At 40.6% G+C, this 72,089-nt stretch overlaps 3 protein-coding genes and 1 long non-coding RNA gene across 4 annotated transcripts in view; 1 reads left to right on the forward strand and 3 right to left on the reverse strand.

Moving 5' to 3' along the window:
• Positions 1 to 2,721: 2,721 nt before the first annotated feature.
• fhl3a (four and a half LIM domains 3a) lies at positions 2,722 to 38,978 on the reverse strand. Its single transcript, XM_004551005.6, has 6 exons — positions 38,752 to 38,978; positions 9,480 to 9,644; positions 8,327 to 8,501; positions 5,160 to 5,329; positions 4,822 to 5,008; positions 2,722 to 4,200 (listed from the first exon to the last, which is right to left on the reverse strand). The coding sequence occupies exons 2-6, from the start codon at positions 9,633 to 9,635 to the stop codon at positions 4,049 to 4,051; spliced, it is 840 nt and encodes a 279-aa protein (XP_004551062.1). The 5' UTR covers positions 9,636 to 9,644; positions 38,752 to 38,978; the 3' UTR covers positions 2,722 to 4,048.
• Positions 23,604 to 24,965, reverse strand: LOC143421106 (uncharacterized). The gene is made up of 2 exons (XR_013100860.1): positions 24,561 to 24,965; positions 23,604 to 24,482 (listed from the first exon to the last, which is right to left on the reverse strand). It is a non-coding gene; the product is annotated as an uncharacterized LOC143421106 (long non-coding RNA).
• A 6,288-nt stretch (positions 38,979 to 45,266) lies between the features above and the next one.
• Positions 45,267 to 48,819, forward strand: utp11 (UTP11 small subunit processome component). Its single transcript, XM_004551006.5, has 8 exons — positions 45,267 to 45,485; positions 45,643 to 45,704; positions 45,797 to 45,899; positions 46,005 to 46,124; positions 47,866 to 47,959; positions 48,099 to 48,229; positions 48,364 to 48,474; positions 48,570 to 48,819. The coding sequence occupies exons 1-8, from the start codon at positions 45,426 to 45,428 to the stop codon at positions 48,651 to 48,653; spliced, it is 765 nt and encodes a 254-aa protein (XP_004551063.1). The 5' UTR covers positions 45,267 to 45,425; the 3' UTR covers positions 48,654 to 48,819.
• Positions 48,820 to 71,223: 22,404 nt separating this feature from the next.
• pou3f1 (POU class 3 homeobox 1) overlaps positions 71,224 to 72,089 on the reverse strand; it is a 3,487-nt gene continuing 2,621 nt past the window's right edge. Inside the window, exon 1 of the mRNA XM_004551007.5 lies at positions 71,224 to 72,089. This exon is cut by the window's right edge and continues 2,621 nt beyond it. The gene's annotated coding sequence lies outside the window, so the exon portion shown is untranslated.

The raw sequence follows: 72,089 nt of genomic DNA on the forward strand, positions 1-72,089 counted from the left end.
TGATCATAATGTAATACTCTAAACTCAGTTTAATTTAATCCAAACATTTAAACATTAAAGCCTTTGAGAGTTGCACAAATCGTATTTGGTTTTTAAGGCAGGATGTCCGTGTATCCTCAGGAGACCATGAGTCCTCATATGGGGACATTACATTTGGGCTTTTCTGCTTTGTTCTGCTCATTAAAGTTTTTTAAACTTTGGTTAAATTAAAGGGACTTTATTGTGCTGTAAAATAAACTCACTGTTCCCATGAAGACATGCTTTCTGTTCAGAGATGATGTTCAGTTTTTTCTGTTTTCTGTTTTGTATCAGGCTCAGCCAACACCAAATAGCTAAGAGAATTTAAGAAAATGCATCTTAAACAAGTGCCTTGGCCTTAAAAGAGGTTAAAAACAGTAATTTAAAAATGTTGATAGTCCTATTTGACTTTTTCATTCACTTTCTGTAAACCTTTGGGTTCTTAGCCCATATGATTCTACCAGTCTCACTCCTTTTACTGGTGTTTTATAGGCCATACAAGCAGCCTTTACATGCAACCTTCAGCAGAACTTGTGAATGCTATGCTGGACTTTTTAAACACTGTCTGTTTGAATGTCTTGATAATGGATAAAGAGTTTGTATAGCATTAAGCATTTATAGTCATGTTTTCTAATTCCTACTGTAAAAAATTACGTTTCTGCACTGGGAACTTGAATGTTATTTTCGTCTTTTTTTTTTTTTTTTTTTTTTTTTTTTTTTTTTTTTTGGGCCTGTCCCGTTTGGCTCTTTTGCCCTCAGAATTGTTGTCTAAAGGCAAAGAAAGATGCCCAACGGATTTACTTTACCAAACTGACCATCCCAGCCTTGCCGTAATGGTCCATTTGATTCACCTTTTATTGTTTATTTTATTTTCACTTACTGAATACGGGACAGACTTGACTGGGGGAAAGAAGGGGAGAAAGAAAGAGGGAAAGAGAAACAGCTGAGAAGAGGGACGGGGGAGAAGGGCAAAAGACAAAAACCAACAGAACGGGCAGAGAAAAAAAAATGGGGTAGCCTCCTCTGCACCCTGGTGACATACCCCTACTCCAAGGCCCTGCATGTGTGGGTGGTTGTGGTGGAGCGGGAAGAGGGAGGCAGCTGGAGATGGGGAGGGAAGGAAGGGAGGGGCAAGTGACCCCTCCCTGGGGCCAGCTCCCCCGCTGACCCCAGTAGGCACCCCCATACTCCGCGACCCGCCAGGGAAAGGGGGCCCAGGCCCATCCAGACCGGGCCCAGTGCAGCAGCGCCGCCCGGCCCCACAGAGCCCGGGACAGTCCACCCAACCCCACCACAGAGAAAACTGCACCCACCCCACCATCCACTCATCTTCCAGACTACATAAGACAGTAAACACCCAGGCTGAGATCTTCCTCCACCTCTCCTGTTATTTTCGTCTTTAAGCATGAAGCGCTAAAATAGATAACTGTTTATATTACATATGACCTTAAATCCACAAATCCTGTAACATGGCATCTCTCTGTAATCACTGTTGCCTGTTTCTGCATTCTGGTCCTACAAGTCAAACTGTTTATTTAAGGGTTGATGTTTTACTGAAACACGTTTAACAGCAAAATGGTGATTATAATCATTTTTATGTGACTGATCACGTAGGAACCCAAATAATGCTGCTGTCTACACACTTCAAGGCAAACAAGGACATGCCTTCTTTGAGCTGTCCTGATTTTGAGGAACTTGTTTGTGAGGTAAACTTCATTTTGAATGACAGTGGCCACAAACACGTCTGGCAGAGTCAAAGGAAAGGAAAAAACATTCTGTTGTTGAAAACCACAAAGAGAATGACCCCCAGTAAAGGGCAGTTATAGTCAGGTTTTCATATGAATAAGCACATTTTTCTTCTGTTGCAAGCAATAACTGTGAATGATTAAACTGCTTGTTGGGATCGTGTGCCATATGATACAGTTAACTGTCTGCCTCTGACCCTTCCTGTTAGCCATCACCTCCCCGCCTGCCTCCTTCTTCTAATAAATTCAAAGGGGGCTTTGAGCGGAGCTGACCCCCCTAGTGAAAGTGCCATAGAGCAACTCCAGATGTGAACATCTTCCCTCTCTTTCTCTCCTCCTCTCTGTCTCCCACACTCTCCCACTTCCACCACCAGTGCACCCGCCCTCCCCCAGGCAGCTACGAGTTTTCCATTTCCTTTTTTGGTGAAAAAATCTGGAACAGAGGCAGGGAGGAGGACATTTCACCAACGCCGATAGGAGAGTGTATCTGGAGGTCTGTGTATTTGTGCTTCATCAAGGCAATGAAACAGTCGACTCAGCATAAACACGGGTGCATGTATATCCATTCAGGGACATACACACAAATTTGCACCCGTGCTCCATTTTTCACACGCACATGCGAGCACACACACATTCACACACCTACACACACACACATACACACAAATATTTTGAAAATATCAGAAAATTAAAGGCATACACTTTTCACTCTTTTATTACCTACGTCTGGTTTGTCTCTACCATTTTCTCGCACTCACACTTTCATGCTCGACTACTCATTCCCCTGACTTTACACACACACATACACAGAGATATTTTCTTCCTAGAAAGACATTTGCCAAAGTGGGGAGGTTTCTGGTTTACAGAGTAAACACAAGTTCACAGAAATCTTCATACATAATGACCACAATGATGCACAGAATATAAACATAGAAAATATAAAAACTGCTAAGAAACATCAAAATCTGTGTGAATTTATTTAACAAGTCTTCAAAATAAAACTAAGCATTCAGCCATATCAATTTTCATCTGAGTTACAGGTATGTTCATAGTTTTAATCCTGATGGCCTATTCTCCATCTTAAAATGTATATTTGCCAACTCTGACTCACCAGCATCAAAGCTGAAATAATGAAATTATTAAGGTATTTTTTAATAGAATTTTCACAAGTGTATCAAACAAACTTACAATGAAAAAAACAAACAATAACAGCTTCAACAGAAACAAAATAATTAGTGTGGCCAATCACGGCAGGCTGCCACAGCCTGCCACACACAACAGTAATGTTGATGTTTCAGCTTCTTTTAGGTTATTAATGCTGGCTCTTTGTAGAATGATATATATATATATATATATATATATATATATATATATATATATATATATATATATATATAAAGAATTATTAAAACAACTAAAAAAGGAAATAAGATAAAATGTTATGTAAAAAGTGTCATTGCAAAGCTCAATATAAGCAGATACAAGACAAAAAATGCTCTGTATTTCTTGTGCCTTGTCCTCATAACAGCAAGTAACAGCTACAGGGAGGCAAAGTGAATGTTTTTATGTGCACGTACATATCTTACCCAAAGTGCAAATAATTTGGAGTGAATAATAAGAACCGACTACAATAATAAACATATGCTCAGCTTTTCATGTTCTCTCATTCGTATTTTACCATTTACAAAAAAATGTCTAATTCTTTAAAATGTCCCACCTCTTTCTGGATCATTATATACAGTAAATTGTTAAGTTGAACAAAGAAAGACATACAATAGAGAAAGGCAACTGACACGTGAGGAAAGGAAACATTCAAAATGCATAAAACTGCAGTTATAAGAGCATTAAAACAGTAACTCCATTACACTTTTAAAATATTGACTGCAAGTTTCATCTACTATACTGTATCAGTGTTTGGTGTCTTTTCTTCAGAGTATGATTTCTACCTGAAGTTACATTATTGATGGAAAAAAATGTTTTACACAGTTACAAGCAATTCGCACTTATAATAATAAGGCACTCCATGAACAAAATCTATTTAAAATTTTTTTTTAACTTTGTGAGGGTTCATGCAAACAATGCAGCATCAAAACAGGATTTTGGACACCAGCTTTTAGATTAGAATCTGACATAGACGGGACATTGAGTAACTGATGTCTTATATAAAGAAATTGACCTGAGGCAGTATGTGTTAGCCTGTGTTTCCTGTCTTGGTAATTACTCAGGGTTCTTGCCATAATAAAGAGTAAGTTGAGGGAAAGGTGGGATTTTAGGAAATGAATGCTCTATAGGCTGGTGTGGCAGTCACGGCATAAGATTCTGTCGCCATCAGGGAAAAACCCAGCACCAACAAGCGAAACAGAGCACTGCGAGCAGGTGAAACACGGCTGATGCCACTGACGATCTTCAAATGAGATGTACTTTCCTCCTCCAAAGCCTGAAGAGCAAGGAAAAACAAATTGACTGCTGAAAGTTGATACTTGAAAATAAAATATCAGTTTTTTGACACTAAATTATCCTGACATTTTTTTTGTCTATAACAGGGGTGTCAAACATAAGGCCCGGTGGACAGCATCGGCCAGGCAAAGACTCCAATATGGCCCAGGGTTAGGAAGGCTTTCAGAAATGTTAACGACGAGTGGATACATTTTGAATTTTTTACTGTTTTCAAAAGTTTCATCACCAGACCAATGGTCATTTATACTACAGCAGGGTAGTTAGGTAATAGATAAAAAAATTACATGATAGAAAAGTTCATGTTTTTCGCTATTATTTACTATATAAATTTATATAAATATATATTTTTTAATATTTGAAATTGTATTTTTTTGTATATCTGAGGGAATAAATGTTAAACGTCTTCATAAGTTAGTGATTAGTTTCAGGTCTTCAATGCATTCAACACTATTTTTTGCCATAAATTCTCTGTATCTACCCTCTGTGGTCCAAGCAGTCTTCCATACCATACTGAAATTCAATGTATGTAGTGTATAAAGGTAGCACTACAAGTATATTCACAAATCAAGATAGTGATGTATACACCGTGATGCATTCTTGCCTGTGATGGGTTTGCTGCAGGCCTCACACTTCTTGGCGTACAGGTTTCCAAAGCACTTGAGGCAGTAAGGGCTGTCATCCCGGGAGGTGAAGTGCTGACCTGCCAGCTGGGTCTTACAGCTGGTGCACACAAAACACTCCTTATGCCACGGCTCATCACGATAGGTCACTCCACCTTTGGTCAGAGTCTTAAAAAAAGATCAAGGGTCATGTGGAAATCTGTCACACTACTGCAGAGATTTAATACAACTAATTTTTAACTCATTTTTTGAAGTGTGGCAGTTTACCAGTTTCTCAAACTGTAATAAGTCTTTATAACAATGTGGCAGCTTTGCTGACCTTTTTACAGCGTGTGCAACGTGGAGCAAACTTGTCCTCGTAGCAGGCCACACAGTAGTGCTCATCCTTGTCAGGAATGAAGGACTTTGAGCCAATCGGCTGTGAACAGCTGTGACAGATGAAACAGCCCTCATGCCAAGTCGAACCTGCATACTCGAGTTTTCTTGTGCCTACAGTAACAGAAGAATGGAAACAAGAGACAGAAAATGAATGATGGAAAGAATGAATATAAAAGTGCTAAGCTTGCATCATCTACACGTCTTTATAGGATAGTTACGATCATTTTGGTATTTTTTGTGGTTTTATTAAAATAGGAAATAAAACAGTTGAATTGCATGAAGACATATAAATCCATTTTGTTTCACTAAGATTTATTTTTCATCATAATACCACAGCCCCCATACTTCTCTCCTACAACTGGAAACTGGTGGCAGGCCTTAAAAGAAAAGGGATAATGCCATTTCCCCCTCTGTGTCCTCAACCAATCCATCTTGTATTCCACAGCTGTTGAGATTTTTATTATACTGGTTGGTTTATTCTACAGTGACGCAGTGGTTTGTGTTGGGCTGACATCTTGCATTACTGCTAACGTTTCCTCGCCTTAGGGTATATGTGCTGTTGTGATCTCTAATCAAAAACACTGAAATCCCCAGCAAAATCTTTCCAGATTAGAAACTGACATTAATAACTGTGGCTCAAGAAGCATAATATTAACTGATAGACATGCCTATTTGACAAAAACAATAAAAGTGAACATGCTAAAATAGAATTCTGTTTTTCTTTCTTTTTTTTTTAGAAGAGAAAGCATTTCAAAAGAATAGCAATAAGCTTTAAAAACGTTATAAACAGGCAGTAAGTTTATAACAAAGCACGAAATCTCTGCACAGAAAGCCGAATTTCTAAAGAATGCTTTCTGCATGTAGTCTAAAGTCAGTATTCTTTAAATAGTCTCTTGACTCTACAGGCCCTCTTGATCTTACACCACAAAACTACTGTGTACTCTGCTTATTACAGTACACGTTTACAGTACACTTCCATAAATGGATTTCCCATATATGTGAGATGCAATCAAAAACTTTCACTTACAGCACAGGGATAAAAGGATTTCAATTTGGTTAACGTTTCATTCAAGGTCGTGTCCTTGAGCCATACACTGCTACGTTTTGATCACTCGCTTGAAGCTCTGTTTTGACTAGTCACAGGCGTAGATTTGTGATACACACTGGATTTCCTCCAGCCTGTCAAAACAGCGACCCTTCAAGTTGCAAGTAACTAAAAGTGGTGAGTAGGGTGAGAGGTGAGTGAAGATTGTGCCCTTGTAGGACAGTTGTGTGTGCTGTAGTTCATTTGCACATAACGTCCTTGCTCAGACGTCTCAAAGGACTGGCATGGCTGTGCAGAGCCTTTGCACAATTTTGCAGACTGTCATCTATATGCTGTAACTGATTACTGTCACCAGGTGGCAGAGTCAAAAATGTGTGGAAGAACCAGTCTGTGGGCTGTTCTTGTGATGCTGTTGATCCTTCAGCCAGCCATGGAGAAGATTGATGTTATAACATGCAAAGAGTTAAAGTGAAACCAAGCATTCAAAACAAAACAACTGCAGCCAGTGTCTGGGCTTTTTCACGCTACTGTTTTGATCTTTGGTATTATTTTGTTCTTTTTTCATGCTTCTGTCTCCCCTTTGCAGTGAATGCTCCCTTTCCTGCCCAGCTCCACTTTTCAACCAATCAGCATTCGATCTACACACAGCATCATCTTTGCTGAGCCATGCACTGTTGTCGTTTTGAGGACTGCGCATCAGCGCATCTCTGTAGAGATAAACGAATACTCACGCAAATGAGCACAAATACAGTACCATGAATCCCATTTTAAGACAGTAGAACTGGGCACTCTCAGTCTGATCTTATGGGAAAATTTCCCAGTGTGCCTGACCTGATGCACTGCTCTTCAGGCTTGAAAACTCCAAGCTCGTCTACTGGAAATACTATTTGGTGTCTGAGTTTATAGCCAGAGACCAAAAACTCAAAATGATATCAGTTAGCTTAGGTAAAAGTTAAATCACTTAAACTTTTTGGTGTTTTTTTAGGTGAAGCAGAACATATCTTGTATGTTTTGTCTGTCTGAAAAATAGAAAAGAACTTATGCAAGACTTCAGTCGCCACAACAACAGAAACGCTAAATGATTTTCAGAAGTGAAGAAGAGGACCATTGTCTGCGACTGCACAACAACATCTGGTTGATGATCTTTGGCAATGGAATAATTTCAGTACTTTTATCAGAACAATCTTGATAACCAAAACAGTTTCTGTGGAATCTTTATACTGATTCAGTGTAAACTGTGCTTTTCTCCTCAAGTCGCTAGCACTAAGGCTATCATTCAGCTATTACACAATGATAAGTATGCTTCTGTTTTTTACAGGTGTTTATGTTATTTGATGACAAATGATGGCAACTGGACGCACAAAAATGAAACAGGATGAAGTAAGTGTCCCTGTAAATTTGTCTTACATAATACTGAATAAAAAAGAGGAGTAATTGGGGGAAGCCAAAGTCTTCCTTGAATTATTTGTAGATTATGAGGGCTGATAAAGATAGTACCGGGGACTGGAATTTGCAGCTTTCTCTACTGATATGATCAGTTTACTTCCAGTCTGTCAGCCATTGGGATCTAGTTTAAACATGTCAATACAAGCAGACTATTCAAGCCTCGTCTTTGCCTCTTTATCATTGGTCATCCTTTTTTCTAAATCCATCCTGTTTCGCCTTTTTCTATAATTTTGACTTTACACTTTTCATTTGACCCTGCTTTCTGGAGTTTACCATCTTACAGTTCTTTTAAAATGATGTGCCTATATTTTAACTTTTCAATTTGAAACAAGTGGAATACATAAAAATAAAAGGAGGGACAAGGAGGAGGGGGTTAGTAAGGTATCATATTTTATGACAATGTTTTTCTATTTTATTGAATTTCATCTTATGGCTCGGCTCATGTTTCAAAATGCCCCACAACTTTACTTTTCTAAATGCCACTGGAAGCATACTTCATACAGACACAAAAAATAAAAACTGTAAACTGTTACAAACAAAATTTAGAAAAAAGACTATAATGCACATTTCATCTTCAAAGTCCCTTTGCACAGAAACATTGCAGCATCCACACATACCTGGCATGACAATCTTGTCACAGGCTACACACTTGGAGGAGAATTCATTACAGTAGCAGTCATTGCAGAGCAGTGCATCATCCTGGCTAGTGAAGGGTTCATCTGCCAGAGAGCGATCGCAGCGGAAGCAACGGAAGCAGTGCTCATGGTAATGCCGGTCTTCATAAAAGAGTTCCTGGCAGCAGAGCAAAGAAAAGGCAAGGACACTGAAAGTCATTTCATACACTTACAAATGTGTCCAAGAAATGAAGTGACATTTCCAGGCATATAAACTAAGGGGATAACAAAAATACTAAAAAATAATTTGTGTTTATAGCATGAGCATTGAGGAGTTTAGTCCTGGGCTAGGTCAAATGTCTGTATATGCAGTGACAAGTAGGTTGCACATGTGCATGACTGTGATTTTATTGGTCAGGCATGTGGAGTGAATTCATTGTATACAGGGCTTTAAGCCAGGAAAATGCTGGCTTTATTTTTCATTTACCCCTCTTAAGGGTGTTGATAACTGAATGGAATGTTTTAGCTAAGTAAACTATCAAGCACTGTGTCATAACTCCACTTATTTGACTCCATTATGGACCATATTGGCTTTAGCTGATCCACTTCATATTAGTGTTTTCCACTGAGGGAGGATTACATTTTAACTTGATTGTGGGGAAGAAATAGACATTGCCTAATGCTGCATTTTTACTATCTCAAAATTAGTTAGTTGGCATTTATGGACTTCTGTGGAAATTACCTGCATAATTGCTTGTTAAATTAGCCTCTACAATGTCTTGCTACGCAAAATATATAGATCACGCCTCGTTTACTATGAATTATGCATCATTAACATGACATAACTTCTGTTTTAGCCATTCAAAGCCATGTCCAAACACTGTAAAAATGGCATAAAGCTCATTGGAGTAGTTCTTTTGTGTGATTTATCTTTGTTTAAACAGTTAATACAAAGTCCACACTGTGGAAAGAGGTAGATCATTATTAGTAGTTTATTACATAAGGAAATCCTATATATACAATCATGTTTTTATCTTTTTATAACAACTATCGAATGCTTTTCAACTGCAAATCTAAAAAAATATTTCACTTGTTACTCTTGTTGTCGAGCACATAGCTGATTGCATGTTGGGTCACGTTGAAATGGATGCCTTACCCTTGCGTCATGGCCAATCAGTTCTTTGCACTCGTCACATGTGTTCGAGAACAAGGTGTCATAGCAGGGGATGCAGTAGGGGCTGTCATTGGACTGGATGTACTTGCGGCCATACAGCGATTCTTTGCAATTGTCACAGTCAAATCGGTCAGTCATCGTAATTTCCTAAAATAGAGAAAAGATGCATTCAGGTCATCAATGATTCTAAAGTAAAATGCTAAAAAGCAAAAGTGAGAACAAACAATAAAATCACAAGAGAAGGGAACAAGGAGGGAGCGTGCTCAAGAATGATTCAATCACCTTTTCCATCACAGCAGCCGAACATCAGTGTAGACTTTCACTGCCAATATTTATGCTGTAAATACTTCAGCTTGTACCAGCAATGGAGCTGAGCTCAAACAAAATACACAGCGCAAGTGGGAGCAAGTGGAAAGAGACGCAGGGAAAGGAGTGAGGGAGGGAGTTAGAGCAGTTCAAAATGCCTTTTAACGTTTTATTACTGTGTGATGAAAGTGTGTGGTAGGTGCAGAGGGAAGGGGGCAAAAGAGGGAGCTGTCACTTGCTGTCTTTGAGTAAAACACCTTCCTGTTTCTATGAAGCGCAAGCTAACGAGTAAAACGCCAAACTGAACAACCTCTGCTGCGATTATGACAGAAAGACGTAGTATATCTGCGCACATCACATGAAATCCACGTGCGTGTAAATATTTATGATGCAAGGTTTTTTTTTTGTATATAGCATGGACCACCAACAGATACAGAAATCTGGTCAAGCGTTTGAAAGTGTGTTTGTGTGTGTATGTCTGAACACAACTGCTCAGCAAGTGGCTTCCTTGCAGGACAAGATGCAGCTACAGTGTGTGCCTTATAGATAATAGGCAGTAACTGTCTATGAATATGGTTTCCGTTGTACGAAAGCACCCTTGATCATGACTGAGTGAACAACAAAGTGACAGAACAACATTGTGTGAGCATTATGGTAACAGTATCAGGTTGCCAAAACATTACAACATGGCTGGAGAAAAGCCCAGTGATAAGCTATACCGCCCTCTGGCAGGCTCTAGTGCTGGCTATTCATTCCCACCACCCAGTAACAACAATCATCGTTGATAAGACAATCAATCAAACTTTAAACTGCTCCATTGCTGCCTGTCTTACACCCACACCCTTAGAAAAACACCCACGGCTGCATGCACACAAGCATATTACACACAAATCCCAAAGGAGGCGTGTAAGTACACATACTGACATTTTTTGTACCAAAGGGGGAAAAAAAGAACAAAGCCAAGTCACACAGGATCCACCATCAAAGAAAAAAATAGTCTCAGCCTCTCAAGTTTCAACCGTCTCTGCCGCTTTGGACATGTGTATGAACGGGCGCACATCACTACACTGCCATGTCACTCTAATTTAATGACTGAATGTCTTAAATTCTGGGGCTTATGCGAAAAGATCAGAATAAGCAGCTGTGGTTCTGTTGTGTTTTAACACTATATTTATGTACATTTGATACACCATCCATCTAAGAAACGGCTGCCATTGGCCCACATAACTACAACGTCAGGATTAGATCAGCAAAGTATAAAGCTCAAAAGCAGCACTGCGACCTTAATATTATCTGCACGTCACGTTAACATACCTGGCACTGCTTTCCAGGCAAAGGTACGGGATGAGGCATGACTCACAAAGCCAGAGAGTCAGTGCTATGACGTCTGATATCAGATTAAATTTCCACAGCAAATCACACACGTATTTATTGCCTGTTTCATATTCATACATGATCTGTCCATTATGATAATAAAGTATATAGAAGTTGTTAAAGTAGAGAAGTGAGATGTTTACACTTCGATTCCTTAAAGAGTACTAAACAGTCTGCCTTTTTTTTTTTTAGGTTTGTCTAGTTTCCCTGTCTAAAAACTAGTTTAGGGTTAAGTATCCAAAGAACTCAGTGGAGCACAGATGAACATTAGAAGTAATTGCAAAATTTTCCAGAACCAAGTACAAATATATTGCATGTAATACTTCAAGAATCAGAACAAAGGCTGTTTTTTTTTACTCCCAGGACTTTTAGTGTTACAGTGAAGTGATTTACTTCAAATACCAATCCAAAGCCTAAAATGAAGTTCTAACAGCACAGACTCTCACAGAGAGGGGCATGACGTCAGTGCACTGACCCTGCAGTGATGGCTTAAGACGTGACTGCATGCAGAAATTGTTGGCCACTAATCAAAAGAGAAGAGAAGAGAAGAGAAGAGAAGAGAAGAGAAGAGAAGAGAAGAGAAGAGAAGAGAAGAGAAGAGAAGAGAAGAGAAGAGAAGATGGTGAGACAGCCGCAGTGAACTCTACTCTGAAAGTCAGTTCTCACAGGGAGAGGGCTGTGTATCTACTACTGTATATACTAGCTTTCTGGCAGAGTTCCATTGCCTTTGTGTACAGTACCAAGTGACTAAAAGCCCCACTCTGGGTTAATAATGTTCAAAAATACCAGAAGTGTGACTGAACTCATTCCCCTGGGAAAAGTGTGGGCTTTTCAGGAAAATCGCCACTGAATCGACATAGGCCCAAAATTATTGCCGAAAGTTCAAATATAGTGCTTCTTCAGAAAGAGACTTTAGGCAGACAACGATGCATACCATTCTCTAGATTTTCAAAGCAACATTCGTTTCAGCAGCGGGGTCGGTGAAGTTGATTCTGCAGGAATGTCACAGTCATATTTAGAATAAACTTGTACGAGTTAAGTTTAAAAATGGTATTGTTTGAGAGCTGACAGTCAACTGTCATCTTAAAACTCTCTCAAAAACATTTGAGACACAGGGGTCTCTAATGTTTTGCCCTTAGTTTCTAGTACCATTATCAACCAAACTCTCAGTCACCCCAAAAGATAAAATCTAATAAATTTCTGTAAAATGAATTGCAAATTCATACTATGCCAAGGATGAACTTGCAATAATTGCTCTTGCTCCAACCACATATCAAAACGCAACTATAGAATTATAGTTGGGTTTAAACTTGCTACAAACAGACCTTCAGACTTGTTTTCGTATATCAGGCTATAAGATAGCAGAAGAATGCCAAGGCCACATTCTAATAGTCATTACAGCCATCCATGATTGGCATCAGGAGGTCAAGTTCAGGGTCAGTTGTGAGACACCACAAAGCAACAGACCAACCAGAGCATGCAGACTGTATCCTGTTGCTGAGCAACATAGTCATGGTTGGTCACTGAAGAGCTAGCAAACACCCTGTCCAGTCCCACAGGCAGGCCTGTTAATCCCCAGCCCAAACTTTGCATATGCTCTGGTTAATTCCAAATGAACAGTCACACAGCCTGCTGGGAACAAATGTGCGAAATCTGTCCCTTGTCCTCTGCAGCTTATCTGGAGAACATGTTTGTAAAATATCTCCTGACATCATGCTACACCAACTGGGGACAGAGATCATCTTGACCACAGAAAGCAGATGGCTGTGTATGATCTGTAATAAACACTCCTATAGTTATTTATATATGTAAAGATATATACATATACTCCACATTAACAGAGAAACTACTGAATCAATTTTCAGCAACAAGAATGAGAAAAACACATTTTATGACTATTTTATTAAACAGTTAATGGGGAAATGTCACATATCAAAGATTAATAATAGTGCCAGTGCAGAAGCAGTGTGACTGGTTGGACCAAGATAAGCCAGCATGACAACTGGAGGAAATAGCATCACGGCCGTGGCACAGCAGTGACACTTTAGGAGCATATTTTAAAATTGTTCTGTTTAATTTTAAGGTGGAAATTACAGAAAAGTTGTGGTTACATTGTAATATGAGGCATGCATGCAATAAAGTAGTTAAGAAGAAGCCATTTAAGCATAAGTTTGTTATTGTAGGTCTGTGTTTATACGTCCTTTGTGACATGTGTGCTTTTAAATCCAAGTGGATACTTGTAATGTGTGGATTTTACTGTGGAGAGTAAAGCCTGATTTACTTTGAAAAAGTAGTAGCAACAAAAGCCACTCAATCACTTTAACTGACTGAATCTTTCGGCAGTAAAAAGACTCACAAACTAGTTGGAGTGTGTTTTGTGCGGGTCACCTTCAAGTAGTACACCATCTATAAAGGTTCCAGAGACAGTGATGAAGTAGAAATGAAGCCCAAAAACAGATAATGAGCAAAGAGTGTGAGATAAAAAGCAAAATGCATGTTGTCTTACAAAAGTCTTACAATAAATTAGAGAAAAAGTGAAACAGCTGCATTTGGATAAACACATATGATCACATTGTGTCCTGTCTGCTGCCTGGACATCTTCCAAACACAGTAAGCCTTTTCTGGCTTTGAGATAGGAGAAATTTCAGTATATCGTTTTAGAGCCTACTTGAGCATATGAAAAATAAAGCACATTAGCAAGAAAAACACTTGTGAAAACAATTGTGTCTCCATCCAGTGGCTATATGAAAAGAGCCTGATGGAGATGAGTTCATTCATTCCAGTTCCTCAAAACCAAGGAAGAATTTCATTATGGTGACTAATGCAGTCAAAGTATGAATTGCACAATGAAGATTTCTTTTAATGGTTCAGAGCTTAGGTTTATGACACAATGTCACAAGAACTGCATTCTGTTTTCTTTTCAAGTGACTCGCAACTAGACCTTCTGGGAAAATGTTCCAAATCCACAAGTCACTCAACAAACGAAATCCCATCAGTATGGCTGTTTTTGTGAGGATCATTGAAAGTGGTCAGAAATATTTAGGTTGTAATAAAACAAAAACAGGGTTGGACTTTGCTATGTATTTGCTAAATTAGTCAGTTGTTTGGTGCGCTGTTCCTGTTGGCTTTCACTAGATCAGATAAATAAAGTCCAGCAATCAAAAGGACACACTGAGTCTTATCACAGGAAGAGAAGGAAATTGCTCATGAATGAGAGATAATGCTGCAGCTCTATTCAAAGACAGATGTGCTTATTTAAACAAGCATATAAGTGCTGGTTTTGGAAATACAAAAAAACACTTTAATTCTAGTGTTAAGCAACAACTTTGCTTACTTAAAAGTAGCAAAAAAATCCACCACAATGAACTGACAGTTTAGTCAAATATGCCGCTGTTTAGTGTAGCTGTTATGCAGACTCTTAGCAAGAAATCCAAACTGCAATCTCTGCAATAAACTCTGCAGTCATCAGAGTTTATTTGATGGGGTCGGCACCAAGCCACTGTTAAGATGCTATTGGTAGATAACCAGTGGCTCCACTAGATCTGTTGTCATTTTTGCACTCTCCGTCTTTCATTAGAGGAAATCTTGGGCCACCCACATTCTCAGTACATTAGAGGAGCATCTGAATATAAAGGTACACAGAGACACTTTCTTCTGCTGAGTTTCTTTCAACAACATGGTTGAGAAAGATGTGGCAGGGCAGAGAGACGTAGCTATGGTCTGGTGTGAGGTCACCTGAGACTGCTCTTCTGTGGAAGCATGGGTCAGACTTGACAACAGAGTACAGGGTGCAGGACCAGACACTGGAAGGCTAACCTGTTATTGCCTCTGAGCATTTAAACACCGCCTGGTGTGGAGTGGGAGGCGACAGAAGGCTCAAGTTAAAGCCAACATCATAAACATAAAGGAAGAAAATGAGTACCTGCAACAGCAAATGTCACCATGGCCTTTGTAATTTGTCCATTCTTGGCAGCTTTTAATGACCAGTGTGGGAAATGACTTAATGTCTTTTAATATTAGCCTTCAGTCTGTTGTGTTGTGCACACAGCAGTATTAGGGAAAAGCTACAAGTGAATATCAGCTGGCTTGAAAGAACTGTATCTCAAACCTTCTGGAGTCCTTCATTAAAAGGATCTGACACAATGATTTATGTGTGTACAAAAGATAAACAAAAGCCCAGCACATACTGCACTTAATTTAGCTATACTTAAAACATAAATTTTTCACAGTCTGACAGTCACTTGGCCCAACTGAGAGTTGAGGACGTGTTAGCTAGAGGGCCTCCATGTGTGCATGGATCACAAAACTCCGTGAAGAAGAACCCAGCTGAAAATGCAATTGTCACACGTCACCGCTCCGTTTCCAGAAGCCAATCTCAATCCGAGTGTTCCACAATACTCCACCAACACCAAACAATAACATTACAATTACTTTAAATCATACAGTGCTGTCCCAACCACCATGAGGGAAAGCTTGGAAGTGAACTGAATCTGAATGTATTTTTGTACCACTGTGTGCAGATGGTCAAAAGGCTACATTTTTGGCCTACATTTGTCTTCCTTTGAAGAAAAAAAAATGCTGCCATACATTAGTGCCTCACATCTGGTTTGCATTGGAGGAACTATGCAGTTAACTCCTGTGTGCCAGTGGAGGTTTTGGAGAATCAATGCCTTGAGAATGCAGGAAAAGCGGCGTTTTTACTTTTTTTTATTTCTCTGTGCTGGTATTTAGATGGCATGGGGAAAACTAGAATGGGAGCGAGGACAAAGACAAAAAAAATGTAAAAGCTGGCAAGAAAGGTAAAAAAAAACTAAAACTTGACAGTCTGCTCTGTAGTTAATCTTTGAATATATTTAAAGGTGGAAAACAGTGTGGAGTGAGGAGAGGAAAGTAAGGAATTCAGAAACAATGGCGCTGAAAAGAATGTGTGATAAACAGCCAATTCACAACAAACGATTCAAAAAGTTGATTCCTGCAGAAAACAAAGGCAAACAACAAAGGGAAGCCAATAAAGGTGCTGAAAGATCTCAAGACAAAAATTCAGTTTTCTCAAAGTCTTACTCCTGCTTTGAATAGTTAAAATGAACAGAGTTGTTCTAAGCCTTCTATATAGCTTTCAGAGAGGATTTACCACGACCGTGTCTCTCTTTAAAGAAACACAGAGTTTAAAACCAAGAACCTGTTTCTCCAAAGTTTCCCATGGCAGATTTGTGCACAAGCATGGAAAGTCACTGTACTGCTATCTTCACATCCTCCCCGTCATCCCCAACCCTATGATCCACAGGATAGGGAATCCCTTTGAAATCTGAATCCTTCACAGTTTAGTGGAGAACCTTTTCAGTCACCTGCTTTGTAATGCTGTGCATAACATTTGAATAAATGTATTCCCATTTTTAACAGCCCTTCTTTACTCATGTATTCAGTGTGGCCACCCTAGTCTCCATTCAGATCTAAGGACAGAAGTATGCTTAGTGAGGTCAGGGTACTTCCACTTCCAAGCTGGGTGATTCATTTACTGGTTTGCAAGCCCCAGGAGAGGATGTTTTCACGAGACCATGCTCCAGAGGGGGAGGGGGGAGCCCTTTTGATACAATATCTTCAATGGCAAAACAAACGATATATATTTTTGTCTGTCTCTTTGTGCCTTTGTTTCATGAACAGTCAGATTCAGTAATGACCTGCTAACTAAACCAATTGCACAACATTTCTGAACTTTTCCCCATTAATCCCTTCATAAAGTTAAGAGTATCATACTCCATGCATGGGTTTTTGTGAGTTTTAACCTTAATAAATTGCACAAAGTCCTTTCCCCCCCTTGTTTTACACAGGTCCTACTTTGTATTTGAGGCAGGCACTTTTGACCTGTGTGCTGGTGTAGTTCTTCTTCCCACCAGCAAGAGTCGCTACAGTTCTTTCATGCCAAGATTTGTTTGTTATTAGCTGTAGAGTTAGTAATGCAGCACACTTTGAGAAAAGACTGACTCAGCATGTTGTTCAGATAAACATCTGCATCCATCCTCTTCGTTGTTTTACAGAAAGCATCGCTTGTGAGTATTTAAGTTGAACAAGAGTTAATGCAACTATATTGGCTATTATTTATGCACTTTTATGGTTAAAGGTGTACTGTATTCAGATTTACTTTCTTTCCAATGTTAGCTAGTTTAGCCAACTGATTTGCATTATCGTGTGAATATATAGGCTGAATATTGCTTATTTCTTCTGTTTGTAGTTTCACTCCGTTGATAATTGAAGGCAGCGTCAATAAAAGGGACGATACACCTGTCAGTTGTCGAGGAGTTTATCTATCTGCATAACTGTATCCAGTGTATCAGTGAGGGCAGAATAGTGAAAAAGCGTCCTTCTACAAGACAACCTTTGGATGTTACGTCAACTCAGCTACATCAACCATGTCTGAAGCAAGACAAGATAAAGCATCATCTGTCCGTTCAGAGAAATCATATGGGTCAAAAGGTACAAGTAGGTCATCTGCCAGTATGGCCGCCCTAAACGCTCGAGCCAAAGCTGAAGCAGCACGCAAAAGAGCTGAATACGCTAAAAAGGAAATCGAAATGCAAGTTAAGAAAGCAGAGCTTAAAGTAGAGGAAACACGTCTAGAGGCCACATTACAAGCCCTCCAACAAGAACGTGACGCGGAAGCGGCACACGCCGAAGCAATAGTTTTTGAAACAGCAGTCAATGATCTTGAAGAAGAACACGTGAGTGTACCTCAAAGGGTTGACACTTTGGAACGCACCTTTAACTATGTGAAAGACCAGCTCATCATCAAAGACAGCACAAGCCCAATTGGCCATACCGAGTATAATTCAATGCCTGCACCAAATGTCACATTCCTCACGCCAAAACAAGAGCCAACCAGGTCGGACACCTTAAAGGAATATGTCCTTCAACCTCTGAGTACTGACAAAGGAGAAAACGTTTCCCAGTCTCCAAAATTAATGCAGAAAATGTCACCAGGTACTTCACCGAGATTTGAACATAAGGTGAGCATGCAACAAGGAAACATTTCTGACATAGCCAGGTTTCTTGCAAGACGCGACTTACTCACCGGTGGCCTCCGAAGGTTCAGTGACAAGGCAGGAGATTACTGGGGATGGAAATCTTCGTTTGAGAATGCAATTTGTGACTTAAACCTAACGGCCAGTGAGGAACTGGATTTGCTGATTAAATGGCTTGGCACAGAATCAGTGCAATATGCATATCGTTTAAGAGCTGTGCATATTAACAATCCCTCTGAAGGACTTGCTAAGGTGTGGGAAAGATTAAATGAGTGCTACGGCTCCCCCGAAGCTATAGAGAACGCACTGCTCGACAGATTGGACCGTTTCCCAAAAATCTCATACAAAGATCCACAACTGTTGAGAGAACTACAGGACCTGCTCCTAGAAATAGATGCCGCAAAGAGTGAAGGTTACATTCCAGGTCTACTCTACCTCGATACAGCGAGAGGCATTAATCCAGTGGTGGAAAAACTCCCCTATGCTATGCAAGAAAAATGGATGAACTATGGTTCTAAATACAAAGAGGACCATTGCGTGTCATTTCCACCATTCTCTGCATTTGTGGCCTTCATCAGTAGAGAAGCAAAAATGCGCAACGACCCCAGCTTTAGGCAGTCTGTGCCGCCTCCTCCTGCCCTTTCAAAGACGAATAAACTTTACGAAAAACACGCTAAAAGAGAACCTATCTCAGTTATCAGAACCGAAGTTGTCAGTACGGAGCCGAAATCAACTCCTACAAACATTGAGGACCCAAATAAGGAATGTCCTATCCACAAAAGACCTCATGCTCTCAAAAAATGCAGAGCATTCAGGGAAATGCCACTGGAGGAGCGAAAGGCCTATCTCAAGAAAAACATGATATGCTTCAGATGCTGTGCTTCTACAAACCACCAGGCAAAGACATGTAAGTCAGAAATACATTGTACAGAATGTGATTCAAAATTACACATTACAGCTCTTCATCCGGGACTGGCATCAACGACTACTGCGACAGCTACTATTGCAGAGCCGGTAACAGTTGACGGCGGGGAGCGCAATGCAGCACGGCCCACAGCTATCTCGACATGCACACAAGTATGTGGAAGTGAATTTGAAAGTCACTCATGTGCCAAGATCTGCCTTGTGTTCATTTACCCAAAGAACTCACCTGAAAAGAAACTTAAGGCCTATGCCATCCTAGACGACCAAAGCAACAGGTCACTCGCAAAATCATCGGTTTTTGACACATTTGGCATCACAAGAAACTCATTTCCATATAAATTGAGAACCTGTGCTGGATTGGAGGAAGTGACAGGGAGGAGAGCTTTTAACTTCATTGTGGAATCGGCAGATTGCACGTCACGTCTTGAGCTCCAGACACTTATCGAGTGTGATATGCTACCCGACAATCGCAGTGAGATTCCCACAGCTGAAGCTGCTCGAAACCACACCCACCTTCAGGAAATCGCAACCGAAATCCCGGCTCTCGACCAGAGTGCTCAGATCCTGCTGCTCATTGGAACGGACGTTATTCAAGCACACAAAGTTCTCGACCAGCGCAATGTACCTCCAAATGCGCCATTTGCACAGAAGCTAGCTCTTGGATGGGTGATCATTGGCAACGTTTGCCTGGGTGGAGCTCACAAACCCGTGCGTGCTAACATTTTCAAAACGAACATCTTAGACAATGGTCGTCCAAGTCACTTCCTTCCATGCAAAAATGCCATTCAGGTAAAGGAAAGTTTCAACTCGCAAGGCTACAACAAGGTCAACACCCCAATGCGAAGAAAGCACTCTTCGATTGGAGAAACAGTTTTCAAACAAACAAGTTTGGACGAGAGCCTCGGCTACTCACAGGAGGAAAGGGCCTTTTTACAGATAATGGATAAGGAAGTCTACCAGGACAGTGCTAACAGCTGGGTCGCGCCACTACCTTTTCGTTCACCCAGGCCACGGCTGCCGAACAATAAGCGGCAGGCTATGCAACGCCTTACATCAGTACGCCACATGCTGAACAAACGCCCTCAGGTAAAAGGTCAGTTTACAGACTTTATGCAAACTTTGTTTGACAATGGCCACGCTGAGATAGCGCCACCACTCACTAAAGAAGAAGAGTGCTGGTACCTCCCCTTCTTCGGCGTGTACCACCCGCGCAAACCGGAACAAATACGCATTGTCTTCGACTCAAGCGCACAACACAATGGAGTATCCCTCAACGATGTTCTTCTTACTGGGCCCAACCTCAACAATAGCTTGTTGGGTGTGTTGATGCGACTCCGTGAAGAAAAGGTGGCAGTCACAGCCGATATCAAACAAATGTTCCATTGCTTCGTGGTCAGGGAGGACCACCGGAACTTTTTGAGATTCCTCTGGCACCAAAACAATGACATGGATCAACCGATCGTGGAATACAGAATGACTGTACATGTCTTTGGCAACAGCCCGTCGCCCGCGGTTGCAACTTACGGACTCAGAAGGGCATCAGAGGACCGAGACAAGCAAGACATCACTACACAACATCTAGTGGAACGACATTTTTACGTAGATGATTGTCTTGCCTCCTTCCAATCAAGTACTGATGCCATTGTTGTTATGCAAAACGCTCAAGACACTATGGCTTCATCTAATCTGAGGCTACACAAGATTGCATCCAATGACGTGGACGTAATGAAGGCATTCCACAAAAACGATCTAGCCAAAGGTCTAAAAGACCTCGACTTAGGAGCTGACATTCCACCTATGCAAAGAAGCCTTGGAATAAGCTGGGACATTGCAACAGACAAATTCACATTTCAAGCGTCCACTGCTGAGAAGCCCTATACCCGCAGAGGGGTACTTTCAGTTGTCAACAGTCTGTTTGACCCTCTCGGGTTTGCAGCTCCGGTCAGCATCAAAGGCAGAGCTCTCCTTAGAGAACTTTCCACAGACATATGTCAATGGGATGATCCACTCCCAGAAAAGTTGCTCCAAGAGTGGAGTGCATGGAAAGAGTCCCTGAAACTTCTCGAAGAAGTCAGAATACCGAGAATGTACACCTCTATATCCTTCAATGGTGCAGAAAAAAGGGAGCTCTGTGTATTCTGTGACGCGTCTACAAAAGCTATCGCTGCAGTAGCCTATGTCAAGCTAACAGACTCAGAAGGCAACAATGAACTGGGATTCATGTTTGGCAAAGCAAAACTCGCACCGCAGCAAGAAATAACAATCCCCAGGCTCGAGCTATGTGCAGCTGTTCTTGCTGTCGAGATTGCTGACATTATCACAGAGGAAATTGATGTTCCCTTCCATTCTACAAGATTTTTCACAGACAGCAGAGTGGTACTTGGATACATACAGAATGAATCCAGACGATTCTACGTCTATGTATGCAATCGCGTACAGAGGATTCGAAAATCGTCCAACCCAGAGCAGTGGAACTACGTTCCAACAGAGCTTAACCCAGCCGACATAGCTTCAAGATCAATCCCAGCTAGTGCACTCTCATCAAGCACATGGCTCAAAGGACCAGATTACCTACTGAGAGCAACTCCTGAAGTGACTAAACATACCTTTGAACTAGTCAATCCTGAATCAGATCCTGAGATCCGTCCAACAGTGACATCACTTTCAACCAATGTCGTGGCTTCTTTCCTCGAAACGAGACGATTTGCGTCTTTCTCTACTTGGGGGTCATTGTTGAGAGCAATAGCAAGGCTCATTCATATTGCAAGGTGTTACAGGAATAGCACTCCCCCAAAAGGGTGTCATGGCTGGCATATCTGCAAAAGTCTTAGTCCAGAAGATTACAGTAAGGCAAAGAGCGTTGTTCTGAGTGGTCTTCAACACGAGGTTTACCCTGACATCTTCACATGTCTTCAAGCCCAAAAAGACATTCCAAAACAGAGCCTTCTCAGAAAACTCTCTCCTTTCAAAGACAATGCAGACTGTCTCAGGGTTGGTGGTCGCCTTTCACAAGCCAGCATGGAAAGCGACGAAGCACACCCCATTATCATCCCAGGCAACCACCATTTAACTACTTTACTAATCCGACACTACCACCAACAGGTGCAGCACCAGGGGCGCCATTTCACAGAGGGAGCCATGAGATCCGCTGGCTTCTGGATTGTTGGTGGGAAACGGAGCATCAGTTCAGTCATCCACCACTGTGTAATTTGCCGCAAGCTCAGGTGGAACACAGAAACGCAAAAAATGTCAGACTTACCCATCGATCGTGTGACAGTCTGCCCCCCGTTCACTTACGTCGGAGTTGACGTCTTTGGACCGTGGACAATAAGCTCTCGGAGAACAAGAGGAGGCCTTGCTAGCAGCAAACGCTGGGCCGTCATCTTCACCTGCTTGGGCATCAGGGCCATTCATGTTGAGGTCATCGAGACGATGGAGTCGTCTAGTTTTATCAATGCTCTGAGACGATTCATCTCTATCCGAGGACCAGTAAAGCAGCTGAGGTCCGACTGTGGGACCAACTTTCTGGGAGCGTGCAAGGAGCTCGGAATAACTTCAAAACACTGCGGCAACCAGGAAATTCAAGACTTTTTATCCAAGAATGAATGCACATGGATCTTCAACCCTCCTCATAGTTCTCATATGGGAGGAAGTTGGGAGCGCATGATCGGCATCGTGAAGCGCATACTGGACTCTATGCTAACTGTCAACTCAGTTCGCCTGTTGACCCATGAGGTTCTCGTTACCCTTCTAGCAGAGGTAACCGCTATTGTAAACTCTCGACCGCTACTACCAGTCTCATCAGATCCAGATTGCCCCCTTCTTCTTACGCCTGCTACCCTCCTTACGCAGAAAACTGGATTACCACCTACACCACCCGGACACTTTGACAATAAAGATATGTTCGGACGCCAATGGAGACAAGTGCAACATCTTTCAAATGTCTTCTGGCACCGTTGGAAAACACAGTACCTGCCGACACTCCAAGAGCGAAGAAAATGGCAATCTGTGAGTCAAAACCTTCAAAAGGGAGATCTAGTTCTTCTAAAGGACAGTCGAGCTAAAAGAAACCACTGGCCCATGGGGGTGGTTGTTGAGACCTTTCCTAGCCAAGACGGACATGTCAGAAAGATTGAGGTAAAGGTCACTTCTGGATGAATATCTAAAACCTTCTTAAGACCAGTGACAGAGACTGTACTCCTGCTGCGAAATACTAATAGAGACATTGATCCTTAAAGATGGTGATGACATCCAATAGATGTCAGACGGGGAGTGTGCTGGTGTAGTTCTTCTTCCCACCAGCAAGAGTCGCTACAGTTCTTTCATGCCAAGATTTGTTTGTTATTAGCTGTAGAGTTAGTAATGCAGCACACTTTGAGAAAAGACTGACTCAGCATAAGGGATGGGTATTGATAAGATTTTAACGATTCCGATTCCATTTTCGATTCTGTTTAACGATTCGATTCTTTATCGATTCTCTTATCGATTCTTTTTTTTTTTTTTTAAAAAGGAGAACACTAAGGTCGATTAGCTCAGAGCTTTGTTTTATATCTTCTCTTTGAACAAGATAGAAATTTAGGAGTAACATGGCCTTACAAACCCAACAGTGAGATCTTGAGAGATCCAGCCTACGGCTCTTCAATGGGGTGTCACAGGGTCCCCAGGAAAAAAAATTGTAAATGTAAAATAATAAAATAAATATTCTTGTGAGACATATCACATATTGACGGGGTCGGGTTATGTTAAAAAGTATAAATTGTTATACTTTGTTCATTGGTTCAAAGGTACCCCACACTTCTTTTTTTGTTTGCTTGTTTGTTCTGGTGTATTTTTCATTTGAACTGTTACTCTGCCAGAGTACTCATATTTACAAGATGGCATTGAACGCCCCATTGGTGTATCAGGAAAACTATTTTGTACGTATGTTCCTTGAAGGGGATTGAAGTCGTTCTTTTTTCCACCGCAGCGAAGGGCTAGGAGTAGGAGAGGAGCTGCTGTATGTTTTTGTTATCGAATCGATCTGATTGTGAAATAAAGCATATGCAGTGAGAAAGCAACTCCAGGAGTCATCCCTGCCTTAAAGCTGCAACATTCTTCTGTAGCAATAACAAAGTATAACATAAATTGTTCTCTGGCAATTACACAAGAATATCCAGTAATGTCCCTGCCCACAATTAAACACATTCACTTACCAAAAATCGGGGGCATGTGCTGTGGCAAATGGGTGCAAGCCTTTGACCACAAACTTAGACACTGCTCGGTGACATTAGTCTATCCTGGCCTGAAAGGAGACGCTACCGGTAGACTGCAGCGAGAACTGCCAGCATCTGAGCCAGACTCTGTCTGTCTCTCTCATCATGGTCACCTACATGTACAGTAATGGCAGGTCTTGTAATAAGGCAGATTGCGCTAACATAATATGCACTGTTAGTTGATTATTTACCTGCCGCATTAACGGGAGAGGACGTGCAAACGTTAGCGCTGCTGCTGGGTTGAGAGTCACGAGTCCGGAGCGGAATTAAAAACGCGTGTCATCGCGTGTTTTGTGAGCAAATGCTTTTGCATATTCGTAGTGTTTCCTCCCTTAAATGAAATATCTACTTTGCAAGTTGCCCTGTTGTCATCGGTTCTCATAAAGTATAATCAAACTTTTGAGCGTTTGAGCCGCTTAGGCGCCGTGTTCCCTGCCAGGTAAATGACGCTCCGCAACGTGGTGACGTCATTCGGGGCGACTGGAATCGATAAGGGAATCGTTTGCAAAAATGGCAAACGATTCCAAGGAATTGAAACAGTGGGAACCGGTTCTCAACAAGAACCGGTTTTCGATACCCATCCCTACTCAGCATGTTGTTCAGATAAACATCTGCATCCATCCTCTTCGTTGTTTTACAGAAAGCATCGCTTGTGAGTATTTAAGTTGAACAAGAGTTAATGCAACTATATTGGCTATTATTTATGCACTTTTATGGTTAAAGGTGTACTGTATTCAGATTTACTTTCTTTCCAATGTTAGCTAGTTTAGCCAACTGATTTGCATTATCGTGTGAATATATAGGCTGAATATTGCTTATTTCTTCTGTTTGTAGTTTCACTCCGTTGATAATTGAAGGCAGCGTCAATAAAAGGGACGATACACCTGTCAGTTGTCGAGGAGTTTATCTATCTGCATAACTGTATCCAGTGTATCAGTGAGGGCAGAATAACCTGTTTAAGGCATTTTGGGAAATTAAATGTAATTACACAGTGGTTTGGAAATGCTTTGACTTTGTTTTCCATGCTTTGTGATATAATAAAAATAACTTGTGATGGAGTCATGGACATTTCTCCTTTTCTTTTCTATTTGCTATGGCTATGTCTTTATTGTTGTACTTAAATCTGTGTTCTACAACTTTTGACCTTGTTAGGAATGGCTGTTTTCACTCTGAGTGAAAACAAGAGGAGCAGTCATTTTTAGAGTTCCTTTAGAGACCTGTCTGAAAGGGCCACAGATTGATGCATTGTAATGTAGCACAGTGACTGAATCTGTCATTAGTTAACATACAAACACACATGCATTTGTACTTGCGTCTCTGAGAGGACACTGCCCAGTCAAACTGTTATGTCATTCTAACATCAAACCTAAAATCAAGTCTTACAGTTTTTCTCGATTGTTAAGACTCATTCCTGGGAAGCTACTCTCCTTTTCCCCAAACTGTGAACACAAAACCCAATTTTCAAGCTACATTCACAAAACCTCTGACTCTTCTTCAAAACCAAACTTTCACCCCAAAACAGTTCAATCTGTGCTCAAAACTGAACTATGCCATCAAATCATGCCTCAAGTCAATCTAAATTAAATACTCTACTGAGTAGTCACTAAACACTACATAGAAAAAAGGAAAACACAATGCTCAGGACATGAAGTGGTAGAAATAAATGTTTATTTAGGCTAAATGCATGTTGCAAACCAAAATACCTGGGCATTTCTAGAAATCCTGTGCATTTACATGTAGCACTTGTACGTAGAAATAAAGCACACAAATATTAAAAATGAAGTACAAAGAAAAGAAGTGCATTACTCCGCCACAGCATCATTTCTCCGTACTGGGTCAGGCCACAGGACTTCATCTACATCACAGGCCACATTTACTCTGGCCAGGCAATGGGGGGGAAAACCCCTGGCATGCCGTATCCAGGCTTGACATGCCTCCACACCCATGTCACCACAGGCCAGTTCCATGGCTTGCAGGAGATTTATCCTGGTGTAAGGTTGGCGTTCATATACCCTCCACCGCCATGAGGAGAAGAATTCTTCAATGGGGTTCAGGAAAGGGGAGTATGGTGGAATCTACTGATTTTTGGTTGTACCCTTAGTCCGACCTCCTTCATTGTCATACCATGGACAAGGACATGATCAATCACAGTAGCTCTGATTTCATCTGAAATTACCGTACTGTTCTTTGACCTCGCTGACCACCTCGACCACCTTGACCTGCTCAACCTCCTCTCACACAAACTCCTTTTTTTGGATGTCTATCCATTGTAGTGCCTCACAAACCAGTGCTCTGGCTTATATGTACCCTCACATCATTAGCCACAAGTGTGATAAATTTTGAATTGTTGTGTTCAACCAGTGACACTTGAGCTTTACTTGTGTTTGACTTTTGTCACCTGTGCTCACCATTATGCAACACAGGTGCATCACAATGACAATGTGTTGACAAGATGTGTCTAAACAGGTAAAAAATGCTTATGGTTTTGCCAAAAGAGTGATTGATTCAATAAGTGGGTTCAGGCAACTGACACTTTGTAGTAACAAAGTTTGTAAAAACAACTGTAATGTTTGGGGGTAACTCACACACATGCACAAATCCACTTAATCCTGCCTATAATGTGAGTCACCAATGTTTCACATACCTGCTAACACAATTAATTAACTATGCACTCGTATTTTATGTCTAAACTTAAAGTATACTGGATAAGCATGGCCACAGAGGTGGGAAACTTAAACATGTTCAGACCTCTGCTCCTTAGACACTGATTTTGTGGCTATTAGTCACAGGGGGGCACTGAAATTTATAGGCAGTTTCCCAGACGAGGATTAAGCCTAGTCCCAGACTAAAAAAAACAACGCAAAACAGAGCAAAAAGCAAATAAATCCATGAACATCTCCATTGATAAAAGTTTGTAGTCTAGGACTATACTTACTTCATGGCTGGGAAACCAGCCCTGAGGCTAACTAAAGAACCAAAAGACACAAAATGGCTCCTTCAGACTCTTGGTCATTCCCAGGTGGTCTCCTAATGTTGCTTAGTCAGCATAACTAGCCAGGACATCAAGGAACCAGGCTAGAGTTTCACAGCCCGCACACTCAGCAATCTGAGCATGCCACACACAACTGTTGAGTATACACTCACAAGTGCAAGCAATTATTTTTAACTCATTTAGACTTGCGGCTCGTGGCTGCAGTGATGGCACCTGACCCTGAGGTTAATATCAAGGCAAGGGAGCTTTTTATTATTTCTCTGTTTAGACATTCATCCAAATATCCCCAGACATGAATATTCAGCATTTTGTAATAAGCAGGTGGATGTTTTCATTCACTGAGCGCCAGGGATTTTATGAGTTTTATGCATTATAAGGGGTGAGAGAAATCTACGTTCCTGACAACAGCTGCACAAACTGTCCTTCATAACCGTAGCAGACCAGAACACTCACCTCTCTCCCCCTTTGACACTGTTACCCTGAAAAGACAGGTTTATTTAAACAACAACAACAACAACAACAAAAAAGCAATTCACTGGATAAGAAAATAAGGGTAACATGCCAATTGTGAACTGGCTGGGATGATTAGCTTAGAAGTCATTTCCAGTACATGTTGCCATTCTTTCCCTTCTCAGACACATTTCCATGGCAACAAGTAAACAGTGCCCTCATTCCCTAGCACCATAAACCTCTTGGCAGTGACGTTTAGCTCTCATTTCATCCTGCTCACTTCTGCCTGAGGGCACTACCCAACGTTTTATTAGGAATGCTGGTGCAATGTGAAAACTGATGTGTTATGCCATCCTGAAAAGGCGACTCTGGACTTCCTCACTATTTCAAGAGCGAAGCCTGTAACGCAAGCGTCATGTTCCCCGGTCATAAAAAAAGAAAAAAAAAAAAGATGTGATGTCCACTTCCTTTACTCTGCTAATCAGTCTGAGAAACATACCCAGGTTCATTTCCTACTGGCCGATGACCGCTTTCACCCGTATGCGGTGGATAACAATGAGAAGTCCAAGACAGTATGCACACACACACTGCTTCTTCCTGTTACCCCAAACACAGACATCTCTGGGACTTCTCAGAGAGATGTTCACATACATTTTGCAAACACACAGTCACAATGAAAAACAGATGTATTATGTCTAAACACAGTGAAACAGTCCCGCGGAAGGGCAAAGTCACAGATACACCTGCAGCAAATTGTGGACGTTTTTACACACACCTAATGCAAGTGCACACAAAGCTGAGGGTAGAGTGTAGAGAGATCAAACAAAAAATAAACACTGCAACCAAAACAGGGGGCAATAAGTGGCACGAAGAGTGCAATGAGCAGCTGCATACACACACACCGTTTGTTTAACTTTCTTTGTGGGGACTTCCTGTTGGGTGTAATTATCTCTCATATTTATGATCTCCAGCTTTTCTGCTCACATAAATGAAGCTGATAGGGTCAAGCAGTCTGATGCATTAAGGAAATGAGTTTCAAACACAGTGGGAAGATCTTGGTAACAACAATCTAAACATGATGAGTAGTTGATGAATTCACACCAGGCTGATGATCAGGCGCCCCCTTACACTCGAACCCTCACCAGCAGTTCGGAAGATGGAAGCCTTACTTAGTCAAACAATGATGTCATTGTTGGTGAGACTACCGTAGAGTGAGATTTAAAGTGCAAGGGACGATAAAAATCAGTTTCCATTCAGACTCAACTTGAGATTGTATAAATTTCCATTTATATTTCTGCATACTGATGCAAAAAAAAGAAGAAAGGACTGTGTAGGAACATATCTCCTGTGACCCACTTTTTAGGATCCGGAGATCAGCCGCCTCTTTTTCCTCTTTGTCAGTCTCCCTGTTTGCTTTAACCTTTAAATAGGTTACTCTGGGCCAAGTCATGTGACTACCTGATGTCTTGGCAGTGCATGTATGCTTTCTGGAAAAAAACCCCCAACAAAACACATGATGATTGGCTACAAAACCAGGATGTGTATATGTGAGCGGTGCACTAGTGGAGGTTAGTGACCTAGAGGTCAGACATCCCCCTCGCCTGACTGCTAGGAGAATGTCTCGGTTCTGAAATGCAGCAGGTAGGCTCTGTGGCTGCAATGAGCTCACTTCAAAAGGTGTCCATAAATCACACTGACATGCATCCACCCTTACCTCCCCACGTCCCTCAGTTGCTCTTACACCTACCGATTTCCCCTTTTCTCTGCCGCCATCGAACAAAGCTTCAGACTATATGTCTTTTGTCCCTTACTAGTTCTGATCATTTATGTTTTGAGCTCTTGCATCCACTCACAAGGCCACAATCGCACAAGTGCATTCATTTATTTGTGTAGTGACCTAGGCAAAGCCGTAGGAGTAAAAAAAAAAAAACATTGCAGAAAAACCAGGGAGAGGTGGAGTGATAGTAGTAGATGTAAGCGTATAGTCACCTAAAAGTGATTAGCACTAGTATCAAAAAACAGCAGTCCCTGTGATACACAATACATCCCAGTAGATTTATCTGAGATTGTTTTAAGTCCCCGAGATGAGCCGCAAGTTCAGAAATCCAAGCTTGTTTCTTGACTTTGCCGAAAGAGAGCTGCAATCCGTCAGGTCCTTATCTTAGAGTGTCACACACTGGGATCTCTTTATCATGCAGCCATGCAAAACACCATTCATCTTCCCCACCTAATTCATTATCGGTGATAAAATGCAAAGACCCAGCTGCAGTTGTTAAATGGAGAGGCGAGATGTGAAAACAGGTGCTTTGGTAAACACTGATAGCATTGCTGAATTATGTTGCTTCCAAAGAAGACCTGTCTATCTCTTTCAATCTATTAACCAGAGCTCCTACCCGACTCTTGTCTGACCTTATTCAGCTTTTGTCCTGCTTCTCTTTCCTATATAGAAGAATGATTTGGGAACTGTGCTGAACACAAAACAGACACAAGTTGAGGACTTAGCTAAAGCCACAAGGATAGCATCCTGGTTTCACAGCCTCTTCATCGATCAAGTAAAGTGTAAATGTAAGTCATGCTAAGTGTAAATTATCAGGATACATGGACCCACCTTCACTATTAGACTAGCAGTAGATAAAGGTTAAAAGCTACATGGCACAAAGTGCTGTGCAGAGACACTGAGATAATCCAATGCCTGACCTTCTCAAGAAACACGCAGTGTCTCAAATGAGCTTGATCATGCAAGTCTTCTCATACTATAGGACACTTTTTCCTTCTTTTTTCTTCAGCAATCATTAAACCTTAAACAGTTTCCACTCACCAGTGTTGAGAAAGTGTGCGATGCGATGAGGGATGGGGTTTTTTAAGGGGGGTTGAATACTTCCACAGTGAAGTCATGGCGCTTGTGTCATTGGCCCTCTGCTTTGCTTTGCTCACCGTCTGGCCTGCATTTTACCCATTGATCTAATTTCCATTGCCAACACTGGATGTGGTTCTGTTTGAAGCTGAATGTTTAGGTCCATTAAAGTACTGACAGAATTGCAAACGTATGGTGGACCTTAGGACAAGTAGGAAAACAACTTAGTGTTTTTTGCCAGGCTTCTGAAAAGACTGGAGAATATAGTATGAATATGGAAGACTGTCTCGTTCTGAGGGGCGTTTAGCAGGATGGAAGAAGGCGAGACCTTAACGTTACCTTCTAGCATCTTTACTTTACTATATAAAGATGCCTTGAGACAATTGTTGTGGTGTAATGGCTTTATATAAATAAAACCAAATTATTTCTTGTGCGTCATATGTGAGCAAAGCGTCAGAAAAGCTTATATCCATTTATGTAGAATCTTTATGTTCAAATGTGTTGCTGGTAGTTATTATCAAATATAATTTTAAACACACAGTAGAATATCTCACCTTCAAAATCTGACTTGCCTATATTCTATTTTCAGTTAAATATGGGGTTTAAATGATTTGCAAATTATTGCACATCAGCATCCTAACTTTTAAAAAACTTTTTTTAAAACCCGGATGTTGCATTGTGTTGGAGAAATGTCATATTTGTACTGTGCTGCCACTAATGCGGTCAAAAACCATCTCTGTAGGTGGTTTGACTCGCTGCCCAGGCCATACACAATACATCAAGCTGCTAGTTGTAATGGGGGGTCTGTATCTGTCACATAATTTCTACAACATCACAAAGACAGCTTTATTTCTACGCATAAGGGCAGAAAACTACACAGTGACTCTTATAATGCTCGGATAAGACAACATAGACACTATACGGTTAGCTGCAAGAAGGGAACAAAAAGAAGACATTTCCAGAGACACAAAAATACACTTCATTGAGGCTGCAACAATGAGGTCCAGACATTTATAATTTTTCCCCATCAAATGAAACTGAATTGCTGCAAAAGCACTCCAAGGTACTATTTTTCAAATTCATTTAGCCATATGTGTATTGATGTACCACATGTTCTGCAAAAAGGCCTATTTTGTGTGCCCTTTTATGTTTTTCCAGCTGTGGCAGAGACATAGTCATCATATGACGACATCTTGGCTTTAGATTTTTTTTTAATATAATTTTTTGAACTGTGCAGACAACTATATCCAAGAATAATTGCATCACAGCCCAACATATATCCGATAAGTAATAATAAACAAATAATCAAAAATTATATATGAAATGCATGTAAACTTACGCAATATTTAAGTTTAAGTGTCTGAAATTGTCTGTAAATTTTCAGCAAATATATAGTTTCCCTTCATATTCAAAAACAGTGAAAGGCTCCATGCTCAGTGTTGCATGCGTGGACTTTCTGTCCTTGGTAAAAAGGTTTGGAATTGCTACAGAGCCAATGATGGTTTTCAATGCCAGGTGATTACGCTAAAACAAAAGTAAAACAACGCCTACATAATTCTGGGGTGCTGGAAAAGTTTGAATCATTAGGAGCTGTGCTGAAAGTACTAAAAACATCCTGAGCTGAATGTGATTGGCTGGTTGTGAACACACTTTCAAACACGGCAGTATTTCATTGTTAAGATTACACTGCATCACTTTTAAGGAGTTTCATAGTGGAGAGATGATGCCAGACGCATCGCTGGATGCACAATGTGTTCTTTTGCTTGTTTGCATTTTTGAAATAAAAGTAAATAGTTGTTGAAATTATTGCAAATTAATAGAAATTTCTCTAAGACAGAGAGGTGGTGCACAGAGTGTACTATAAACAGTAGGGATGTACATTTGCCTTTGATTACACCTTTCTGTAACAGTCCTTTGATAAATGCGTGCGCTCACCTCTCCTAGCCATCTCACCCTTTCATTCTCGCTTTTCACTTCAACCAAAGAAGCCACAAAATCCCTTCCCAGTTCTCTGTTAGTCGTTTTAGTCGTACATCACCGTCGTCTTCTCACAGAGAAGCTAACGTCCTTTTATAGCCAGACAACGGCCACTTTCTGCCATTTATGGCTCCTCCAAGGCACTGAATGAGGGCCAGTCAGTATCCAGTAAAGGTGAGAGAAGACAGGGAAGCAAGGGAGGCCAAAAAATATCCTGCCCTCTTCGAACACCTATTCTATGTAACGTTGACAGGTTTACAATTAGTGCCAAATGCTACCCAAGCAGTAGTGAACGCGTTCTCCTCTGTGTATTTTGAAAAGGGCACAACTGTCATATACAGCACAATTTATTGACTGACATAAATCCACACCTCTGTGTATGCAGCGAGTCTGGCTTGTCTCAGCTTGTTTTCTCTGTAGAGACTATTGTCTCTGCCACAGACCCGTAAAGATTATAGTGAGATGGTAGAAAAGTATGCATGTGTGCCTGCGATACGTGCGCGCAAAAGGCAAAAAAGAACTACGAAGATGGAGCAAGATATTCTGGCTAAAGAATCACATTCTTCATTATTTGCTAGTTTCATCATGCAGAGCAGGCATTTTTACAGTGTTTATGTTAAGCAAGGGGGAACGTGCTCTCTTACAGCTTCACTCCAAATAAACAGAGTTGTATTTATCAGAGACAAGATAATTCACTTCTGAACATGTACCAGCTTTTCACACAGGACATCGTGTAAACTCCCTGGGGTTCATTCCTTGGAGACAGTTGTGCAACACAGCAAACATTTGTGAGCAGTCAAATAAAAATGTGCACATGCTAAACAGCTTGCTTCACACCCAAACTCGATTGACGGCACTTCCTCTGTTGTGATGTCACAGTCTGGGCTCATTCTGTGCAGATGTGAGAGCCGACCCTATAAAGTATTTGGGAAGCAATCAACACCAGCGCAGTTGGCATTGCGGCAAACTGAAGTTACAGCCAAATAAAGACACAACTACTGCAGCATGGGGTAAAGGTGAGATACAGTAGTGCTGTGGTGGAACAAACAGTGCAGGTATACAGAGCCAAGCTTTAATTACCTTTCCAAGACATCTGTTATGAGAACAGAGGTCTGCTAGTATGTTGTTTAGAAGAAATTCTTTGCTAACAACCCATTCTTTCTGGGGGTTGCAGTGTTTTGAAAGGTGGCATTTTAAGCTGCAGGCACTGTTGCTGTGTTTGTTGCCTGCTGTGCATCACTGCGTGGTTAAGGACTGTTTGTCACATGCTCTCAAATTATTACCTAATTAAGCCAATGTACAAGACCATCCAATGGAAAGGATGATACAGTTGATGATTGCTGTTAGATTAATGTACATGTAGTAACCTACAAAGCATTTTAGCAGGTAGGATCAGGATCAGGGATCTATAAGTAACAGACACACCAACTTGAGAGTCATCTACTTGTGACAGAAGTCATGATCATTTCAACTCAGTGAGTCCCTCATTATATTATCCAGAAGAATCTCTCTCTGTTATTCCACATGCAAAAAGTGTGGTGTTACAATCTGAAGTGTAAGCACTGGTTCTTTATTTTTTCATCTTCCCTAGCAGACATATGAGGATGGAATAACATCTTATTACCTTGGATCTTGAAGAAATTCTCCTCACTCAACATTCCTCTCCTCAAGTACTTCCATTAACCATAGGTTATCCTATGATTTAGCCACAGCCCAACATAACCATTAGTTATATGAATTTATAACACACATCTTATTACCAGTTATATAAAAGCCCTGCAATTTGTCCACAGACTTTGAATTTGAGCTTTCTTCTGAGTCCTCCCTTCTCCCTTTTCTTGATGGGACTTGCAACTATTCTTCCTCTTTGTCAAAATCTACTACTTTCCCAGGACAGCATCATTTATGGGTGCCAACTTTTTAAGCAACCAATTACATTATGCAATTCAAAGATCTTCACACCTTTTGGCAAAGTTTCAGTCAACACATAGCGGACTTGAATGAGTTCCAAGAAACTAACGAAAGTTTTTTTCTGGGATCCTGCTCTCAGGAACAAGTCAGGTTACACAGATGATGGAAGGCTTTGTAACGGCCGTAGGTTTTACATGACATTCCTTTTATCAGGTCCCGTACATCTGTTGGCACATGACCCTACTCTCTTCCCTTTAGGTGAGGGCGCAGAGAAAGAGTCATGAGTGACTAACACATTTCTTCAGCGCACAACTGAATGTGATGACGAAGCATTGAATCGACAGGATTTCTGCACCCAAACAACATCTGTTTCATGTGAGAGGCTGCAAAGGAAACACTGATAAGCTATGAATGATTTCCATAAATTCAATGTGTAATAAATTTATAGGACACGTGTGGAAAACTTGAATGGATAAGGTGAAAGGCGGAGTGATGTACTCTTTCATGCCATATAATTAGCTTGTATTAAACTCGCAGGTGTGTAGTTATAAGTTACCTATTATTCCATCCTCACAATTTGGTATTTCTTCTGAAAACAGTATTTCCTTTAAGGATAGCAGGTACTGTATTGTAAGTGCTAGGTACAGACCCGTAATTACACTCCTAAAGGAGCATAATTACCCCATTAGCGCAGAGTCAGTTACCTTTAACACGCCTTTGCAGTCTATATGAAGTTTGAGTTCTCCTTACATAAAATCTCATATGGACTGAACACTGTGGCAGTGAGAAATAAGAGCAGTTACACGTGTTAGGCAAAATGAATGAATTGTGAGGTGGTGGTGGGGCGAGGGGGGCACTACCTCCCACAGGGGCCCTGGCTCAAGGGATCATGTTTCAGACGTTTACCAACAAAGCGTCCATGGAGGAAGTCTTGCGACCCTCACAATAACAGCACAGCACCTGGGCCTTCCCCACACAGGAAACCTGAGGTCATTTCCCCCCTTTCACGGAATGCAGACACACTCATGCTGCCAGCCACGCGCCCCCATATCCTAATGAAGAGGGAAGTGAGTAACGGTGGAGGAGACACATTCAAGAAAAAAAAGAAAAAAATATATATATATATGTATGTATATGAAGCAGAAAGGACTACATTTTGCCTTATATGGTCTCACATGTAACACAGACATTACAATTCTGGAAACAAGTTATGCAGTCTCATATCTGTACTGGGATAATCAAATTTTCAGATTTTTAACTGAAAAGAAAAACAAGACACAACAAGGACCAAAGCGTGGGGGCATGCAAGTGAGGGTTAGGAAGACACCGCTATCTTTTTAAAAGACACACACGCCTTAACTTTGAAAGAAGCTGAAGCAGTAATCAAAATAAAACTCTGACACATACCACCGAGGGACAGGAAAAATACAATGCGAAATGTCAGGGGAGAACCACTTCTTTACAAATCTATATTCTGCTCTCAAACCACCTGCAAGCACTTGACCACCAGTTCCTCCATCATTATCCTTGGCCTTATTTCAAATGGTGCCAACACATAAAACTAGCTACAGCCAATTCAAGTCATTTAGCTGCAGTCCCACTACAGTTTAGAGCTGGCCATGGTCCAACCACCATGCAGGGAGAAACCTTTAGAAAACACTGAGACCTCTGAAGAATGTGACCATGGTCAATGAAACAGAGAGGGAGAGAGGAAGAGGGAAAAAAGCAAACAAATACATTATACAGCCCGTGGGCTCTGTCAAGGCAAGCTCCCCAGATGCTAAATGGGACAGAATGACTGTCTTTTGGTTGCTAGGGTATTACTTCTGCTTGTCACTGTGGCAAAGCATTTGTGTAAAAATAATAAACATAACCTGTCAATGGTGAAAGCACAACGAGAGTTCAAAAAGAGCACATCCCTTCAATTCTGTAGTGACACAAAGAAAACAAGGGTGCTGGATCTAATGTTGATTTAAACAGTTGTTGTCTTTGCATTAAAACACACCTTATTTAATAATTCATTTAGCATTTTTCTGCATTAAATGGGGACTCAAAGCACTTTCTACTACAAGCCTTCATCACGTTACTTTATGTATAAGCACCTTGCCTAACCATCATGAGCAACACTCACACACCAATGAATGCACTGAGGTAAACTCAGGGCTCAAAAACTTGCCCAAGGATACTTCAGCATACAGATTACAGTAGTCAGGGATTGAACCAGTGACCTTCTAATTAGTAGAGGACTGCCTCTGGCTCCAAGGCTCAGCTGCTCCACAAAGACATATGTTTTTAAGGAACCACTGGGTTTCAGGAGTCAAGCCCTTACTTTAAATCTAATAATAATTTAATTTTAACAATGGATCAAGAGACTATGCATAAGCATTCGCTCATCACAAAGACATCACCCAGATCCACAGGTTCCTTCATTTGCAAAGAGTATCAGCATTTTTGCCTCATTATTTTCTCATTTCTCGTGTCCTCATCCTAACTTTATTGTGCTCACTGCGTATCTCTGCTCTCATTAAACCCTATTCCCAGCTAAAGCTGGAAAGTGTGACTGTAAACTACATGCTGAGTTCCAGACAGACAAAGCTAACAAACAGGAACTAGTTGAGAGAACAAAACTAAGAAAGGAAAGTCAATATCACAGCTATGCTCACTGTTTGGCCAGCTTCAGAGCTCTAAACAAAAGCCTGTGTTGTTCCTTATCTGCTGGATATGCAAATATGCAACTGTAAGTGCCATATCAACTTTATATGGTGACAATATCGTATGTCAGTGCTGCATAACAGTTTCTGTGTTTCTGAGATCCCTAGTGATTCAAAGCATGGTTAGAATTTAACTTGACCAAATCTTTGTATGTTAATGATCTGTTACAGGCACTGCAATGTAATAAAAACCCTCCTAACACAATGGAAAAACTGAATTTGCATCTTCAGTCTGTAACTTGGCATCACATGTAGTGTCAGCACAACAGCAGTCGTTATGTCCCTGAAAGCCCTTCCAACTATACCCGAGAAAAAACACAATACTTTGTGTCTGTAATCTGCTTACGCTGTAGAAATAAAAATAAACACCATTTCCATCTTCAATCCTTGGATTAAACTTTATCCCATTGTGAACACGTTACTCTCACCGCATGCCCACTGCACCCGCATGACACAACAGATGAAACACCAAACAATCACCACAAGGATGACACTGCTACTATGCATTATGATGTCACGATACACGCCCAACACAAACCTCAAAGCTGCAGTACAGACACACCCATCCCAGACGCACACTGCCATACCCCACTTTGTTCTGCTGGAGAAATGACAAGTTAAGCCCGAGGGACTTTGCTCCGTGAGGCCTTCACACGTTGCTCAGCCAGGAGCTTCAGTGGCACAAAAGTTCCTCCTTAATCCTTCCTCGACACAGTTCAGTGGGTCACACAAACTAACACACTCTGTTTCTCCATTGTTTGTTTTATGCCTCATTTGCATGTTTGCATATACTGTTTTACAATAATAAGGAAAAGCAAAGGAGAAAAGAAAGGAGAAAAACACATAGACAGACAGAAAAGATTCAGACCCCCTGAAATGTCTCTGGGTTTTACTTTGCAGGCTTATCCACGGGCCCTGTGTTTGACTAAGGTGTGAAGGATTAATACTTGTCATAATGTCAAGCCCAAGCCTGCTCTTTTCTTGCAATTCCCAACATGAATAGTACAGAGTAAATGTGATCTTAAGATGTTAAATTATACATGAAGCTCATACTGTGCAGCTAAGTGCAGTGCTACCAGTACAACCACATGAAAGACAACTAATAATAATCAGTATTTCAGTAAGCTGATCACTATTCAGCTGAAAATACATTTCACAAAGAGTAAACTTTTGCCACGAGACACAATCATAGGCTGTTATTTATTATCCATTTACTGAATATAAAATAGTAATGACACAACTAGTAATTACAACACTTTAAGTTCTTTAAACTCGAGATTCTTTGTGAAATGTATTTTCAGCTGAATACCTCACCAAGAGTCAGTATGTATAAGTTACTTTATTTTGCCATGATCCATCTTTTGCGAAGTAATTTCCTGCTTGAAAGGTAAATTCATTGTTTAGTAAAAAGGAATACCGTGATAATAAGGAGAGGAAAAGTCTCTATCTCTCTCTATATTTTTTTTTAAAAGAAAGTTGAATCCTACCAGGGGTCTCTGAAGTCTGGAGGCACCTTTGGAACTTCAAAGTGGTAACCCGCCTCCTCCTCTGCAGGCACTCGCTCAGATCAGGACTGGGATCAGTTCGCAGATCGCTCCTCCGACGTGTCGCCCGCAACTGTGCAACTTTTTGTGTTTCCTCTGACTGTTGATAAACCTCTGCGGCAGAGAGGGATGCAGCTTGCCGGCTACTTTTGTCCTACTACTGAGGAAGTTGCTGGTGAGTCACAAGATCCCGCCCCCCCAAAAAACATTCCTCCCTTCCTCCCTCCCTGCAGCGACTTCAAACGAGACCTGAGAGTAGTCTAGGCAGTGGAGGGTACATCCCAACCGGGCCTTATTTTTTCCGTGCTGCTGTCAGTTTTAGTAGAATTACATATTATAGCCGAGTTAATATCCTTAACAGGAAACACCGACTTACAATAAGTATGGTGGAGAAGGCGATACTGCTCACGAGCTTCCTTAATTAATTCTGACAAGCAATCAGCCGGTTAGTAAATAAATCAAGCAGAAGTAAAAAGTCTGACAGATGAATGTGAAATTATCTGTGAACCTCCCATGCAATGTTTAGAGTTAATACACATGAGACGTGACCACTCTATGAGAGCTGGAATAGACTCCAGCCAGGCCAGCACCCTCAACTGGAGAAGCGGGTAAAAAAAATAAAATACATTTCGATAAAATAAATAAATAAAGCATGAATGGATGCATATAATAGTGTTCAAATGCTCTGACATTTTGGTCTCAGATCAATTCCAGATATTAATGACTTGGCTTCAAATAGAGACTTTATATTTCCTACAGTCTAAATAATGTGTAAGTATAAATATTAACTGGTGAAAGTGAACAGCAGCAAGCAGCCTAGATATGTATTAAGACATTCTTGCTTTTCTAAAACACACAAATCTCTTGCTTTTTAAGTGACATTTGTTGACCTTTTCATGCAGTTACATTACCAAAAAGGGTAAAGAGCAAACCCAGTTGCTAAATTACACTTCCCTATTTTAAAGTGTGGGTCATTTCTCCACACCCCATGTTTCATTTTTTGTCATGACTCAACAAGTGGGAGTGACATTTTCCCCTGGATGCAGCTGGCTGCTGTTTTGTCATACAGTGAATGATCCTGATATCTCCATTTGAGTCATTACAGTGAATCAGTATGTTCCCAACCCATTAAACACAGTATCGTTGGCAGAATTGCCTCCATGCATGATAAACAGTACGGCACGTTCAGGTCGGCAGTCACCATACACTTTCTGTGGTTAGGGATTGAACCATATACACAGCAGCAGCTCAAACATAGCAAAGACCACAAAGACCACACTCTCTGTAGGAAAAGTTTTCAAAGAATAACTGTTTGTGAATTGGTGAAAAAAAACCCTCAACATTTAACAGTTCAATATGTGTAATTAAACAACTGTGGTGCTAATTTTCAACTCCATATTTTTAGTCTGCTAGTATAGCTTTGTATTGCAGTTCACAGTTTAAAGCAATCCTTGGCGACCTCATACTGACCTATGCTGCTTTGATGCGGCCCCTAAGATCATCCTGTGGCCAAAAAAAGCTGTTTTTAACCACTGTTTAAGCTCATTGCAGGACTTCATTTCAAGGATGTCAGTATTGTTATTATTACATGCTGCTGTTTGCAGCTATACTGAAGACCCTCTCATAGATTTTCCTTTTAAGGGTGCTCTGCAAGTTTTCAGTAAGGCGGAGATAAGACCATAATGCCCACCGCACCATCTGACCATATCTGTGATTTGAACCAGTAATTAATCTTCTCACAGTTTGATGATCTCAATTTTCAAACCTTCTCTGTGGTTTATATGCTTCTTGCAAGGCAAGCTATTTGATACTCTTATTTTAGGCTGGCCTCAATCAAAGGCCACATAAAGGTCAAGTAAAAAACGTCACGACGCCACGCAGATGTGAACCGTGGTGCGCGCTTTCTCCTGGAAGACATTATTCACGTTACACTGCATTTCAATCAAAAGTGTCACAAACAGCTTTGCAAACAACAAAAACAGACCATGCAAGAGAATTTCAAACCTTTCTCACTTCCACCTAACAAAACAGGATTAGTCTCTGGGTGATGTGTGCCGAGTGACAGTTTCAGAAATGTGCCAGTGTAAAGGGCTAAAAGGTTTCAGACACTGTTTCAGCCATCTGAAAAGCCCTCTGGCTGTAAGGCACTAACATACTAACTTAAAACTCTCTGTGTCCATCCTCAGCTATCTGTTAGCTATTTGTTATCACTGGGATTCAACTCACTATTTAAAGCAAGTTTCATGTAAATTTATTGCAGAGAGATGAAAAGATCTCTTCACTCTATGAGAAATAACTGACTAGATGTTTGTATTACATTGTGGACATACTTTGTGTAACAGCTGCACCACCATCAGTAAATAAGAACAGCGATCAGTCAATACACTTCTCATTCAAATAAGACTTTCACAAGAAATGCCAGTGCTCAGAAGTACTAAACACTACAATATAAATTCCTGCTAATTTCATTCACTTAATATGGCATCGTTGTTTCTTGATTGTTTATGGACGAGCAACAGAGGATATCCCATATTAAGTTAAAGTTCAAATCAAAACCCTCCGACCATGTGGCATGTTGTTTTTCATGGTTCTTTGAAAACTGAAAGAGTGTGATCCCCACTCGTTTGACCCCTCACTTCCACGCAACCCCCTAATTATGAATTCTAATTTTACACTCTGAGGCGTGGTCCCATCAGGCTGTGTGAAACATTACAGGATTACAGGCCTGTCAATTCATCGTGGTCGAGATAGTCCGATGAGTTTCTTACTTTGTAACCAAGTTAACTGTGACCTTTACCTTAAACATTTATATTTTAGTTTTGCAAAACAAGTTAAAGGTTTAATATGAGTCAACTGAATGTGACTTGATCATGAACAGAAATGGATCATAATGTCTAAAGTGAATGCTATGCAATGAATGTTTTTGATTATTATGTGCTAAACTACACACAACACGCTCTTTTCTTGGACGTGTGGCTTTGAAACATCTGAGGCAAATTAGCTCAAATGAACAACATAACCCTGAGCACAAAACCAATGGTGTTATTAAATTGCTAAATGCCCCACTTGAGTGATATCTAAATGTGTCCTGTACAATTTGTGTGTGTTTTCACACGATACATAATGGCAAGTGGACATCGTGACGTCCCGCTATAATGTAATAAAAATATCGACATATTTAGTGGTGAGAGGCACGAAATAGCATGAACTCAAATGGTGTTTGGATACTTAAATTGAATTTACAATGTCTTTGTAGCTTTAGATAGAGAAGTACGTGGAGCACACTGTCTATCAATTATCAAAGATAAACTCAAAATAACCTATCACAAGACTATCAATTTAAGAATAAAGGCTTTTGCTGATATCAGCAATTAGAGCTTATTTACAGAGCACATCAGGTCTGATCTAAAAACAATGACCCTTTTTTCTACACTTTGCAGCCATGATTGCTTGGAGTATAAAACCAGTTATGGCACAATATACACTCTCAAAACTCAAGCAGAGAAAATAAGCACCATATCAACACTTAATAGTAGACAATTTTGTTTTACAAGAGTTTGTGGTTAACTTTCTATTGTGAGAATCCCACCCAGTAGTGCCCCTATGTTGTAATTTACTGGGAACTGGGCATAAAGAAGCAGAATGTAACACTGTTCTATTACAAGGGAAAAGCTATGCATCACATTACTATATGTTACACCATTAGACTGAATCAATATAAATACTTTTAAACTATCTAGTATATCAGTCACAAGATAAATCTGGGGTGCTCAATGGATCCTTCTGGGGTATATAATATAATACTGAGTGTTTCTTCTTGTTTTGTTTATTAATGCTCTTTTCTTAATGTTGGGTCATTTTACCTTCTTAGTTATCTAAACTAAACCATATGAGGAATTCATAAGAGGAAAGATGCTTGACAGAATTGCTAACTACATGAAAACATCTTCATCTTCTGTTTGCAATAGGCAGCCAATCAGGAGAAAGTTGGCCTAAAGGTTTCCTTAAAGGGGGAAGAGCTACAGCATCTTGAAAGTAGATGACTGAGCAACTGCATGAAGTCCTGGTATGAAGTAAATAGGGATTATATTAAATTGTGTGCCAAGAAAAAGGCATTGTGGATATAGAAGTAGGCATAATGGGTTCACTCCAATGAATTCTTAAGTCAGTTTGAAGTGTAGCTGCCAGATGTTGTAAAAAGTTTGATATTTCCATCTAAGAATAAAGGTTATATATACAATGTACTAGAAAATAGAAATGATGTAAATAGAATTTCCCGAACACTACTTTCCACCGCTGACAGCAACTTATTCAATCTCTTAGGAGATACAACTAAATAATCACACAGGAGAAATTTGTAGCCCGTCCATTTTTCGACTGGGTTGGTCAAATGGCCCGTTGCAGATGAAGACCAACCACGGCCAGGGGAGACATACCAAAGTCCTGAGCTCACCCCGAGTGCAGCAGCCTCACAATAAGTCAGCAGTGTTATTTTTACGAGGTCATATTTGAAAACCCAATGGCTCTGCATCTGCCCTGCAAGGGCATTCCTCCATTGCTGACCATGAACAAACCCACAAGCTGTTGTGCTCCTGTTCTTGTGTCAGCTCGTTACAAGTCCCCGATTTCCAAAGTAGCATTTACCCCTGCCGTGGCTCACCAGGCATTTTACTTGTAATGATAAATACTCACATGAATTAAACAGCACGGAGCCCAGTAAGTCAGAAGGCAGACATTAACCCGTAAATCCTGGCTGTCTGTGTTTGCCTAGTTAAATACATGTTAGTGGGTGAGTGGATCAGTGGGGCCTTGGGCTGAAACCTTCACAGGAATCGGGGTGATTAGCCATCACACTGATAAACAAGCCCGTGACATAATGTGGAAAAACTGATCCTATTCAGAGGTCTCATCACCCGCAAGACATTCTGCATGCCAGGCAAATCTCGCACATATAAAACAAATTCCTTGCGGTTGGTGAGGAGATAGTGGGCTTCCATCGGAGAAAATGGCTGTTAAGAGGAATATCACTCTCTGTCTCGCTGGCTTTGTCCCACAGAGAGTTGAGAACCTGGGTGAGATTAGGGACTGGTGCCGTTGCGGCTTTGTCTTTGTCTCCCCGAAATGTCAGGAAGTGGAGAATCTTTTCTCACAGAGAGAAAGGTTGACCCTCATCTTCAGAGTGGAAAGAAAGAAAAACACAGAAATTCCTCATGTATATATTTCATTTCAAGCATGTGAGCTAAAGTCACAGTGTCTTAGTTCTATAGCCATAAGAAAAGCACATATAAATGTTTTAAGTGTAATTGAGTTTGTTTTCTGTTTGAGAGCATGTGATTGTTTTAAGGCATATTACAGGATTTCTGTGTAATCCTTTTTAGGCCTGTTGGAGTGGGTATTAATCAAAATAGGGGTCTGGAATCCCAACAGAAACACGCAGTGAATGCTCATGTTGGAAAAACATAAACGTATTACCAATTAGTGTTAACTGTGCTCTCTGGCAAATGCTGGCTGTTATTATAATAACCAAAGCAATTTGGTGTATGAGTACCCTCACTTGTTTTGGGGTTTTTTTTTTTTCCTGTGCCAAGTCTGGCTTGTATATAGCCTGAGAGTACTTGTTAGATAAATAAGATTAATTCAGCTTGTCTTTGCCAGTAAGCCTTACAGCACGACAACTGTAGTATTATAGACCCAACATTTAAAACCAAAAGACAACCAAATTACAGGGCTTCGGATTTCAATGATATTACATTAGTTGATTTTTTTAAACATAACATTTATTAGAAAATGTATTAAATAACTGGTTAATATGTCACTGTTTTTCCCCATCTATGTAGACTAATAATATCAAAATAACTTCATAATTTAATATTACTGATTTAAAAAATATTAAAATTATCAATAAAAAAAGTTTAATAATCAAAATACTTAATTACCTTTCAATCGTCTATAGTCAGAATCAGAAAAATGCTGGGTTTTAATAAAACAGATTTTCAGTAGTATTTTCACCAGAAAGCCCATGTAAGTATTAAAAAAATAGCCTATATATTTAATGTATGTTTTTGGATAAAGATTACAAATGCACAGAAAACTATAATAATGAATTTTTAGCTGGGTTTACTATTTAAATATATCTAAAAATGCTTTGCTTAATATTTTCTTCTCTCCTCTGTATAATACACTGAAGCGCACGTACAGGTTATCTTATCAACATTTCATATGCAACAGTGCCCCCTAGTGTTACTACCCGAATGTACAATAAGCAACACCAAAATACCGACTATTCTAATTTGTCTAAAACATGTTTAATTTTATTTAAAATGTAAATTAAAAATAATATATAATTTTAAATAGTTATACAACTTGTTGCTGAGCTCCAGATTTTAAAAATATGACGACATTTTCAGCGGAATTTGAGTTGCGAATCTGCGACAGCGAAATGAAAAACGGCTCGCTCTGAATCAGGCAGGAACCCACGTGTCCCTCTCACAGGGAAGCACTAGAAACCAGAGGCAGCAAGGAGGCTTTAGATATCTGTGTGTGTGTGCTTAATAAGTCTTATATTAATCTGTTTTAACTTATTTTTGCGTGTATACGGTCGGGGTCATTTCACAAATATGTCCTCGTTCCGAAAGGCACTGAAATCTCGACAGAGAAACCACCATGAAAGATCTCAGGTGAGCGTTGCAATGTTGTTGGCTAGCTCGTTAGCCTATTAGCCAAGGCAAAACAACATACTTCTCGTGTGTTCGGTTGTTTTTCTGACACACACACACTTACAGTAATAGATACTAATGTTGGATCTGTCCTGTCTGTTTGTGTGTGCGTGTGTAGCCCGGCTTCAGGAAACAACTGGGATTGCTGGAGAAGAAGAAGGACTACAAACTCCGTGCAGAGTAAGGAAAAGTGCAAGTTTTTTGCCACACTTTATAGTTGTGTTTACCTTTTGAAGATAGGATGTTTAAGTTTGCCTTGTCTGCTGGTATAGTGACTATCATAAGAAACAGAACACACTCGCTGCTCTGCGAAAGAAAGCTCTGGAGAAGAACCCGGATGAATTTTACTTCAAGATGATCAGCTCTGCACTGCAGGTATTAAAGCAACAAGAAGCACCTCCTTGCTTCATAGATTTGGTCATATATGAGTTTTGCCTCAGCGTTTTTTTTAATTTTTTTTATCTTGTGGTGTGTTGACAGGATGGAGTTCACGTAATTAAAAAACCAAAAGAGCAGGAGGAGGTGACCGAGGAACAGAAGAAAATGATGAGGACGCAGGATATCAACTACGTGGAGATGAAAAGGGTTGCAGAAGTTAAGGTAACCTTTAATTTCCATGTAATAAGTCATGCAGAAGAAACAAAATACCACCACTGTGGCAAAACTGACTTGTTAATAGGCTCACTTTTCACTTAAAGTAGGCTCAGTGGCCACAGCTTATCTCATTGCCTTATAACCAAATTTGCATTTTTCTGTTCTGTTCAATTAGTGTGATGTTGTTGGGTTTTGTTTTTGTTGTTGTTGTTTTGGGTTTTTTGGAAATGCTTGTTGACCAGTTATGAGATTCATTACTACAAATCATCTTACTGGATTACACCAGGCATCTGACTGATAGATAATTAGTTGGTTGGTGACATCATAACATCTTTGAACCAGTAACTACTGTGGTAAAGTAATGTGCAAAAGTCTTGACTCACCCTTCATTTCTTTATATACTGCTTCAAACGAGCCAGTCTTTCTTGTAATTATTTAAAATAGTATTTAATACTGATCTGCGAATCATCCAAGCATTAAAAATGCTCCTCAACAATTAACTACTTGTCTGTCTACACATAGAAGACAATTTGGCAAAGTGCTATTAGCTGAAAACCAAAGGGAGGACAACAGAAGTGGCGGGGCTTAAAAAGTATCTGCAGCAGATGAACAATAACTAAAAAAAGTCATGTGCTTAAAAAATAGGAATAAATATGGCCTGACACAAGCCATTCTTAAGCAACGGGAACAGGCTGAGGTATCCCAAATTAAATAACAACTCAGCTGACAATCAGTGGCAAACACGTCTTATGGAGTGGTGAATCCAAATTGAAATTTTTGCTTCAAATTGTCATAAATATGTACGGCGCAGGTCAAGAGAGAAGTACGACAGTGAGTGTCTACGGCCATCTGGAGAACACTGAGCCTCTGTCATGGTGTGAGGCAGCATTTCAGCCAGTCGTGTTGAAGATCTTGTTAAAACTGATAAAATTACGAACCCAAAAAGTACAGCGAGATTTTGAGTCTCCACGTAACACCTTCTGGAAAGCTTCTGATTGGCAGCGGCTTCATTCTTTGGCATGATCATGACCCCAAACACACTGCTGATGCAGGACCAGTAACAAGTGAATTTGGCATGTATGAAGCTTTCTTAATGAGAGATGTTAAGAGTTTGTTTTAGACATCAGAAATGCACCTGTGAAGATCTGAAAATTAAGTCAATACACACGAATAGCAAAGGTGAAGAATGGTATGGATATACATTATACCCCTTAAATGTTAAAAGCAATGCTACTGCAGTGTAATTTTTAAATACTCACGATACCATTTTGGAAGTGGTTACTTTGCAGGGCAGTGTACCCAGGCTATATATTATCCTTGCACTAATATTTTTAAAATGCATATTGTGCATGACTCTTTCCAACAGCATGAGTTCGCAATTTGGAAACATAAAGAAAACCTAAAACAACAAAGAAATAACTTCTCAACATACAAATCATTGCATCACATCACAATTAAACGTTAAACCAAATGGTAAAAGTTGTTCCCCTCTGAAAACTGTTCAGTTTCCAAAGGCTCCACAGAGTAGGCCTAGTACTGGAATATAAAGGGGGATGAAGGGTTTCTGTTCCTGAAAAGGCAAATTTCCAGTAGCCATCTGCAGTAACGAATGAGAGGGCTCTGTGGTGGTACATGTGCCTAGTAGTTTAAGGGCAGTGGCAGCAGCATGAGCATAGATATTATCACCATCATTTATATCTGTGGTGGTGCCTCGGTCAATCTTTCTGGGTATATGATGTACTTCCAGAAAATTGAGAGGCTGAAAGGAGAGCTCCATCTTCTGGATGCAGAGAGCAAACCAAAAAACAAGCACACATTTTTTGTGGACTCCAAAAAAGAAGGTAAATATAAGCGTTTGGTAGATTTAATAAATTTAGTGAGTGCTTGGAAATGTGTAAGTGCTGTACACACAAACTATCCTTTTCCTCTTGTGCTTTCAGTCTTGAGATTGCCTGAGAAGTTGTTTTTATTCTCCCTCAGTGCAGTCATTTAACCTGGCGGACCACCTCAACACAGCTCCAGAGCTGGTGGACAGAGTGTACAACAGACCAAGTCTGGGAACACTGGAAACCAAGAGAATACAGGGAGCTGTAGACCCGCGTGCTCTGGGGGTTTGTGGAGATGATATTTATTCATTTTTTGAATATTTCTTTAAAATTTAGCTCCTCGGAATTGTTCATTGGTAATAAAGTTTAAGATTCGGCATTTCATTCCACTGATGGGTCTATGTGATTTGTACCTGTAGAAACTGGCAAAGCAAAGGAAACATCAATACAAGATACTTTCCCAGCGAATTGACAGAGAAAAGAAAATGTTTGTCATCAGCCAGAAAATTCAGACCCGTAAGGACCTGCAGGTGAGGAGGACATGGTTCTTGAAAGTTTTGGTGCTGGTGTGCTATGACTGTCTTCATTTCAGTTTTTTTTTTTTTTATGTTTTGCCTTTGTACAGGATAAGTTCAAGAAAGTGAAGGTAAAGAAGGAGACCACCAGTTCTGCAGCAATTTACAAGTTTGAAGCTAAGAGGAAACGTTGACAAGAGGAGGGAAAGAAAATCACTGTCGGGAGGTGATACTTGAAAATAATGAACTTCTCGAATCCTATGGGTCTGCACAGCAGAGGCAAAGGATAAAAATTCAGTTTTGTATATATTTATCAACTATGCTTAATTTGTTTCAAATAAATATCAAAAGAACTTGTAATTGGATTTAATTTCTTGATTTGGAGACAACTTATATTTTAAGGATTTCTTTGCTTGTGAAGAAGTGGAGAGCTCTCAGGCTCTATGACTCGAGGGGTGCTGTATGATCTGGTTAGCTAAGAAATATATATATATATATTTTTACCACTAGGGGGCATTAGTGTTCTTCATGAGTGTTCCAATCTAAGGCAACTAGAAGAGAGCCATAAGTGCATTTGTTCCCAGAAGTTATTATAGTGGTTCTTAAACTTGTTTTTAGCATACTCTTTTTAAGAGGATGAAGAAGACTTGCATCCCACACCTCACTCTTTTCTGGGTAGTAGTAAAAGTAGTGTTATTAGTAGTAATAATATTAAGATCCAAGCTGAACTGTAGTTAAATAAATGCCATACTTTGTAGAAGTTGGCTCTGCACTGTATTCCAGGCCATCCTTGCCCCACAGTTTGAGTTACAAGTACGACCTACAATTTCCTTTTTGTGTCAGATTGAGGTTATAACATTTCTCACTCATGTGTTGTTGCTCTCTAATTCAGTAACTGTCCCATTTACACAACAACATCAAGAAATACATTCTCTTTATCCAGGTTTGAGGACAACTTTGGAAGTTCTCCATATTACACACGTAATGCTTTGTTGAACGTTGAGATACCCACGATGTGTTAATGTGTTATTTAGTCCTGAATAACACTTGTATACCGAGGTTAAATATTTTCGAAGCTCTGATACATTATCTAAAAAAAATGAAGTCACATTTATATGTTTTTAACATCAACTGAGGACATTGTTTGCGTGCTGAAGTGCTGGAGTGCTTTCTGTGGTGGAGACACAGGCTTGGCTTAGCCTTCAGAGCCTCTGAAGGACATGTCTTTGTTTGCAGCCCTCGACTTGGGATGCAGCACACCTCTAACAGGCCCTTTTCACATGTCGCAGCAGGGTAGACACAGCTGCAGCTAATACAATTAAAAATGATTTAGGTGTCAGTTAGCAAGCATCGATAACAATAACACTATTGCCAATGCTTGCTCATTAGCTCACTTTAATCAAAATTACCCATTATTAATTTTATTAGCTGCAGCTGTGCTTATGCAATAACATCTCTGTTAAAAGGCCCCCTTGAGAGATAAATTGTTGCAGCTAGCTCATTTTCAGCAGGTAGTTCTCTTTCAGCGAACTGATTTGAGGCTTCCTAAGAATCTTACTGGACATCAAGGTGCTAAAAATGAAATTTTAATTAACCAAATGAGTACTCGCATTCAATTGTACAATATACTGATGATGAAACTTGTCCGTCAAATCCTTTCCAGTTAGCCATTGATATCCCATTCCTGGGTGGGCAACAGAGGTTGCTCTACTCCCTGAAATGTAGGAAAGCATCATGATTTAGGGTAAAGCAAGCACACTTTCAAAAAAATGAAATAAAGGTTGGACTTTCTTGCTCCTTGTCTCATGATCTCCACTAATCTTTTATGTTGTCTTGTCTGCACATAAAGCAGGTAAAAATATATTTGCTTACTTCCAGTAGTTTGAAACAAATTGAGTACCTGATGCCCAGCAACAGTTCAGTGACCCGGTCTTGATTGATCCTTGTTGGTTGCAGCAGCTTCATAAATGGGGCCCATCCATCAGTTTCTCCTGGGAGCCACTGGGGGGGTAAGAGGGCAGGCAGGGAACCTAGTGAATGTGTCATCAGGAAAAGTGAGAGGCATAGAGGCTGCAGGATAGGGACCACAGGTCTTGGCCCAAACTCTGCTGACCAGAGGAAAGGTGCGCCAATAGCTCAGAATGGGCCAAAAGAGGCAAAGAGTGATAGCAGGACTCCTGCTTGCTTCAGTTGCACTCGTCTAGAAGAACAGCTTGACAAATCTAGCACTACAAAATGTTCTGTTAATGTAAGTTCAAATACCTCTACACGTACACCTATATAATAAACATCTCAAGTATATAGTGCACAGATTGATGTATTTCACTTTAATCAAAGCATAAACAAGGCTCTTGTATGTTTGACAATTTATGTCAGAATTCTGTTGTACCCAGTACGAGTGATTTGCATCCTCAGCCAGCTCTCCCTCCTTCCTTACGCCTTTCTCTCACCCTCTCTGCCCTCTGTTACTGCGTCACACTCCTATGAGGGCGTGTGTGTACCGGGACCCTGAGGCTCACTGTCCATAAGCGGAGGGGGTGGAGGTCATTGAGGAAAGCCCAGGGGTCAAAACACTGTGTGCGCAGTTCCGGGACCCCAATCCGACTATGCGACCCAAGCACAGACCAGCCTCTGTTCCTCCTCAAGCTCTCCTTTCATTCTCCCCAGTAACGGGACTCTTATGCAGGGGTGCAGAGGCAGGGCTCAGGGGTGGGCAGTGGGTGACCTTCTGATTTTAAAGATATAGACAGGCATTCCTCTTTTGTCAAAAGGCTCATAATTCATTTGACTACTCTCACAGGCCATCCTGTCCCCCATAAGCCATCTCTAAAGTTAATGACCCTTGAGGTTTGTTAACGGATAGTCACTTTTGGAATTGGGGGGGTGGAAGTGGAGTACTGTGGGGTAGTCACACAGCTGCAGGGTATGACATTGACCCTGATATATAGTAACTTCACTGAGAGTGAAAGTGTAGCCTGGTTAAAATGGAATACAACAGAGCTTTGTTCTTTAACTTTAGTTATTAAACATATGAAAGAGCAAAACTAAAAAATGACACACTTTGGGGTTTTTTTGTACATTTCCACTGAATACTGCACATTTTAAATAAACTTGAATTGTTCAAGGGTTCATTTGTTAACAACACTTAATCTGGGTTAGAGTGATCTGAATTAGGAGTCCCAGTGTGTGCTATCTGGAATCAGGTAATCCATCTTATTTTGTTAATTACTGTATACAAACTACAGGATTAACAAATCAGACTGGACTACCAGTGATTTATGCCTCATATTAGTAATTGCTAAATGGGTGAAGAACAACTAGTAGAACGGGCAGCGTGGAATCAATTTAAAAAAAAAAATTCAAGAGATAAAAAACAGCAGAATAAAATCATACCAACATCTATTTTTTTGTTAAAATCTTTTGAACAGTCATACCCCTCGTGTGATTATTAGTGGCCTAATATATTCAAGATTTAACCTAAACTGATGTCTGATATCTGGTCAGTTTTCTTCAGATTGTTGCATTCTTCTGGGAAATTCTGTCAAAGTGGTCACACAACGAGTTCAACTAGTACAGGCAGAGTGAACAAAACCTCATTTTTACTGCTTGCAGTATTGATATTTGTCATTCAAAACGATACACAACTCCTCTTGAGAGAGATCTAAAGACCACACTGTGAGCAGTTTTCATTTAAACATTACAAATCTTCAGTGGCATTGATGTGATGGCTTATTATTCTGGAAAGTGGTGAAATTTTATTCTTATTTATACAGGGTTCTAATTAGACACGTGCTGCTGTCACCTCCCTTAAACAGGTGCTTGATCCTTACAACCTGCTGCACTTCACCCACTTCATTTACCAGTACCACTTTTCCTCTGCAAAGCCAGCGTTCAGTGCCACAGTAAAGCGTGATTTGGGGACAGTACTTATTGATCCCCCAATTACTGAGAGGTGGAGAGTGAGAGGTGGTGAGAAGACTGAAGTAGCCTGAGGTTTGAGTTTTTGGGAGGGCATCTCCAAATGCGAGGGGTGGGGGTGAGAGCTAGTCTTTATCTATGGATACCCTCAATCCTTTAACTTGAAGCTGGGTGTCAGGGACCTTTTGAAGTTGTCGAAAGAGAGGAGAGACCAAAAAGGGGGAGCATGGGGGATGTTCAGGCAGGGTCTCTCTCCATGCCAGGGGGAAGGTATCTGAAGGAAAATCTTTACAACCATGACAGTCCCCCTGATGTGCATTCATTTTTGTGTATTTGTGTGTGAGTATTTGGATATCTGTGTGTATTCTAGCATGATTGTGTGTATATACTATGAACGTGTGCCTGAGCCAAATGTCTGGCTCATGCAATGAGGTGGGATCACAGAGCCTCCTTTTTAAATTGCCGCTAATGAGCCCTGGCTGGCGAGAGGTACTCGAATTGATTAAATTTGCATGGGAGCCTAAATCATGACAGAGGCCTCATACTTGCGCACCCCACCTCTAGTTGCGCACACACATACACAGCACCCCTGCTATTCCCCCACCTCCATATCAGACCTACAGGGGGTATCTCTCTTCAGGAAAGAAGGCCAGAATAGACCAGGGGGAGGGTGTGGGTGTGTGTATATGTGTGTATCTGTGGTGTTGAACGGGGCGTGGAGCGCACCCATCTGCCCCGGCATTACTGTCAGTCCATCATTCAGGGGAATGCCAGCCGCGTGCCTTGGGGACGTGTTCATTACGCTTTAACTACCGGATCTGTCCTTGTCTCGCAGTCTCCCTGTGTCATTGTCGACTTGAGATTGTGTGTATGTATATTTATGCAAGTGTCTGCTTGCATCACAATTGAATGCACCCAATTCAAGTGTACTGGGGGGGTTACTTGGTTACTTAAAATTAAGAACTATTCTAGAGACTCACGTTTGAGTTTGATATCGTGTTTGTGAGTTTTTAAAAGCCATTCATTATATTTATACACCTACAAGCATGCTCATTATGACTTAATTATAATCTCAATATCTTAATCTACCTCCATCTTCCACACAATCACGCTCTCCTCCGTGCACTTTTTTTTTTTGCCTCTCAAAATTTGTTAGTGTTTTGCTTCTCTAATGCTTTCCTTTAATGGTAACTATGTGACAATGCCTGATCAGAGCTACTTTGTGTGCACACGTTTGCCTTCTATCTACTACTACTAACGGTGAGGTGTGAGAATCAGTATGTGTGAGCGTGTGTGCGCCGGTGGGGGACAGTGCTTGTGCGTGGTTATCTCGGGTGATTGCAGTAATCAGATGGGGGTGTTAATCAGAGTTTGTTCGTCAGTGGCCTGATGAGGGGCGATGAGGGCCGCTGATTGTAATGTGATGCTTCGATCGGTCTACAGAGACAAACCGCCAAGAGAATCATTATCATAGCGTACAGTTTTTCCCCCCTCCGCTCTTGGAACGCTGCAGCAAACAAAGTGTAAACAAACAAGCAAAACAGCACACTTCAATATGTGGGGAAGTGTGTCATTGTAAAGATGCAGACTCTGTTGTTATTATTATTATTATTATTACACGAGATGTTTGCATTCTAGTAAACACAATGATGCACTGTGACACGACAGGTTATATATCACTATTTTGGTGTCAGCGTCACACCTATTGAATAAAAAGAGCAGGGGGAAGGGATGTGTTGGAGTTGGAGGGGAGAAGAGAAAAGATGCAGCTGAAAGAAAGGTTTGGGGGTGGGGATGTAAATGTGACCCCATGGTTTATAGTACTGTCTTACCACAGACAGGCTTGCATCAGATCTTTTTCTTCCTTTTTTTTTTTTTAAAGGAGGGGGTGATGACGCTATTATGGCAGCCTCATCAGCCAAGTCCCTACAAGGGCTGATACAAATTAATTAACCTAATTAGGGGCTGTGATTGCGGGTGTGATTATAGGGGCCGGGAGGGGAGGGGGAAAGGGATGGAGGGATGAGGCAGAGAGGGATGGTTCATGGAAGTGGGGGTGCGCTGGCAGCCACGGCTCAGGCGATGATGAGCCGGGAGGTGTGGGAGAGCAGCCAAGATGCTCTGCATGGCTAATGAGGAAAGCTAGCAAGCTTTAAACATCCCACCCTTTTCTGTTTTCATGTCTCCACCTTCTGTTTACTTACATTTTTTTGTCGTTGTTGTTTTTGCTGTTTTCAGTCATTATATTTCACCTCTCTTATCTGCAAGTGCAATTCTTTCCCTTTTTATCAGCTCCTGAGTTGTTTTTTTACGAGTCACGCATGACCTTAGGGGCCAAAAACTCACAATATTTTTGACCATTTATTTGACCGAGCAGGATTCCAGATTCACGTACAAAGCCGAAGCCTTCTTTTTGTTGATCATCTGTAGTATCGTGCAGCGTAGGGTGCAGTGCAGCACTGCCTATTGTTCACTTCAACTGTACTCCCCACAAGGAACAGAAATACCCTGTGGGAACACACATACAGTCACACGCACACATACAAGCTCACATAATAGCTCATCCTTTGGTATACACAACCAATAGCGGCTCAACTTCAGATGCACAGACTCTCTGCCTCACTCTCACAGAGCCACCCAGGCACACTCCAGAGGAGCAATATTTAAATCTCCTTCTATTTGTATTGGAAGCAGAACAAAGATATTCTTCAGACTGAAGCAAAATGTGTTTTCTTGCCGGCATCAGCAATTCTAATGTTTCTAATGAGTTGGCAGAGAAGTGGAGCGAGTGGAAGTGGTTTAGGTATCGGTAAATTAAAATAAAATAAAATAAAATCACAAGTAAAGAAGAGAAACACTGTAAGAGTTCCTCATAAGTGCAGTTTGTGGCTTCCACCTTCCTAACAGTCCAGTAAACATGTTACAGTATTCACCATCGATTGCAATGTCACCTCTGAATGCTGCTGCTGCTGTATATGTGCTGTGCTAAGCTCACGGTGGATTGTGGTGTTTGATTTTCAAGACTGTGTCTTCAACTGCCCCACTCTCTCTGCTCCTCATCCTATCGCTCTTCTTCTTGCTCACTCTTACTCTCACATTCAGTGTTTCGGCCTCAGTATCAGTTGCAGAGATGTGATTAGGAAGCCACTAGCAGAGAGTGATAGGAAGGTGCTCTTATCACCAGTCTAATCTAGAGCACTAGGGAAAAAATTCCTCCCCCCAAAATTCTGCAATGTAAATCTCTGTAAGGTACCTGCTCATATTTGAAAACAGCACTTAGAAGGAGAATTCATGAACAATGAAAGTTCAAAAATATTAAAGACAGGGAAAAGAAAATGTTACATTGAAAGACACACTTTGATATCTTGGTAAAATGCATTATTTTGCATAGAATCAGATCAGTGTGACAATATCACATTCATGTATGAATTTGAAAAAGAAAAAGCAGCTTAAATTTAACACTAGAAACAAGTAGAAACAGCTAGTAAAAGGTCTGTACAACAGAACATGTGCTTTGTTTATTTAAGCCATGTAAAAACTAAATGTTAAAGTAATATCTAAGCGTTTCTAGTCTAGCTCAAAGCTTCTTTTTTTTAATTACAAACAACATTCACTCAGCACTTTATTCAACAAAGTGCTTTTTAACAATCTCACACACAGTCAGATGAATGTATCAAAGGAAATATGACGTTCAGTATGTTGCCCAAGGACACTTCAGCACAAAGACTGGGACAGATAAGGGTCAAACCACTAACCTTCAGATTGGTAGACAACCCACTCTACTGCCTCAGCCACAGCAATGAAGTATTTGCTTACTACTGCATCACTGGCTTCAGGAAGTCACTGATGCTGGTCGAATCCAACCCCCCACAAAGCCACGCTAGTCATTCTTCATTCTTATGCAATATTTCTCTTGTCTCTCGCTTCATATCTACCAAACAGAAAAGCAGAGAGGAGAGTGTCAGCCCTATTAACTAACTCTCTGTAAGAAATACAAACAAATCCAAATATCAAACATTAATAGAAATTCATTAGATGTACAGTGAACATGACATATTGTATGAATGAAAAAAAAATCACTGCCTATAAAAACAATAATCATACCTGATATCAGTTTTTCCACACTCTCTTTTAGCTCCCCTTTGGCTGCACTGCTTCCATCTTGAGTGCTTTTTAAAAAATTTTTATTTTAAACCCTTTTTAGCGTTGTAGTGTAACATCAAAGGGGTGCATCTTTTTCTTTTTTTAAATGTCAGACTGTGTATCGTGTTATTGCTTGCATTTGGATGGCAAATATTTTTGTACATTAGGGTTATATCATCACCTGTTGCATGGTCTTAATGCCACTTTCATTTTGGAGACTGCATTGATAGCCTGAGCCTGGGACGCAAATTTACAATGTACAAACCAGTGAATGTGGAAAAAAAGGGGCCCACAAGCACGCAAGAAGGTGACCTTGAAATGGAAATTTGCTAAAAACTTTGCGAATGCACCTCGTACATCATCTTTAATGAAAATATGTTAGATAATTAGAGACACACACTTGAACTAAGTTTTTTTTAGTCGTAAAATCAAAACACAAGAGCTGGAAAAATGAGCTGAATCTCAGGAAAGAGTTGAGGTTACTTTTTATTTATTTGGATTTTATCCTCCAGTCGTCCCTCAGAGCCTGTTATCCAAACGCATTCATAGTGAGGAGCAGTTTGGGAAAGACTGTACAACGTTTTCATTGTTTTGTTTTATTTTCTGTTTCTTTGTTTTTTATTCTTTTTGTCATTTCATGTAGCACATTATAATAGTGATAATATGAAAGTTGAGCTTTTCTAAAACATGTAGAAGTCATCTACATCTTTCCAGAGTAAATTTCAATTGTTAGGCTAAACAGCAAGTGAAATGTTTCAACAACAGAAAAAAAATATCCTGTTTGTTTGAGATTAAAAGAATAATTACCATGAATCACTGCAACCATATAACTGAGCATAAGATTTTCCCCTTTCACGAGTGAAAGTGTGAGGCATTTGTATTCCATTTGCATCAAACAGGGAGAGATGTGCTACAAGGTAGGTATGCTTAGATTGAAAAAGTGTATGCATGGGTTTATTTGTTGGGAGGGAGAGGGACCCTAGCGATTACTCAGACCTTTGAGAAGTCCCTGTCTTGTGGCTCCAGTACTTCAGCCTTACTGATAAGCATGAGCCCTGTCAGAGGGAAGGTAAGTACAGCACTTAAGGATTCCTCTCTTATTCTATAGTCACACTTAACTTTAATTAAAACCAGGAGAGAGCGAAAAAGAGAGAGCGATAGCCCTGCAATGAGGCGATGGTATCAGGGGGCCCGGCAGGTAGAAGCTGAGATCTCGTCTCCAATCGGTGGACACATATGTTTGAAAGAGAGAACAATACAGCAATACAATGCATGTTTAAGCACCTATGTGCTAAATATGATTGGACCATTAGGTAAAAGTGCTTTTTATTTAAATACACACACACATACCGGCATATATTTATATATATACAATGCAACACAGTTTATGTTGCTTTCCCAGCTAAACAGCTGTAGCAAGGTGGCTATCAGATATTTATAAGCAGCTCATGAATATGGATGAGCAGTGAGATGGGACTGATGTTTGTCCTCTAAGAGAGGATGAAAGGAGAATCTACTCCTTTCCCTGAGAGACCCAGTCAGGGCCGCTCACAGAGCAGGGGATGCCAGCTCTGGATTGGGAATAAGACAAGGATTGGGGTGGGTGCCGGTGGTTTAGGACAGATGGTAAAATTTAATGAAATGTGATTTGGATACTCAAGGCAAAGCATTTCCCTTATGGCTTTCTAAATTAAAAACTTGTAGTGAAGCATTAACGCTGCTGTCAAAAGCTGTTTTTTCTTCCTTCCCACATTCTCAATTCAAGTCTTTGACTGCTTTTTGACTTGTGAGATTGTCCAATAAAAAGGGAATTAAGAAAACCTGAATGTTTTTGGTCTGTGCAATATACTTAACAATGGCAGAGGTAAGATATTTGTCTTTTAAGAATTGTTGGCATAAAAAAAATCATGTGCATTAGGTCCAGACTGTTACGTTTCTGTATTTACATGTGGATTTTAGGCAAATTAAAGTAAGGTAGATAAAATAACAATGAGGGTGCCTTCCAACCTTTCTCATCTTCTCAACCAAATGGAAATTAAGTAATTATATTTTTTTTAAAAAAAGGTCTTTGTGATTGTCACAGTAAGTAACTCATCCATAGCAGACATTCTGCTTCCCAGCATGAAACATTTGGTCAGGGGCATGTGTATCTGTCCACAGTAGAGGTCACCACACTGAGAGAGAGGATCAGAGGACGCCAAGCACTGGGGCAAAAAGCAGTCTTGTAATACAATGTAGCTTTCAATGCTAATCACTGAGTCATCTATCAGAGCTAATACATGGGCGCTAAGCAACCTGTACATGCATTAGACCTCGCCAATTACCATAATGGGTTGGTTTTTAATATGGCTAATAGACTGGCACGACCTTGCCTATTCACTCAGCAGGTACATGCACTGAGCCGTTATGAAGTGGACATATTTAGAGACTGAATGACCATTAGGGACTTTTAGCTGTTATGGGTCCATAGTTATGCATCTGAAAACGGAAGGCAAGATGGGCGCATAGATTGATAGATGACAAACAGGAACAATTTCAGGGCAGGAGTCAATTAAATGAGAGGGGGGAAGTAGAAATGGTGATGTATGCAGAGGAGAATGGACATTATTGTTGGCTTTCTTCTTTTGTAGTACAACACACAAAATGGCTATTTTATGGGGCAGCATTTTGACCATGCAGCTTGCATTATATCTGAATGTGCTGGTGTAGGAGTACCCCGTGGGCACTGCTGGGAAGTGCGTCAATGTGGGTGCAATGTGGTACCAGGAAGGCGGATGGGTAGAGAGGAGAAGGGGCAGAATCTGAAAAATGTGTCTCCGCAAAACCCTGGGGGTGGTTAACATTTTGGTTTTCTCTGAGCCTTTGTGGTAGTGGACAAATGATCCCAGGAACTGGACAATAATGTTTTTATGGGACTCTAAATGTTGAGCTCAACAAGGTCATTGTGGGAGTGTAATGGCCAACACGTGGCCAGACTTGAACTCCAGCAGCCTTGCAGTTGGTCCGTGGGCCAGGGAGGAGGAGAGGAGGGGAAGCAGGGAGGAGAGGAGGTGGGAGGAAAGCAGGGACTCACCCCTCTGGGTTTCAACAACAAGCCCTAACTTTGTTCATATAGGGGACAAGAGCCTCTTAGAACATAAAGTACCTAGATAGCCAAACTATGCCAGTCCTGGCCTCATTGGGTTTTGTAAACTGGCCCGGAGAGATAATGTTTCTCTGTAGCTAATCTCTGCCGTGATGCCCACGCCCAGCCATCTAGTGAACAATAACCCCTTCCTGCTTCAAACAAGAATCCTTTTCTTAGTCAGTCTTGTTAGACTTTTACAGTCTATCTCTCCACTGTGTGAGGTGGGTGGGTAAGGGATTTATCTGTTGTAAGTCAGGATAAAAGATTTTACTGTAGTCTGACTGTCAATTAAAAAAAAAAAAAAAAACACATAAGGGAGAAGTTGATGGGGAAAACAAGGGCAAGACAGGACTGAAAATGTTCAAGTTCTAGTCTCCTGTAAATGTTGGCAAAGGCAGGTGATTTGCATGTTTTAAGTATTATCTAGCGTTTTATTTTTTTCCCTCATGCATGTGCTGTTTCTCTAATGTGGTTCGCATTTTTAGACATAAACACGAGGTTTCCACTACTATGCATGTATGCCTTTACACATACATTGTAGATAACTCATCTAAATTTCAGGAACAGTCATGTTTAAATGCCTTATTTCCCTACGTGCCTCTTTCTTGTGTTTTCTGTACCCCAGCCTCCCAGTTTGTCACCTTCTCTCATTAGTACCAGGGCGTCTGTCCGGCTAAGGTGCCACTGCTGTTTCTCAGTGAAGCTGTGCCTAAACTGCAGTCTTAGGCCTAGATAGCTCACCATCCATCTATCAGTAAATGTTATCTAATCATATTTGAGGGTGTGTTTCTTGCTGGCTGTGGCTAGTTGTTTATGAGGATGGTTTTTTTGTCTGCAGTCAGTGTGAGGTGAGGCAATACATACCAATCTCATTTATAATAACAGTAAATGAGCGCCATCGGCATCTTTGTGCAGTAAACAGATACTGCAGGAGACTTTTCTGAAACACGTGTTTTCAGCACACGCGTAGTTGTGCACACCTTTTGTGTTGTGTCAAATCCTCATCAGCTGCAAGCATTGCCTTATTAGATCATGAATTTCTTTTGTCTTGTAGTCTTGATAAAAACATGGTAAAAAAAGAAGAAGAAGAAGAAGAAGAAAAAAAAACATAACCCATGGCATATATTTGTTCATGTGAGGCCAGGGTTTATGGTCCCCTGAGTAAAGACCAGACAGCTACTCAATAGATCAATCACAACATTTCCACTTCAAATCAATTATGCTGACTTCCTATTCATCTTTGTTCCTTTGTTTCAATTGATTTTTTCCCGAAGAATTACTAGTTATGTTTAAAGTATTATTAGGAATGCATCGGTTATATTATCTATCAGTATATATTTTATATGTGCCACTGACAGTACTGGCACAATGAAACTTGCAGCTACATAAAAGGAATGATTAAAAATTGAGTGACAGTAACAGAGAGACATAGAAAAAAAAGTAATAAAGAGGGCACATTGTTTCCAGTCCGCACGCATGAGCTTGTCTTTCGACCATGTTGAATTCCGGCCATTCAGATGACTGGAGTGCGTAGGCCAGGCCTCCAACGCGTTTCCCCGTCACCATCACAACAGTTGCCATTCATGAGGCTCCGCTAGCTGTGCAGACATCTGCACCACAACTCTTGTCACCTCAGTCCCTTTTCCCTGCTGCCCCACTGAAGCAAACACACACACATACGCACACACTGAACTTCACCAGCTAAATGCCAGCAGAGCGAATCAGAAGGGCATCAGAGATGGCTGTTGTCTGCAAACGCCCATGTGTGGTTGAGTGTGAATGGGACCCAAGGGTGGGGAGGTCTCTGATACAACAGGGTACCAGCAGGGGTGGCACATAGCTTGGCCTGATCGGGTGTGTTGTGATGCTTGAAGGGTTGGGTCGGGTGACAAACCCAAGGTTTTCGACCAGCACGATCCAGCATTCCCTGCAGGCTTGTTACACCACAGTGACGTGGGTGGGCTAGATGACCTTTGAGCCTATGGATCTCTCTCATGTGTCCATTTTGCCATAGTCTCTTTATCAATTTCTCAAATCTACGCAGTGTGGCTCTTACTAATTTCTTACACTAAGCACAGAACTCAGACTTAATCTAAATTTTGTATACAGCCAGCTGTTTGCTATTCTTTTTGTCTGTATCCTGTAATAGAGGAAACACCAGTATGACGATCATTCATCTGTCATTGTTCCTTGCTCACAAAGTTAAAATTGCTGAAATAGGTTCTGGAAAAAGAAAAAAGCCTATAAACTCCCCATTCATGATATTCCCAAACTGGCACTTGTGTTGGTATTTCACACTATTGCGTGCTGGGCGTCAACACAGAGGTTTGTTAGATAAACATCCAACGCTGAGTAGGAGCGCCAAGCATCACTGTTATTGTTGGTGCTTAATGCCATCCACCAGCATTGTTGTTTTGGAGCAATCAACACATACATATGTAATAAAGCTGAGAGGCAGTGGGACAATACAAGCTATTGTATTGTAATGCCTAGCTCCAACTCAGATCAGCACAAAGGCCTCCACCAGTCGAGGTCTAAGCTGACACCAACTTTGCAGAACGGTTCCAGCGCAGACAAATGTGGCCGGTCTCTTTTGGGAGTTACCTGTCGTTCGTCGTGATCTCATTGGGTTGGAGCCATCTGTTGAGCATGTTGGCATTTTTGTGAATGATGGGTGCTGATGAATGGTCATGAGAGTGCAATCGAGCGAAGGACAGGAGGTGACGGGACATTTTGGACTGAGTGCCAAGATGTTGTAGCTTGTCTATATGCGTGCTGCTTCAGTGTCTTTGTGTGTGTACACGTGTGCACTCTTAAGGACAGACATCGATGACAGTGTCAGGGGTGAGTGATAACCGTGGTCTTTTCAACACTGCAGGGCAGGTCAGATAGATGTGATGGATGGTTTGCAGTCTGGCCCCCTTCTTCACGCTTTTCTCTAGCCCAGTGTCTGGAGATTGGGGCGGAACGGCCGGGCTGCTAGGCGGATGGGGGTTAACATGGCTGGGTTTGTTAGACAAATGTCTGCAATCTAAACAAAGCATATTCAAGTGCTTTGATTCTTTATAGGCTGAATGACAACAAGTATTAGCCAAATCTCTTGAATTTCTTAATGCTTCTGTCAGTTATTCAATACAAATAATTTTTATTAAATATTATATTTTTTATATATATTTGTATAAGAAACAAAATCTGATAACTGACCAGAAAAAAACTACTGTAAAAAATATGTCCTATCATCTGTTAGTGTATTAATCTAGTTGGCAATGGTCATTTGTGTGTTCATGTGTTTCCTTCTTGTGTTTGAAGGCTCTGAGGATTTTGTGGTCTTCATACCCACGCGGGCTAACAGAGGGATGACAGCTAGAAACCAACACCCCAGAGAAAAGCAGTAACCTGCCTTGTGTCCTTTCTCAATCTTCAAACATAAGGGAGACAGAGCACGGGAGACAGAAGCAACAAAGGCTCATGTGAAAGAGCACAAGGCCTTCGAACACCCGGGCTCACTAATTGACGGCTGCAGGGAGTGGGAGAGATGTGAAAGACACCATACCATGCTTACACTAAGCACATCGTACATCCAAATGTCCATCCAGACACATATAATATATATATTCACTAATACATGCACACAGCACAAATTATAATGTATTTTTAAAATTACCTCAGTTGAAGCTTTGATGTTGCCACACCTGCAATCCTTCTGGCCTTTATTCACACATCATAAAGCAAATTCTGCAGACACATGCAGAATTCGTTTCAACTCATCCGCATATGCACTGAACTACGGGCACAAGGAGAAAAGACCCAATTTGCAGCTTTGTCACTGGTTTAGTAATAGCAAACTGAGGGCCTAGGGCCACCATTTAATTGCTTTGACCATGTGCACCAAAGAGGTGCCACACCAATTAATCCCCTTGGTGGCAGAGTGTCCTGTCCCATGCCTGCACCCCCTGGCAGGGCCATCCCGCAGGGTAGAGGTGGGGTGCAGTGGTGGAGAGGCTCATGGGGACCAACAACAATCAACAATGTGCACCAAATCTATACCGTATGCTCTGCTACACCAACATCCCGCATCTACATCAATGGATCCTTTTCATCTATCTATTCAAGCATGCAACACAAAACGACTATTTAACTAATGCGAGTATGTAAAGATGTGTTCGTAATGCCAGCAAAAGTAAAAATATTCAGATTCTTTATATAAATGAAAGCAACATACCACATGCAAAAGAAATGTATGTATAATGGCTATCCTAAGTAAAAATGCTTGGCTATTGTACTTAAGTATATTTGAGTAAATGGCTTCAATGCACCACTGATCACAAAATGAGGAAAAAATGACATACAACTGCATAAGACCCATTGGTATTTAAAGTATTTTTCATCCTAAAATCACCCTGATTTCTTTAGTTAGGTCCCCCCACAGAAGGAAGAGCCGAAGCTACCGAGTGAGAAATCATTGATTCCACTGCCTCAGTCTTAAGTGACATCAGTTACTTACTGACATGTAGAGGTGCAGCAATTATAAGTCACCCACTTGAAAAGACATCTGTGAGGGATAGACCCGTATTTCCTAAGTTCCTCCAGAAGCCTCCTTGCTCCTTGAGTTGCAATTAAATGATTGAAAGATCCTACATCTTGGCAGAGGAATGATTTCCGGGTCACAGTAATAGAGAGAATGCAAAGGAGCATTAGTTAGCATAATGAAAAGCACGCATTGATTCCCCCACCCTTTACTCTATACTTACCCATGCGCCCTGAGTCTTTATCCCCAACAAAGGACCTGTCACCTTTACCCATCACTACCTGATCCCCAGGCCCCATGACTGCCACTGCAAAGGGTAACTGTGCTTGTCTGACCACTGCTTGGAGAGCAGCAGCTAGACAGGCGGACTGAGAGAGGCAGATTAACTGCGAGAGAGGATCAGATGAATTCTTTATTTGCCTCTTTACATGGGGAGAAAATCATAGGGAGCACAGTGGATGTCAGAAAGGAGAGAAAAAGAAGAGGAGTGCTGTGGGTAGATGCTGTGGCTGATATGCAGGCGTGTACTGAGGAGATGAAGCGCCTTCAGTCCAGGAGGAGGTAAAGAGGAGTTTGAGTGAGGCTAACACAGATAACCAAAAAGATAGACAGTGATAACAATAGTGCCCTGTAGCACCATTCACTCATGCCACTGTCACTAACTTCAAATACTTAATTCTGTGAACCTAAAACTCTGCTAATCATTAATTCAGTTTGTAGCAATCCAGACACTGAGATCCATCATGAATAAAGAAGAACTGTCACGTACAGCAAAGGTGATCACTGTAAAGACAGGGCAGGGTGACGACTGACCTTTTGTCTTATTTAAAAATCAAAAGGGTGCCACTGCTAGGCCCGCTGGGGATTAGAGGTGGGTTGGCTGGAGAAACCAGGGTTGGCGGTGGTGTCTGAGTGCCATCGATGACCCTTGACCCCTAGGGGCATGACGGGTCGGCTGTCCCGAAATGTGTCAACGATAGTCAAGCCTTCCCTCTGCATTTCGCGCAGGCAAAACCTCCCAAGGCCTCCGTCCAGTAATGATTTATGAGGCAGGGTGCTATCGACACACGCTTAGCCCTAGGGATGAGCCTAAATGGTAGTTTTGACACCACTGAGGGACGAGGTTAAAGGTGATCAATAACAAGCCACTGAAGGCACAGAGACAGAAGGACAGACAGAAGGGGATAGAAAGGGAGGTGGAAGCAGAAGCTCTTTTAATTGGCTTGTGCTCATTAGTGGGGTCTTTGTACATCCTCGATTATTTTGTGCACATCCTGGGCTTTAGCTCTTGGTCACACATGTATTGGGTGTTTTTTCTTTCTTGTACTTTTTCAGCTGATATCAAAATGCATTCATCGAAAATGTCTGGTTTAAAGTTGAACCTAGAAAGTGACTCAGAGTAGAAGACAGAAACATATTTTGGTTCAGAATATTCTTGCATATGATTATTATTATTGTCCCCATATTTATCTTTAAGAAAAACAATATCATGAGGTCTTCTCCAAACCTCCTTATTCTATCTGCTTGCTTATTCACAAATCTTCTCAGAAACTTTTCCTCATTGTACCCTCCCAAAGCTTGTAGTGACAGGAGTAGTATTATTCACCCCCCTTTCTACATCACCTACACACACGCACGCACACACACACGCACGCACACACACACACACACACACACACACACACACACACACACACACACACACACACACACACACACACACACACACAAGTAGTGGTGGAGTATCTCTCAGAAGTGAGCTGATTAGGCCTAAGACTGGAGACTGCTTTGCCTAATCATATCGCTGCATCCAAATCATCTGTGTACATTTCTAATCACATGGTGGCATGCGGTGTCCTTGAGCACAGTGGCAGTTCTCCATTTCATCTTTGTGCTTTGCCTACCCACACACACCCCCACCCACCCCCATTTGCCTTATTTTTCCCCTCTCCTCTCCTCATTCCTCCATCCTTTTTTATTTATTTCCATCAGCCTTATCTTTATTGTTGTTTCGATTGACTGTGAGCTGAGCAACCGCACTCATTTGCCAACCGATCTTTGTCCTTTGAACTCAGCGTAGCAGGGCAAAGCCGACTGTCTGGGGCAGCAGGATCATCTTTGATGATCTATTTATTGTCCGGCTCCAATTTGCAGGGCTTCACAATGTGATATCTGTTCCATCATGCATAACAGGAACGATCAGTCGTATGTAAAGGACAACGGCAAAGATAAATTGTTTAGGTTTGGGTTATAAGCCTGGTACACAGTGCAGAGCAAACAACAGATCAGCTCAGGGTGAGCAGAAAGATGATCTTTCAGCTGTTCGTATACGTTTTTGAACACTGACTAGCCATATTTTTTTTCTTTTGAATACACATGACTGAAGAAAGGCCCTGAACATCTCAGTGTGCTCGAGGTTCAGATGACCTTCCTACTCTGGTATGTGTCTCTTTACTGCAAGGTCTTGTCTTTTCTTTTTCTCTCCTCTTCTCTTCAGTAAACCTTGTAATTGAAGTCAAGAGATACTGCAACGCCTTCACTACAGCTGACAAAGGACTGGCATAAAGGCGAAAAGAGGGGGCAACCTTTAACATATGACTACTATGTCCTTTTATGCAAAAATAATTAATTTTGCAACCTTGTGCAGTAGTCTAAAGCAGCACTTTTAGAAGTGCCACAAGGTTCTGAAAATAAAATAAAACCATCATTATTACTGCTTTTGCTTAGTTAGAGAACAATCCCTAATACATTTCCTTTGGTTCTTTTCAACCTTTTTGCCTGACAGCCCACAAAATGAAGGCAGCTTTTGCAGTACAGATGATTGTATTTATCTTGCCTTTCCCACTCTTTTCTCATCACCTGCTAAAGTTGTCACAGGCAATGTTTAATGCCTACTAGCTCACTGAATCACTAGTAATTACTGCTACTGAATGCTTCTAAAGTATGACTTTCGTCTCATTGTATGCCACCAACAGTAAAATCTATGTGCAGCTGCCTGAAGGCAAGTTCCTGAGATATTAGTTCTCCATTCTCAGAACTGTTAGTCACACTGACAGACACCTGAGGCGATATAAAATGTCGCTCAAAGCCATGACAGAGGGAGACGGGCTACTTCTCTTCTTCAAAACCTCTCAGTGAGGAGCAAAGAGATACAGTGAGGAGGGGGAGTAACTTTATAAACCTGCACTTATACCCCTTCGCATATGGGGGCCATACTTCGGAGTAGACATGAAGAGGTAACCCATATAGCTACAAGGTCCAGTATCATAAATAACACAAGACTTCTCCTCTCCCTTCTCCGTCTCCTTCACTTCACTGCTGGAGTGTTTCATATGGTAACTAGGTGTTCACTGTGTGGCCACATTGTTGCCCATCTTTCAAGTGGCTCAGAGGAGGAAACCTTGAGGTAGGGGAAGAGAAGGAATTTTTGATGAAAAAATGCATTATTCTGTTCTTTTTCCAGTTTCCAACCCCACTTTCTCTACCGCTCGCTGTGGGAGAGGAGTATTTATTACATAAACGGTGAGAAGAGGAGAGGAGAACTCGGCCAGAGGAAGAGGTAGAAATGGAGAATAAGGAAGCTACAGGCTCTGTCGCCTTCTCTGCACTCCTACCTACAGAGTAATATGATAGATGTAATTTGTTACAAATATTGTCGATGCCATCCTCGTGCACTTTGATTGCATAAAGATGTCAGTATTGATCCAGCAGAACTTCACCATTAACTGCAATAAAATGAAAATGGATACACATGGGCATACCAAAGGACAAAGTATACTTTGGTAGCCACTGCGACTTATCAACACTGTTTAAATTATTCACCACATTTCTTTTCACATTTTTTTTAGAACGTCTAATATTAAAGAAAATCATTAACACACCACTGTGTATTAAATCTTGCTTCTTTGTCTTAGTTCCCTTTTTTTTATGGATATATTAATGTTTTTTATGAGTAATAAGCAAATATTGCCTTTGAGTTGGCAAGTTAGAGTCGCTAAACTATGAGTAAATATTTACCAAAGGTTTAACTATTTGATCTTACAGAATCCCTTCTGGTCCAGGTCTTCTTCATCTCTTCTACAAATGCTGCTCATCTCTGAAAGGGTTCTTTTGGATAAATTAAGGTAACAGTTAAAAAGACATGTTTTGCTGCACAAGGTTGTATGACAACCAAAATGAAATTTCATAGCCTGGAAATGTAAAACATGGGATTACGAAAGGCTTGTTACCAGCCTATAAAGCAGGGATAAATTATTTAGTAAAAATCAGAACATTAACAATATATAAACCCCTTAAAGTATGTCCCAGTAGACGGTGGTACCCAAAAGCTACATGCGTCTTTGCCACTAAGTAGCCTGACTTTCCAGCATCACCCCAAACCTCTCCATGAGAATGAGCTGGAATCCCAAGAATCCCAGCCTAACTTATTCAGCTGCTCCTATTATTTCCATAATTGCCAGCATTGTAGTGGTGTTTGTAATGTCATTAATAGCAGGCGTTGGCGTATAATACGCTTAATGTTATTTATCTGTTGGCAGATAGCTTGATGCTACTAATCCTCATTCATTTGCTGTGGATCAATGCAAATCCGCTAGTGTGAGTGAAATCCCCTCCCCCTCCAAGAGCCGATGGTTCCTAATGTATTTTCCCACCATTAACCAGCCATAATCCCTGCTAATCATCACTAATCCACATCTCCTGTGTGTGACGATACTTCCCTGATGAAGGAGGCATTGGTGTTCATCGGCGCCCGGGCAGTGCTGAGGCTGGAGCTCCACTGCAAGGGCTGCCGAGGGCCCCCTCAGTAGGAAAGCAGACTGCTGAGAGTGAATGAGATGGAAGGGAGGAAAGAATGAACTGCAGTGATACTTAGGTCAAATACCTGGGTTTTGCTGTTTTGTGATGAGTTCTCCTCATGTATTATTGATTTAATGGCATAATGGAGGTTGTGTCCCTCCATACGGTGCAGAATAAAAATTGCATATCATCAAAAAATAACAGTTGGTGTGAGTCACCACAGTCTCTCATGTCTGGTCAACTGTGGATGTCTTCTGTTTAGCCTTCTATGTCCCCTCTGCAGGCCTCTGTGCATTTGCCACAATTTCTGCTGGTCACTTTAGGTGGTTTGTGAGCCTGATCTAACACAGGCAGGCCTGTTGTTTGATCTCTGTTTGACTCACCTATAAAACTTTTAATAGTGAGAACAAGTGGCTCATTGAGAAGCTGTTTACTATGAAGAGATGAACTGGATGCAAGGCTGTGCATAAAAAGTCATTCTCAACAGTTTATCAGGGTGTTCCTCAGCTCAGTATGGGCCTTTGGGGGGCGGGTAACATGACAGTAAGCATGACTGATCCAGGTATAGCAGAGGCAATGAGTTTGTGTAACCTTATTTAGCTGGAATCTATGTATTTTTCATGTAACTAACATTTCATAAACAAAAATCTGTATTATACTTGGGTAAATAAAAAAATTATAATAGTGATTTCTTTTACTATTATTGCTATTATCATTAAAACACTAAAGCTTTTTCACTGTATCTGGATAAAATCTCTCTAGGGGGGTGCCAAAATGCTACAAGCAGCAAAAACCCTTTTAATGTCTATCAGAGTCATAAACCTTAGCCCAAATGAATTTATGTATTAGCTTGATAGCGGACTAAAGGAAATAGAGCGCAGTGTTTTGTTTAACTTTTGTAAAGCTGTTTGAAGATTGGCCAGCTAAAGGTTCTGACACAGCCACAAACAATGACGAGAAATAATCTCGTTCCTGATGATTATTGGAATATTACGTTCCTCGTTTTAAGGCTCATTTGACTTTGAAGTACCCCGGTTTAGCCAGCAGGGGGCGCCTGCGACTCGCTGTTGTCTGGCAATTGCTTTGCTTCCTAATGTGGCCTCTTCTCCCACAATTTGACCACCTCAGCCTATGAAAAAAAAATAAACTTTTACACTTCCATCACAGAAGCACCAAAGATCGACTAAAAAACCCCCAATACAATCTGAATTTTTGTTTTGTTTTTTGTTTCTCTTGTTATTTTATCGCAGTTTTCCAAAGGCATGCCATGGATGAACAAATGATGCTCACAAAATCATGTTTAAAATTATTCGGAACATCCTAAATTGAAGGAAATAATTCACGAAGAGAAATTTTAACGTTGGTGCATATATATGTATACTAACAGACGAAGGCATTATTTATTAAGAAAGTTAAAAAAATTAAAAAGTGGCTAAACTGAACGGGACACAAAACTTTGCATTGCGAGTTCCTGTACGATCACCACAAAAACCATGAGGAAATGCGTAAATATAAATGTGCAATTATTAATAATATGAATTTACTATCCTCTACTAAAAGAATAAATTCATCAAGAAACGCAAACTTTAGATTTTAGCTATAATCCCATTTAGTAGTGGCTACTTCAATAAGAGAAATCAACAGTAAATCTTTTTAATTTTCTCGGTTTTCGTCATGTATCAATAAACAGTAAATTTTCTTAAAATATCCGCAGCTGCACAAATTTCACTACATATATGTTGGTTTTATCTACACATGCAAATGTAAAAATAATGCTTTCTGCCGCTTTGTTCCGTTGTAATTGACAGAAGGCTCCATGAGGTGAGACTGTATTTAATTTACTATTTAGTGATGTCGATTTTTTTAATGCTAGAAACACATAAATATGCTGCCTGTTTATTAGGCTTGTCTTTATCCTTATAAAAGTTTAGGGCCCGTCGTTTATGTCGATCCTATGGGCCTGTGTGCCTTTTCCTCTCTCTATCTTTGGAAAAGAGGCTGATGTTTGCCTGCAGGCACTTCTGTCTGAGATCAAAGATTCATCACAATTCGCCTTTTAAATGCCTAAAACACGTCAAGTGATGATCGATGCTTTTTTATAAAGAATACAGCTCAAATTATAATTCCAGAAAGCATATTTTAGCTACAAACGCCTCTGTTAAATAATAGTAATAATGATGATGATGATGATGATAATAATAGTAATAATCACTCAATGAAAAGACAGTAATTCCGTATTTATATTGCACAATTTAATACTGCGTTTACACAAAGATGTGAACAACGTCACAGACTGTGAACTTAGCAGGGAATGCCTGAGGTAAAATACTGTTGTCTATTCCCCTTAACAGCACATGTACACAGCTTCTGATTTTAAACGATCCCCTGTTACATAACGAATCACTGCTATTTAAAATGAACACATGGGGTGCTCACTTCTTCCCGATGCTCAGCACAGTGAAAAGCATTCAACTTGATGATCAGGTTTATTTTTTTCTTGCCTGGTGATTCTGTAGCAGACATCAACAAAAGACGAGTAGTTTGGATTTTAATGAAGACAGAAGACCATTTCTTGTATATATGTTTTATGTAAGTAATAAAATATTACTATAACATAAATATAAATGTGACTTTGCAGTCTACATTTAGCAATCAACATACAACCAATGTAGTAAACAAAAAGGAAAAAAACATACTGAAGTCCACTGCAACGTAACCATTAACAGAGCTGAACAAAAAAGCTCCAAACACTTTTAAGAAATAAATATATATATATATAAATGGTCAGATTCATAAATGAAATCATATTAAAATATCTTCTTGGAATTAGTAAGTGTACAAAACTGCCCGGAAAGAAACAAAAACGAAAAAACAAAAAACAAAACAATATCTCGGAACAAATACAAGTTTACATATTAGACATATTTACATATCGGAAATAATCCTGGCAACATTTTCTCTAAAATCTTTATTATTATCATTATTTTTTTTCCTGGAAAAAAAGTTTCCCTCATCTGTATTGAATAGCACTGCTGTAGGCTTTTGGACTGGTCCAACACTGAGATATGACACACGACACATGAGATTTTCAGATTTCCTTATAGATCGGGAAAAAAT

The sequence above is a fragment of the Maylandia zebra genome, linkage group LG11 (genome assembly GCF_041146795.1).
Source record: "Maylandia zebra isolate NMK-2024a linkage group LG11, Mzebra_GT3a, whole genome shotgun sequence".
Lineage (NCBI taxonomy): Eukaryota > Metazoa > Chordata > Actinopteri > Cichliformes > Cichlidae > Maylandia > Maylandia zebra.

Bases quoted from the DNA above. Each gene is read 5' to 3' on its own strand.
- fhl3a (XM_004551005.6), bottom strand. From the start codon at position 9,635: ATGACTGACCGATTTGACTGTGACAATTGCAAAGAATCGCTGTATGGC. The intron at 5,330-8,326 runs GTATGTGTGGAT...CTGTTACTGTAG, and splicing joins TGACAAGATTGTCATGCCAG to GCACAAGAAAACTCGAGTAT. The intron at 5,009-5,159 runs GTCAGCAAAGCT...TCTTTTTTTAAG, and splicing joins GTTGCACACGCTGTAAAAAG to ACTCTGACCAAAGGTGGAGT.
- utp11 (XM_004551006.5), top strand. From the start codon at position 45,426: ATGTCCTCGTTCCGAAAGGCACTGAAATCTCGACAGAGAAACCACCAT. The intron at 45,486-45,642 runs GTGAGCGTTGCA...GTGCGTGTGTAG, and splicing joins ACCACCATGAAAGATCTCAG to CCCGGCTTCAGGAAACAACT. The intron at 46,125-47,865 runs GTAACCTTTAAT...ATGTACTTCCAG, and splicing joins AAAGGGTTGCAGAAGTTAAG to AAAATTGAGAGGCTGAAAGG.